The sequence below is a fragment of the Trichosurus vulpecula genome, chromosome 2, assembly GCF_011100635.1.
Source record: "Trichosurus vulpecula isolate mTriVul1 chromosome 2, mTriVul1.pri, whole genome shotgun sequence".
Classification (NCBI taxonomy): Eukaryota; Metazoa; Chordata; class Mammalia; order Diprotodontia; family Phalangeridae; genus Trichosurus; species Trichosurus vulpecula.
Window position 1 is genome coordinate 338,985,188 of NC_050574.1, and position 72,089 is coordinate 339,057,276.

The following is a 72,089-nucleotide window of genomic DNA, read 5'->3' on the forward strand; positions in this document are numbered from 1 at the left end:
ATTTATCTGCTACTGTTGTTCCCTCTTCCCCTTATACTTTTCTTTTTGTTCTTCTTCAGTCATTTTCAGTTGTGTCTGACTCTTTATGACCCCATTTGGGGATTTCTTGACAAAGATACCAGAGAGGTTTGCCATTTCCTTCTCCAGGTCATTTTATAGATAAGGAAATTGGGGCAAACAAGGTTAAGTGACTTTTCTAGGGTCACAGAGCTGGTAAGTGACTGAGGCCACATTTGAACTCAAGAAGATGAGTCTCCCTGACTTCAGGCCCAGCACTCCATGCACTATACCACCTAGCTCCCTATAGTTTTCTAGCCAAGGGAAAATAAAAACTTCGGAGTAAGATTTCCAGTAAGCATCCGTGTGGAAAACCTAGATTTTGTTACTTTGTAGACAATATCTAGAGTAACCTCCGACCCAGGTCATATTTGTGGCAGCTAGGCCAGGCGATGGATGGCACATGGGACTTAGAGTCAGAGAGGACTGTGTTTAAATCCTGCTTCAGACATTTACTAGCTGCGTGACCCTGGGCAAGGCAGTTAATTTCTCTTTTCCTCATCTGTAAAATCGGGACAAGATCTCTCTCACAAGGCTGTTGTGACGATCAATAAATTAACACGTATAGCTCTTTGCATACCTTAAAGTGCTACATAAGTGGCCGTTATTATTATTTTTAAATTTTTTTTTCAAATCATTCCCTCAACAACATGGACATACAGAAAAATGGAGGTTCCTCTGAGATATCCCCTCTCTTGGAACTCAGTGAGGCAAAACTAATTCCCTCTGAGTGATTCCTACTTTGTAAAGACCCACAAAACTCGTATGTGAGGTAAAAAAAATGGGGGGACAGGATACAGAATTATCATAGGAACAGAAACTAAGCTGTTTTCTTAGGCCAATTCATGTACACAGTTAGTTCCACAATCACTATTTCCTCCAGAACAACAAGCTTGTCCACTAATAATCACCAGAACCAGTCCTGTTGAGTATTTTTTTTAATTTTTGTTATTGTGGAGTTGTTTCAGTCATGTCCAACTCTTCACGACCCTGTATGGGGTTTTCTTGGCAAAGATACTGGAGTGGTTTGTCGTTCTCTTTTCCAGCTCATTTTACAGATGAGGAAACTGAGGCAAACAGGGTTAAGTCACTCTCCCAGGATCACACAGCTAGTATGTGTCTGAAGCTGGATTTGAACTCAGGTTTTCCTGATTCCAGGCCCAGCATTCTATCCACTGTGCTACCTAGCTGCCCACTCTTTTTCATAGCTGGTATTATTATCCCTTGTGAAATTACTCACTTGTGAATTTCCCAACAAATCCCTGCAAATCTGTTTACTCACAAATCCCCCTGACAGTTCAATTAGACAATGGATTTTGAAAGAATTTATTAAGGGCTTACTATATACATCAAGTAGTATGCTAACAAGCACTGAGGCCTACACTACCAACAGGACAGTTTCTTCCGCTGTATTATGAAGAAGCTGGATTTGATGGCCTCCAAGATCCCCTTCAGCGCTATCTATGAATCTATAGACACAAGATACCTCTATCCACTGAATTTTATTTGTTTATGCAAGAGCTCCTTTCAGATCCTCCCTTGAAGGACAGAATCCCGGCCCTCCATCTCCATTTCCCACCCAATTGCACCCCTTTGGTATTGTTTCTCTCCCTGCCTTTTCCAGCTTCTTTTTAAAGTGTTGTCCTTCCCCACTAGGTTGTAAAATTCTTGAGGGCAAGGACTGTCTTTTGCCTTTCTTTGCACCCCTAGCATACCCGAGAGCAGTGACTGGCACATAATAGACACTTAATTAATGTTTATTGGTGGACCGACTTCTGATTCCAGTAATTGAGGGTATATGTTCCACACTTTTCCATTTGCCTTTAGGGAATTTTTGCATTATTTAATGGAATATCTAATAGCCGATCAAAATAGCAAAAAAAAAAACATTGCTAGCTTTAGAAACCAGAAACGACTTTTCTAACCTCCTTTTTGAGGTGGGAACAGCTCAGGGACACTGGGCTACCATCAAGATTGATTCTATTCCCTTAATGCAATATTTCCCAACCTCTATTCTATCAAACCCTCAATTGTCATTTACTGAGAATAACAGTTCAATGAGAAAATTTCAAGGTTAGCAACATTTCTCCTTTTAAAATATTAAATTATATGTCATATATTAAAATATTAATTTATAAGTAATTATATCCAGCTTACTACATTAAAAAATTTCAAAATATGAAAATGGGTTGGTTTGCTCCAAAATTTCTTGACTGTCTTTTATCTTGCTTGTTTTCCATATCTTCTGGCCTAGAATTCATGAATTCAGCTAATTGGGGTAGGGAACCTATGGCCTTGTGGCCACATGTGGCCCTCTAGGTCCTCAAGTGTGGCCCTTTGACTGAATGCAAACTTCACAGAACAAATCTCCTTAATAAAAGGATTTGTTCTGTAAAACTTGTACTCAGTCAAAAGGCCATACCCAAGGACCAAGAAGGCCACATGTGGCCTTGAGGCCCTCAGGTTCCCCACCCCTGAAAACCCTGAAATGCCATATAGCCAAATTAATTTGGTAAATATTATCATAATGCTATATTTTTAGATTGACAAGGGGATATGAATTGAACTAGGTATATTGAGATTTAGGGGTGCTGGGACCCCTAAATAGTGACACTTGGGTCCTGCCTGAATGAATTCAACTCAAGCCTTCTTTCAGCCAAAGAAAAACAAAGTTTATTAAAGTTCCACCATATTGGCCAGACTCTTAAGGAATCTGAGCATCTATGATGCTTGTATTGGCAAGTAAGCCAGATTGAATCTGAGTACCTTCGTGGAAATAAGATGGATCTTATATACAGAAAGACTGAGGGAGGGATCTAAGGGTGGCCAAATAGTCTGGGGTGACTAGAGGAGGAGTCTAGGGAGGATCTTGATGGGAGTGGCCAGTAGACTGGGGTGACTAGAGGATACCAGGAACCAAGAGAATGGGGTTTTGATAGGATCAAGGGTGGGAAGTACCAGAAGGCATCTGGAGATAACAGACAATGGAGGGCTAGGCTAAGTTAAGGGTAACAGAGAATTGGGCATAGTGATGATGAAAGGCTTATAGCCTCAGGTGAACACCAGATCAAGTGGGAAGATTAAAGGTGAGTTGGTTCCCAGAGCCTGTACCCCTTCAGGTTTTGAGGTCCAACTCTACTATTTGTCTTGGAGAAGTCACTGAAACTCTCTCAGCCTTCATGTTCTCATCTGTGAAGTGGAGACAACAATACTCACCCTCTTTGCCTCACAGTTTAATTATGAGGGAAGTACTTTCCAAAGTGTTCTATAGCCCGGCAAGGCAGCACATGCCGGTAAATCCCTGCTACTGGAGAGAGTCTGAGACTGTGCATATTTCTTGAGTTCAGGAGTTTTGCATTTAGTAGTGCAAAACTGATTAGTTATTGATAATCATTTAATATCAATTTAATAACCTCAGTAAGGGCCAGAGCCTGAACTAATTAACCAGAAGAAGAGCCTGGATCTAACAGCTTCTTTGTATTCTGAGTAAACTCAGAGAATACCTCTTCCTATGTCGACAAGCCCAGATGGGGCTGACATTAGAGCATTCTTTCTTCTGTCTATGGCCATTAAGGATGAGACCCTTAACCTGACACACTATCCTGAATAATGGGACTTTTTCTTATCTTAATATTTTATAAATATATATTATGTTATGGTATGTTAATGGTAAAGAAAACATGGATGTCCTGTATCGTAATTTCAATCGACACTTTGTCAACTTTCTTATTTTATTTACAATCTATCCAATTAAGAAATTCCTTTCTCATACTATGATTAAGCGTACATGGAGATCATAAATTTGAGTGACACAGACATGCTGAGGTGGGACTGTTCTCAAATGTATTTAAGCCTTCTCATTCTTTTGTTCAGACAGTCAGGTTCTATCTGACTCCATATAGATATATAGTCTGCTAGCTTTAAGGGAATAAATAATATAAAAATATATATCACCAGGGCAGCTAGGTGGCACAGTGAGTAGAGCACCTGCCCTGGAGTCAGGAGGACCTGAGTTCAAATCTGGCCTCAGGCACTCAACACATTTACCAGCTGTGTGACCTTGGGCAAGTCACTTAACCCCAATTGCCCTGCCTTCCCCCCTCCAATATATATATATATATATATATATATATATATATATATATATATATGTATGTATGTATGTATGTATATATATATCACCTAGCCTGCTTGTCTCCTTTAACCAAACTTTCAGGTTGACACTATCTATATTAAGTTGTGCACCAATATGAGCAAGAGGCCACCAAGTTGCCCAAGGAGGGGAAATGGGCCCAAGTCAGAAAACAGAGCAAGTCAAAGCTACTAGTTAATGAGTAATGAAATCCTGACATGAGGAACCCCTGTACCTCTAGCCTTGGTGAAAAAGGGAGACCTAGTCTTTAAGAGCAGCTAGGTAGCACAGTGCATAGTGCCAGACCGGGAGTCAGGAAGATTCATCTTGCTGAATTCTAATCTGGCCTCAGACACTTACTAGCTGTGTGACTGTGGGCAAGTCACTTTACCCTGTTTGCCTCAGTCTCCTAATGTTCCACTGCAGGATTTTACCAAGAAATCAAATGGGGTCATGAGTTGGACATGACTGAAGAACAAATGAATGACAACAACAAAGTCTATTAAATTTTTTAAAAGAAAATAAAATGTTTTCTGCAAATGCATGTGACTATTCGAAATCTTTTCTTGATATATCAAGTATATTATTTTATATAGTCGGTGGTCAAGCCATGGAAATGTGGTATAAATAGCAGATGGCATAGGACACGTTTACCTTTGAACTTCTCCATGATCTTTTCACAAATGTTTTGGCACCCATACAAGGGTAACCCTATAGTTTACAGCCAAATTATTATTTCTTCTCAAAGACAGTATGAGAGATGGTAGCTATTTTAAAAATTTACAATTCAAACTCTTGTGAAAATCAATGCTGAAAACTAAAAATATTAAATAAATAAATAATAATTAATTTTTAAAAATTTACTCATGATTTTCAAGGAGGGAGAATGGTATAGCGGAAAGAAGTGGGGAAAGAAAAGGGGAAGAGATTATTATTAAGCACCTACTATGGGCCAGCATACACTGGGCTAAACACTTCACAGATATTATCCCATTTTATTCTCCCAACAATGCTGGAGGTGAGTACTATTATGATCCTTATCTTACACTAGAGGAAACTAAAGCAGATGGAGGTGATTTGTCCAAAGTCACAAACAATTAATAAGTGTCTGAGGCTGGATTTGGATTCAAGTTTTCTTGACTCAGGTGCAGTGAACTATCCACTGTTCTGGGGTCAAAAGACCTATGTCCAAATCCTGGTTCCATCATTTACCAATTGTATGATCTTATATAAGTCGTTTGACCTGTCAAGGACTCAGTTTCTTTGTGTACAAAATGGGGATGTTACTATAGATACTTCAGGACTGTTGTTGTAACAACAATGTTACTAGCAGCTGCTGTGGAGGTGTAAGACCAATAATACCTAGCACCAGCTTGTAGGAGGGCCACTAGCACAGGTTCTTTGATCTGGTTTTCTAAGGAAAGCAACTTTAAGGGGTTTACAATCTCACTTTAATTAAACATACATATATCATTCACTTAGTTCAGGGGAAAAAGTCAGCACCCTGAACTTCAGAGAAAACACAGACAGAAATCACAAGCAGAAATTATAGAAACAGAGCAAAATAGCACAAATCAATAGACAGGTTTCTAGCTGTCTGACTAAAGCTATACATACATAGTTACCAGAGAGAGAAGCACCAACATCTGGGTTTTCAAAACTGGAGGGTTCCTTAACAGCTACCCAGAGTCTCCACACTAACACTCTTCCAATGAGTGAGCACCAAACAAAATGCTAACCTCAGAGTATATATACACCTCTTCAGGGTCAGATCGTTTCACACCTCTCAAGGGTTTCATACCTCTCAAGGGTTTCACACCTCTTGAGGGTTTCACACCTCTCATGACCTAACTAGCATAAAGGTGTGGGCCTTCCTACAAACAAAGGCAAGACTCATTCAAAGGCACTTGATTGCCTTAGTGCTGAGAAGCACTCCAAAACAAAAGACAACAAAAAGTCCCATTTTGCTTGCCATTATAGTTGTGAGGTTCAAGTTAAAGGAGATTATAAGTGTATGTGTGTGAAATTATCGTAACATCATAGATTTAGAGCTGGAAGAGGCCTGAGAGACCCCCTATTAATTCCATCATTTTACAGATGAGAACAAAGAGAATTGACTTGTTCAGAATCACATAGCAAGTAACACAGCCCAGGTTTGAATCTAGGCCATTTGACTGTACATCTTTCTATTATACACAAAGCTATACACATGACAGCTATCATTAGTAGTAGTTATTTTAAACAGAAGGGGCAGCTAGGTGAAGCTGTGGAAAGAGGGCTGGGCATAGAGTAAAGAAGGCTCATCTTCCAAAGTCCAACCCCAGCCTCAGACACTTATTAGCAATGGGATCCTGAGCTAGAGAAGGAAATGGCAAACCATTCCAGTATCTCTGCCAAGAAAATTCCAAATGGGGTCAACAAGAGTCAGATATGACTGAAATGACTGAAGCACAAAAATGTGTGAGGCTAGGCTGAAATGTAATGGGTTGGAAGGAGAATAACACACACACACACACACACACACACACACACACATACACACACACACACATACACACACACACACACACACACACACACAAAGCCTGAGGAGATAATCTGTGGCTAGATTGTGGAGAGCTTTAAATGCCAGCCTGAAGAGTTTGTATTTTGTCCTAGGGGAATTAGGGTTGTTTTTGAGAAGGCTAGAGATATGGTCAGACCTGTCTTGGGAATATTAATTTGGTAGCTTTTTGGAAAAAATAGGTAGGGCAGGGAAGAGAGGAAGCAGTGAGATCAAGTAGGGGACTACTGTAACATTCCAAGAGAAAGACAGTGAGAGCATAAACTGATTTAGTATCCATGTAAACAGTGAGAAGGGAGTGGATGTAAGGTAAAATTTTTAAGACTTGGCAACTAATTAAATATGTGGGGCAAGGGAGCAAGAGTGAGAGAGAGGAAGCATCACGACTGATAATATCATTGAGAACCTGGGTGACTAGAAAAATGGTGTTGGCCAAAAGGGTAACCAGTCAGGAAGCTTTGAAATTAAGGCACTGTGGATAAATATGGCTTAGTCTGACCTGAGTAAATAAATATAAATAAAGTGGATGTTGATTAGAGAATGGCTAAATAAATTGTGGCACATTAACATAATAGAATATTATTATACTATAAGAAACAATGAATATAAAGAAATCAAAGAAATGGGGGAAGGCATGTGAACTGATGCATAGTAAAGAAAGCAGAACTGGAAACACATACACACATCTCCATATATACTTCTGCACAAAAATGTAAATGAAATATATTAATGTAAATGAAAATTATGCTAAAGATATCAGAAGTCAGATTAGATGCAATGAATGACCAATCTTGATTGAGAGTGATGAGAATGAAATACACTTCTCATTTTCCCCTTGGAAAAGAGGTAGACCATAGTTGTAGAATGTTGCATGCCCTGTTGGTCAGAAGATACCCTGTGACCAGTTAAGGGTAGGTTCTATGGCCATGGGGAGACAGTTACTGGAAAGGAACTGGGGAGGGGGGGGAAGCATCAATAAAACATCAGTCAATCAATACACGAGCAAAATAAGAGGATTTCAGAATTTGTGTTCCCCTTGCAGCCTCCTTGCTTTCCTTTTCTAACTAGATGCATTCACTTACTTGCTCTTAATTATGGCTTTTAAGCTTCCCATACCTGGTATTGCTTCTTATAATTACAGGAGGCATTTAAAAATCTCCTGCCTTGACCTAACCCTTGCCTTAGTATCAAGGCCATCTCATGATCTTTGTTGCCTTGTCTATCTGTCTGTCTGTCTTTCCGGCACTCAGTAGAATAGCTTGAGGGCCAGAATTGATGAGTGTACTAGCTGGATCCATCTTGGAGTAACATAGAAAACAAAAATGGTGCAAGAAGACTTTTTGTTTCATGCCAATATTTAGATTAAGTACACTGTGTCTTCTTTATAAAAACACCTCTTGACCAACTTGCAGACAGTACCTGATTCTAGCTACTCAATGCCAAAGCAAAAAAAGAAAAACAAAACCCTTGTAAATATGTGTAAGTCAAGCAAAACAAATATTTTTGATTTTGTGAATTCTAGTTATCTGTGTTTGTCTTACGAATGAATAATCTGAGAGGAAAATAAAGAGCACTCTAGATCAGAGAAGCAGCATAAAGAAGGAATGGGGAAGGGATGAGCATAGTGTGTGTGGGTGTGCTTACTAAGAAGAGTTAGCTTGAGTAGTGGACAAAGTTTTGCTCAAAATTTTTACTTCTCTATTCAGTTGAAACTCCTGTGATTTTTATTTCGGAGAATCAGAAAGTACTTACTAGTGGTTTAAGAGGAAGAAATAACACCTCTCTAGTTTACCGTTTATTTCATCTCAAATATTGTGAGGATCCAGGCCTCAGAATTCCCATGATAGAGAAGAATGGTTTTATGCAAATATCTTCAGCTGCTGGCTCTATGGTTTCCAGAAGGAAGGAAGGAGAAATCTTTTTGTAGGTTATATGGATCCAGAGAAAGATTAGGATTCCCTCAATCTAACCGTACACCCTATCCATCTAGCAAAGTAAGACAATTTATTAAATGGTGAGTGCTTAGCACAGTGCCTGGCACATAGTGGACACTTTCTTGTTCAGTAGTTTTTCAGTCATGTCTGACTCTTCATGACCCCATTTGGGGTTTTTTTTGGCAGAGACACTGGAATAGTTTGCCATTTCCATCTCTAGTTTATTTTACAGATGAGGAAACTGAGGTGAACTGGATTAAGTGACTTGCCCAGGGTCACACAGCTAGTATCTGAGGCCAGATTTGAACTCCGGAAAATGAGTCTTCCTGACTCCAAACCAGGTGCTCTATCTATCCACTGCACCACCTAGCTGCCCAGTAAATTCTTGATAAACGTTTATTGATTGGTTGGCTGCTGAACTGTGTTGTCCTGGAAAAGTCAGGAAAACTACTGGTGCCGCTTTGAAGTCCCATGGCACATAGTCATGCATGCTACTCTGAGTGTGCTTTCTCTGGTTGCTAATGAAATGAAACACCAAAGCAGGGTGGGGAATTAAATCTCCTATATTTTTTGGTCAACATGATATTTCGTTTTGTTACCGTGGCAACAACGAGCCAATCACCACGTGGGCATCAAGGTTGCTCCATCCTGGTTTTGGTCTGGCCAAATAGCTGTAGCCTTTTTCCTAGAAATCCAGTGTGTTCAGAGATGGGAACTCCCAGGAATTCCCAATATCCAGAGCTGGTAGAGATGAGGGGAATTAGACACATTTTTCAGTTAGGAGAATGAAAATTAGCTTTTTCCGTCTTCAAAGGTCAGAGCACAGACATTAGTTCCTATAAAAGCAACTATCACTCTACTAGTACAACTCCCAGTTCTCTATCTTTGGTCCTGTCCTCTTTCCTGAGCTTCCAGGGCCACAGCTCTGTCTAATGGTACATCACTTCTCCATCAGGAAGGGAATAGCAAGTTTCATCATCAGTTCTCTGGAGTGGTGGGTCATCATTGCATCGATCAGACGGAGTTCTCAAATCTTTCAAAGCTCCTTCTCTGTACAATGTTACAGTCATTCAATAAATTGTCCTCTTGCTTCTCATTTCACACTGTATCAGTTTGCATGAATAATCTCAGATATCTCTGAATCCTTTTTGTCATTTCTTATGACACAATAACATTCTACTATACTTATATCATAATTTGTTCAACAGTGCTTCCCAGTTGTTGAGTACTTTAGTTCTTTGTTACAACAAAAGGTGATGCTATGAATACTTTTGTATAACTTAATCCTTTCCCTCTTTCTTTCATCTCTTTGGGGTGTATGCCTAGCATTGGTATCACTGGATCAAAAGGCGTGCACATTTTCCTGACTTTGGGGGACAGCCAGATTTATCTTACGGAAGCACTATTCTGTATTTGACAACCCCCTCTCAAAAACTTTAAGGTTCCCCATTGCCCACTAAGTAAAATCTCAACTACTTAGTCTAGTAGTCAAGGTCTTCCATGATATGACCCCAAACAACCTCTCCAGCCTTACTTTTTGTGAAATAAGTCCTTTCATAATGTGACTAGACAGATAGATAGATAGATAGATAGATGGAGACATATAGATACACAGGAGGCAGCTAGGTGGTTCAGTGAATAGAGCTCCAGGCCTGGAGTCAGGAAGACTCATGAACTCTTCATGAGTTCAAATCCAGCCACATACACCTACTAGCTGTATGACCCTGGGCAAGTCACTTAAGCCTGTTTGCCTCAGTTTCCTCATCTATGAAATGAGCTGGAGAAGGAAATGAGAAGCCACTCCAGTATCTTTGCCAAGAAAACCCCAAATGCGGTCATGAAGAGTCAGACAGGACTGAAACGACTGAACAACAACAAAAATCTGTATAGGTGTGGGTGTTATATACATGTATATACACAAATGGTGTATATGTGTAAGTCTATACACACACTATAAACCTACATGTAGAGGTCTATACGTACACTTATATATATGACATGTATGTGTGTACTCTATATATGCCATGTATGTGTATAAATAAATATATGCTTATACATTAGTTCTGTCTAGACTGTAAAGCCCTCAAGGACAGGAATAATATACACATTATATTGTCTATATCTTCAAGGCCTAGCTCAATGCCCTGAACATAGCGATGTTCAGTAAATATTTTGCTCTTGATGACGGTTATGACCAGCTACAAAAGCCCTAGTTCATGTGGCACCCTGGTCACCCTGGTTTCTTGAAGATTGTGCCAGCAGGAACAATGATCAAATTCCATTTTTTTTCTATAAACATCTCTATTACAGAATCATCATAGTCCTGGTCCAATCTGTAAAAAAAAAAAATGCAATTTTACCTTATTAAAACTCATCCATACCAATGAATAGCTCTGTAATCAAAGAGTTGATTGTTATCATAAAGGTAGTATACATAGTTCCTAGGATCTATCAATTAACAAGTCATTATCAAGCACCTCCTGTTTGCCAGGTCCTCTGAATTCCTCATAGATGACTATGAGGATACAAATGCAGTGAATGGAGCAATACCTGCTCTCAAGGAACTTTCCTTCTAAAGGGGAGGCAACAAGAACACACATAGGAATAAATGCAGAGGATGAGAAACTTAGAAATGTATTTAAATTTGTTTACGACATTTAAACTTTAAACATTTACAACATTTAAAATTATTTGGACAGGTAGGTGAGGCAGGGTAGAGAAATGTGGGTTGGATATTAGTCATTTAGGTAGATTTATAATAATAATAGTAATGAAAGACTATGTGAAGTAGCAGATAGAGGTTTAACCTTAGAGTTGGGAAGATATAGGTTCAAGTCTTGTCTTTGGTACATACTAGCTATGTGACCATGGGCCTGTCACTTAACCTCTGAAGTGTCCCCAGGTAACTCTCTAAGACTGTAAGTCACAAATAGACACTGATCAGCAACAGTGGAGGGAGTTTCAACAATGGGAGTTCCCACACACTGATTAAATCACAGGTCCAGACCAAATCAACAATACTCTGCTTCTCAAATTGGCAGTATCATTATCCTTATTTTACAACAAAGGAATCAGAAGCTAACTTGTACAGGCAGAACCTGAATTTAAATTCTGGGACCCTAATGCTAGATGCAATGCACTTTCAAGTCAAATCAAGTCAACAAGCATTCATTAAGCACTTACTTTGTACTAGGTGTGTGGGTGTTCAAGGAGAACTAGCACCTCCAGTGCGAGGGCTTGCTGGGCCTTTTCAGGACTTCTCTTTGGCATCCACTTGGCACACAACTCTCACCTGTGACTCCAAGAAGCTGTAGCATTACACCGAGGTAAACTGTGCAGATGAACTACATCAGGCTGAAAGTAACCAAAGGACCACAAACCAATCATTGAGTTGGGGGGGGGGGGTCTGCCCCCAGTATGTGAGATTTTCCCAGGCAAATGGGAACAGCTTGTTCCAAGGGCCATGAAAGCAGGCACTGTGGAGCACTTAGAGCTTGGTCAGACATCTCTTCCAAGAAGAAAGAAGTATATTGCATCATTGCGCCTGATGAAAATGGGTCACTGCAGTTTCTCCAAGATCACCCTTCTTTTAGTGGTTTCTTTGTTTACCTTTTCTAGTCATTGTATCTATTGGTCTCCTTCACTCTGCATAAAATTCCTAAAGTTTTCCCATGTTACTCTGAATTCCTCATATTCAACATTTCTTTTTTGTTTTTTTGGAAGGAGGGAGGGCAAGGCAATTGGGGTTAAGCGACTTGTCCAAGGTCATACAGCTAGTAAGTGTGTCAAGTGTCTGAGGCCGGATTTGAACTCAGGTCCTCCTGACTCCAGGGCCAGTGCTCTACTTGCTGCACCACTTAGCTGCCCCGTACTCAGCATTTCTTGCTGCACATTTCATGACATTCATAAACCACAATTTGTTTTATCATTCCTCAGTGCGTAGCAATCCATATTTTTTTCTAGTTCTTTGAGTGGAAGTGCTTCTATGTATATATTAGAGAGAGACAGAGACAGAGAGACAGAGACAGAAAGATACACACACACACACACACACACACACACACACACACACGCAGGACTTCTCTTTCCAGCTTTGATTTCACAAGCTCCAGTATTTAACAATGATTAGTCTCATTTAACAATGAGCTGGAACTAAAAAAAAAATCTGGTGTAACTTTAGGTTGTATTAACATATATGAGAAGGAATAGTCATGGGATCTAAATCACTTGGCCCAACCCCCTCATTTTTGCAGATAACAAAACTGAGGTTCAGATAAATAAGTGACTTGTCCAAGCTCATCACAGTTAGCAAATTTTAGAGCCTCAGTTTGAACTCAGGTTCTCTGATTCCAAACCTAATACTCATCCTACTGTGCTTCACAGTCATAATGTATTATGCTAATGAGATAATGTCTGGAGTATTTCATGAAGTCCTGGACATTATAGTTTAAGAGGGACACTAACTGATAATATGATGAAACAGTCTATGTAGAGGAAAGTGACTTAGGTTGTGAAGGGTCTGAAAGCTATCACCCAAGGAAAGATAGAAGGAAGGAAGGAAAAGAGGGAGGAAGGAAGAGAGGCAGGAAGGAAGAGAAAAAGCATTTATTTAAGCTTTTATTTATTAAAAGCATATATTTAATTAAGAGCTTAGCATGTGCAAATCATTGTGCTAAACACCAGGGCTACAAATAGAAAAATATAACAGTTTCTGCTCTCAGATACGGGGAGAGAACAAATATAAAAAGTTTCAGCTACAAGTCAGATGGAAATGTCCATTTGTCCTTAGGGTACAGCAGCAACATAGATGATAATGTGTCTTGTTTAATGTCATTTCTACTGGTAAAATCACATCTGTTTCTGATGTGCCACTTGACAGTACCAAGGACTTTGGTGGCAAGAACTACTTCTTCCAGGTCTTTGGTAGCTGTGGCTACTGAGGAGGTTAGGGGCTGCCCCAGCAGCAGAAGCACGTCCTGGTTGTATTTCCATGGGAGTTGCTGTCAGGGCTGGGATCGAGGAAGGAGGGAAGCACCATTCTCAGGGCTCTTGGGCTTACATGGCCTTGGGGTGGCAGATGGTCAGCATTTGATGTTGGTGGTGATAAAGAAGGTAGACCTCTTCTCCACAGTGACTGCTTCCCTTAAGATGGTTGCATGTCTTTAGCTAGTTGTTCTGAGGGCACTACTGTCCAAAAAATCTTGGGTTCTGGGCCTTATGCTACTTCCGTCATTGAAGATGGGGAGGTCATGGTCAGGGTGATGCTGGTGCTTTGATTCTGCTGGCATACACACTGTCTTCTATCTCTCCTTCAAAGTGTCTTGCAGTTTCAGGAGGTTGTTCCTACCAATTGGTATTGACTTGAGGATCATACACGAACACACACACACACACACACACACACACACACACACACATGTAATCAGCTTGTAAACTTTACATAGCAATGCAAATGGGACTTCCCTTCCCACTTTGATACAGTCACCCCTCAGAATGTCTCTGTCTCTATTCTGACTTTTCCCCTTACTTCAAGGCTGCCCCTCTTGGGGTCCATTTAAGCTGATTTCACTTGTAGAAAAAAGTTGAGAAAGGCCAGAGGTGGCCAGTCCCAATGTTCTTCCCTCTGAGTTCACTCCCCCCTAGGGACAGCCCTGGTATCAAGGTTTTTTTTTTCTTCCTTTCTTTCTTTTAGGGCCTTCTTGAAATCACACTGTGTGGGTGTCTCTTCCATCTATGACTTCATCTCAAGCCAACCCTAGGCTTGACTCTAACACTTCTGGGTCAAAGAAGGATCAGATCCTCAAATCATTTTAGGGAAGTGGTAGGGAAGTGACGTCTTAGTGACATCGCTCTGAGAAAAAGACAGTTAACCAGACTGATTTTCCATTTCAAGGCTGGAAGCCTGTGGAATAAGAGGGTCAGCTCTCATAACTTTTTCTGGAGGAGAAAAGAAAGGAACTTGTCTTTGGTAAGTACAGTTTTGTTCATTTCAATGTGGGATGATTTTTAAAGTACTATGGGAGACTATTATAGTTCAATGGGACATGGGTTTGTTTTTTGGTTTTTGTTTTTTTTTTAACTAGCAGACTGGAACTTGTAGATTTGAATGAATTTTGCCTCTTTCAAAGTAGTATTTTTAGGAGGCCATGTACTTCTTCCAGATATGGTTGTCCAAGAGTTTTGTAGAAGTCTTCTTTTAGATTTGCCTTCAGCCTTGGAGTATGATTTTTAGAGGTTTTTTTTAAAAAAAATGTTAAATCTTCCTTCTTCAAAGATGTTTGTGAAAATTCCCAAGTCTGCTGAATGAGCTGGGTTAAAATGTATTTTGACAATAGTCTTTGTAATATATGATTCGGAGGTAGAAGGATCCTTGAAAATCATTTAGTCACAGGTTCATAGATTTAGAGGCAGAAGGAACTCTAGCAGCCACTGGGTCTAAGCCTCTGATTTTACAGATGAAAGAATTTAGGTTCTGCGAGTCTTGTCCAAACTCACACAGATTACAATAATAATTAAAATTCATGAACATGATTTTGTATGGCTCCTAATTCATTCCTGTAAGATCCAAGAATAAGTCTCATTGTCTCATAGTCTCCAGTTATGTTGGCCCAGGAAAATGATAAATTATATCTATTGCATGTATATGGGTTCTTTCCACTGATATAGTCTAGGTACTTAATATTTTTACTTTCCCTCCCTCAAATTTATGATTTATTCATTTATTTTTAACATTCATTTTTAAAACTTTGAGTTTCCAATTCTCTCCCTCCCTCCAGCCTCTCCCCCACCCATTGAGAAGGCAAGTAAAATTTGATACCAATTATATGTGTTAAATCATTCAAAATGTGTTTCCTTACTTAATATTTTTATTAATCACTGATGAAGGTATAGAAGGGGAATCTAAATCTAGTTGCATATTTTTCAAGAAAATTTTATTAAATTAAGAAACAAGATTCTTTTCAAATTTAGGCAAATCCTTCTTTCTGTTTCATTCTTTGTAGTTATATCCCCAGCCCCAGCACAGTACTTAGTACACAACTGGGGCTTAATTAATACCTGTTGATTTATTGATTGCTCTGAATTTTCACCCTGTCCCAACAAAAGGACTTCTATGCTATAGAGAGTACTTTGACTTTTGTATTTTGCTTTTAAATAATATTTATAAAGCACAGTGCCTGGCACATAATAGGCACTACATAAATGTTTGTTCCCTTTCCTTACCCCCTTCCCTTTGAATTTTTGGCAATTTTGGACAAAAATAGTAGTAGTTTTATTGAGAAATGAAATTATTTCCAAATTACAATAACGAGAAGCTGACCATAGAACATATTGTAAATGTGACAATTTTTGTAATCACATTCACCTGTTTTCTCTATCCAGGCACAAGTAAAGTGCTTTCACTGGAGATACATGAAACACCAGAAATGAAATTCATAAAGTAAAAACAGGTGGATTTCTTTTATTACTAAACAGCACAGATTTCTGTGGTGTGTGTATAATTTGACAAAATATGGTTGAAATAGAATTGAATTTTTTATTAAAAGGAGCATCTTTTGGTTGGTTTTGAAACAGGAAATGTATGGACCTTTCCTTCTAGAGACTTTTTTTAAAAGATTTTTTAAAAGTTAAAAAAAATTAACTGTTTCAGGGGCCCAGCTTTAATAGAGAACCACACATTGAAAAGTTATTTTAAAACCTCAGGAAAACCCTTTAGAGCTTTGATGAATGGTAATCATTATGGGCTTCTTCCTGTTTCTTCTACCCATACGAGTAAAGACCTAAACACTGCTCATCTTGGCTTTGGCTTTGACGTTTTATTTTTTCTCTTCATGGGTCTCAGGTATTTGGAGATAAGCCTTCCTGGACTGGAACTAGGGATGGCCCAACCCAGGCTCTCACCCCTCAAGCTTCTTTGGCCCTTTCTGGCTTTTGCCTGCTTCAGCTCAGGTAATCAACTTTCAGGAGCTTGACACACTCACTATTCTCAGTGAAGTGAGGGGCACAGGGATGGAGTTTCCCCTGCTTTCTCCACAACCACATCGGTTATAGGGATTCAGAATGGTGGTCTTGTATGATGGCTTCTGTTGCAAGAAGTTAATCTGTGCACAGTGATGTATGTTTGGTGTATTCTCTTTGACTAGTTTTGTTTGCTCTGTACCTGTAGGGGAAGCCCCATTTGGTTGAATCTTTCTTCTGGGTGAGGTTGGGAAGAAGCTGCTTCAGCAACATTAAAAAGCAGCAGAACGAGCTATCTGTCCCAGAAAATGAGAAAATGAAGCACACGTCCCTCTCTTTAGTAGAGAGGATTATGGATACAGAATGTTGCCTGTGCTGTCAGACTTTGTCAACCAGTTTTTCTGGGGGTGGACGCTACACTGGAAATGACTGTGATAGGTTTGGTTTTTTTTTAAGACATCAATAATCTTTTTAAAAGAAGATTCCTCAAGGGATAGGAATCAGATCATAGGAATAGTTTTCTTCCAGCAACTGGAAATGAGAATATCTAGTTACGTAAATTGAAATAATCAGAAAGCTAGGGATCTAACCTTTAGCCATAAAGTGGCTAAACATGTCTTTGGTGGGATGGTCCCACTATGGATGCAGTGGAAAAGAGCATTGGTTTGGAATTATGGGACCTGGGTTTAAATCCCGACTCTGTCAATCATTAGTTGTGACCCTAAGCAAGTTACTTCACTCCTCTGAGCCTCAGTTTCCTCATCCATAAAATGTGTGTATGTGTTTATACTAGCTGACTTCTAAGGTCCCTTCTGTCTCTAATCTGTGATCCTCTGACTGTTCACTTGACCAGTGTATTTGGTGCAGTCTTCATGCTAGGGACTTCTTGACATGGCCAGATATGCTAGAATTCCAGCTTTCTTTACTGTGCATTTATATGCTTGATCATCAATCAACAAGCATGCATTAGGCAACTAATCTGTACCAGGCATTATGCTAGGTGCTACAAGGGCCATGAAAGAGCTCTGTAGTACTTCTTTGGAAAACACATGCCTCACAATAGCCTGGTGGGATTAGTACCACTTATATAATTACCAGCCCCATTTTACAGAGGAAGAAGCTGAAGTTCCAAAATGGGTAAATTGTGTGTGTACGTGTGTGTATTCACAGTCACACAACAGGAAAATGTCAAAGCAGGTCTTCCAGGTTCAGGATCCAAGCCTAGGGCTGATTCTACTCTTTTCCGATGAATCTTTGAGATGAATTGAGATGAGGTCTTCATTGCACAGGCTTCTTCCCTTGCCATTCCCAGACTTCTCATCCTCCACTTCTGGTTCTCTCTCCTCTTTGATCCCTCTTCATTCCTTCCTGCTCTTTCCTCTTTTTCTTTTCTCTCCTTGTTCATGTTTTGTAATCTTTTCCTCTAAGCCCCTTCTCTCCCCATCTTCTTTATCACATACCACCAGCAACTCCCCACACCAATGGATTGGAGCTGGAGGGCACATTGCTCCAGGGGTGTGTCAGAGCCAGCTCAAACTGGCAGTTGTTAAATATCCAGTATGAGCATTTACTCCTCAAAAGTCAGCCAAACACTAGGAATCTGAGCTTGGATTATTTATTATTTTGTTGATTGTTTAGACTTAAGAAAGTGGTAGGGAAAATGTTAACAATGCAAATTTAGCTGAAAAATGTCATCCATAATCACCTTCCCTGACCCCAGCCAGTTGTTAAAACATTTACTAGCACATCCTTGCATTTCTCTCCTTTGAACGAGCCTTGTGAATTTGTAAAATTAATATTGGAGGCCAGCATTTGGTTTATCTGTTACTCCTATAGCAGGCAGCCTGATGGATCAGTTGTCTGTGTCACTTCTGCTGTAGGCCATAGATAATGAAAGTGGGAGGGGGGAGGAATGGAGAGGAAGGAATATGTACTTTAGGTTACTAAACACTGAACAGATGAATAGGCAAAACGGAGGAGTAGGAAGTGGATGATAATTAATTCTGGCTGGATCTAAGCCCAAGACTTTTTTTGCCTTTATTGAATGGAATAGATTTTTTGTTAGTTTAGTTGTTTATATCTGTATTGTGCATATGACCAGGAGAAATCCACTTAAGCTCAAAGTGTCCCAGGCAACTCTCTAGCACTACAAGTTAGAAATGAGTTGCCCATCTACTTTGGTTGAGGGAGTTTCCATCCGGGATAGTTATATGTATTGATAAGGCACGTTTGTATATAGAAAGTGTCCCCAAAGTCTCAGTTCAATTTTGCACTATGAGGACCTTCCCTTGCTTTTCCATGAACAAGACACTTCACCTTACTGCAGTCTTTCATGTGCATATTATCAATACATATAACTGTCCTATATGGAAACATGTATAAGTATACATAACTGTCCTATTTGGAAACTCTAGAACTCAAGGCAAATCTTCCTGATTCCAAGGCCAGTGCATAATGATGATGATGATGGTGGTGGTGGTGGCGGTGATGATGGTGTGGTATGTATGTGTGTGTGGTGTGTGTGTGGTGTGTGGTGTGTGTGTGGTGTGTGATGTGTGTGGGGGGTGTGTGTGTGGGGTGTGTGTGGTGTGTGGGGGGGGGTATGTGTGGTATGTGTGTGTGGTGTGTGTGTGTGTGGTGTGTGTGTGTGGTGTGTGTACTGAGCAGGTTCTCATATGCACTGGTCATAAGTCAATAAACATTTAGTAAGCACCTATTATGTGCCTGGTACTTTGCTAAGTGCTAGGGATACAGAAAGAGGCAAAAGACACTTCCAGCCCCCAAGGAGCTTACAATCTAAGGGGAGGAGACAACAAGCAAACAAATATGTACAAACAAGTTATATATAAGAGGAATAAGAAATGATTAAAAGGAAAAACTAGAATTTAGTAGAGTTGGGAAAGATTTTCTGTAGAACATAGGATTTTAGTTGGGGCCTAAAAGAAACTTGGGAAGCCAGGAGGTGGAAATGAGGAGGGACAGCATTCCAGATATGGGAAACAGTCAGAGAAAACATGCAGAGTGGAGAAATAGAACATTTTATTTGTGGAACAGCAAGGAACTCTTCTACCATACACATATGTACCTGCATATATATGCACCTGCATATATGTGTGTGTGTGTGCGCGCGCGCTGGGCCTAGAGTCAGGAAGACTCATTTTCCTGAGTTGAAATCTGATCTCAAACACTTACTAGATTTGTGACCCTAGGCAATTCACTTAACCCTGTTTGCTTCAGCTTCCTCATCTGTCAAGTGAGCTGGAAAAGGAATCTATTTCAGTATCTTTAAGAAAACCCCAAATAGGGTCACAAAGAGTCAGACATCAATAAAAATGACTAAAAACAACAAATGTATATACATGCAGGTATGTATGCATCCATATATGTATACATACATGTTCTATTCTTCTAGAAATCCTAAGTGTCATATATGTTCAGACGTGTATTGTGTACTTTTAGGATTTCTATAATATCTGCTATACTTTTCTTAGAGATCAGAGGATCATAGGGCTAAGAAGATTATACATTTGAGTTATAAAGAGCCTCAGAGGTAGTCTAGTCCATGTATATCTGTATCTATATCTACACGTATAGAGGTCTATAGATAAACAGGGTATCCCAAAATTCTTAGTGCAGTTTAAAGCTAGTAAAGCTAAGCACTAAGACTTATGGGATACCCTGTAGATCGATAGATGGGTGGGTAGATAGGTAAGTAAGTAGATATAGATAGTTCACAGTATGTTTCATCATCAGCCAGAAGACTTAGATATGTGTTGTCACACATGGCAGGAGAGGAAAAGGAAGGACTGACGTGGATACAACCATTTTCAAAAAGTTATAGTAGAAAAGCAGTAGTATAGTCAGGCCCTTGCCTCCAAAGGGCTTGAAGGGAAAGAAAGCCTCCTTTCAGGTGCCAGGGAAATGAGACACTGTGTGTGTTTTGGGGCAGGGGGAGCATTGGCTTCAGCAACCCCTGTGGAATTACACTTTGTTGGAGCGAGGGAGCACAACAAGGCATAGGGAGGAAGTGTACCCCTCTGTTTGCTGGTATCCTGAGACAAAACTCCACTCACCTCAGCCTAGTTACTGCTCGAATTTTAAGTTTTCCTGAGAAGAAAGTCCTTAGGAGAGATGACTTGCAAGTCTTTAACTATGGCTTCTATTCCCCTAGTCTTAGTTCTTAAACCAAAGAGCTGTGTGACCTACAGCAAGTCCTATATTCTTTATGGGCCTCAGTTTCCTCTCCTATAAAATGAGATGGGACATATTAGATTATCTCCTGGGCCCCTTCCGTCTCTGATATTCTCTACATTAACTAAATCAATTTAGCCTTCCTCTTCATTCTTCAGTGAGTCAGTTAAGATCAGTCACCTGTGATGATGAAAATGACTGATCGGCTTAAATTAAAGAATAGAAGGGTTTTCAGGGGCCCCGTACATTTCCTGCAAAGGTTGGTGCGGCAGTGAATGGGTCAAAAACTCCCCTTAACTTTCAGCCCAGAAAAGATGCTGTTGGGTAGAAAAGGAAACAGGCAAAGGGGAAATTTGGGTTATCTCTCAGGCAGAATGGATTTAACCTTTGGGGAGAATTCTGAAGAGCATGAAATGAATTTAAGCACATTAAAAAAAAGAAGTCTATTTAACCAACAGACCTCTCCCCCTACCATCAGCAAAAAGAGACCAAACTGGACTAGAGAACTAAGCCCTAGCTAGGGACAAGTGGATGAAATTAACCTTCACCTGAAGACTGGGGTGGAGGAGGGAGTTTTCAGTCCACAGTTAACTTTGGTATGTGATCAATGGATACTATAGAGGCAGCATGGTAGAATAGAACGCGTGCTGGATTTGAGGCCAGAGCACCTGAGTTCAAATTCTATATCTGACACTTACTACCAATGTGACCTTGGAAAAATCACTTAACAGCTATGAACCGCAAGTTCCTCACCTGTTAGATGTGCTAAATGGCCTCTACAATCCCCCCCATTCTATCTATAACATGGAATATTATAATATATAAACAATAAATAAATATAGATAACAAATCTATAATCCCATTGGGCAGATGGATACAGTAAACGTATATTCCCTATGTGTTTGTCACAGTGCTTATTCAGGAATAAGCAGAGAACATTAAAACAAAGCAGAGAAGAAAGGGGTAACATACAGAGAATGAAACACTCACTGGGTGGGCATGAGGACTTCAGAGGAATGAGGAAGATCAAGTTGAGGTTGAAATACCTGGAGAAGGTTCCATAGAAGAGATGAGGCTTGAGCTGAACCTTGAAGGGTGAATAGGGTTTCAGGAAAAGGAGGGAAGGAAAGAAAGCATCCTGGGCCAGAGGAATCGCACAACTGAGAACATTGGTGAGAATGGGCATATTGGGTGGGTGCAGAACCACTGAGACCCACTTCCTTGGCAGAAGGTCTACCTTGAGGATCATAGTCTTCAAACTAGAGGGGGCTTTTGAGATTATCTAATCCAACCCCCTCCCTTTTACAGATGAGGAAACTGAGGCAGAGGAGTAAAGTGATTTATGCATGGTCACATAGGGAGTAAGTAGCAAGATTTAGTTTCCACAATGGGGCAGCTAGGTGGCCCAGTGGATAGAGCAACTGGCCCTAGAGTCAAGAGGACCTGAGTTCAAATTTAGCCTCAGATACTTACTAGCTGTACGACCCTGGGCAAGTCGATTAACTCTGGTTGCTTCAAAAAAAAAAAAGACTTAGTTTCCAAAGGTCCTCTGACACCAAATCAAGTTCTTTTTCTATTGTAATATGCCGACAAAGGGGAGAGGATCTCCCCAGTCCTCCAATCTCCCCTCCCTTCCTTCTCCATGACAACCCTCTACCCATTCACAATGCTTTTGTCCATAAAAGGACCTTAAGAAACAGTAATTACAAATAGTCAATTTGAATTAAATTAATCGAAGGGACAGAAACTAGACTGAATTTCAGCTTTACCTGTGTGGCCCTGGGCAAATCAATTATCATCTCTAGCCCCAGTTCACTCTTCTGTAAAATGGGGGACGGGGGCGGGGAATGCACTACATGCTCCTTATGACTCAAATCTACGATATCCCTTAGAATAAGTAGGTCGGAGATTACAGAAATCCTAATAGTCAGGCAAAGAAAGATTCTAGTCTCCCTTCCGACAGGTCCAGGGCCATCTTTTCACCTGTTTTAGGGTGGTTCTCTTCTTCTTCCCCCTCCCCCAGCTTTCTCCCTTCTCCTGAATCAGGGGCCACAGATACACCCTGGCCTTTTCAGCAGGCGGGCAAATGCCTGGGAGATTACTCATTTCCTTAGCAGGGAGGGGACACAAGTGAGCTCATTTTTTACCTATAACCGGCTGACTGATTTGACCAGGAAAATACACCAGCCCCCCTTCTAAACAAACCTTGACAATAAAGGTAGTAAGTAGCTGAGCTGACTCTTCCCACACTGCCTCTTTTTACCTTTTGCCCAGAGTGCCTTTGTCTGTGGTCACTGAAAACAGAATTGGGAAAGGCACACTCGGCTGGTAAAGAGTGAGCTGGCTAGTAAAGCACCTTAAGCAATAGGGCCTCAGTTTAGCAACTTCAGCTGGGGATTTATATAGGGCCTCAGTTTAGCAACTTCAGCTGGGGATTTTCTGAGGCAGTCCTGATCTTAATAAAAGAAAGTGAACTTTTACTAAGCCTTTGTAAGAATATTATTTGCCAGATTGCGGGCTTCAACTGTTCGTTCAGAATATGAGGTCACTGTACTCTTCAGGTCCTTTCTGGCTGGGAATATTTATCTGGGGATGGGGGTCAGGGGTAGGAGATATGTTAAGTGTTTGTCATGAAAGCTCCTCAATCATAAATGCCCTTCTGTAGGGGCTCAGAATCAGAGAATGCTTAGTATCTGTTGCTGGGTAGTTTACCTGTGTTGATGTTTGTTAAGTTCAAGATTAAAAAAAAAAATTTAATTTAAGAAAAAGAAATGAAGAGATCAGATCCTAGACAGGACGCAAGATATTTAATGTAAAGCACTTGACACATCTTAAGGTGCTAAATAAGTGACAATTATTGTTGTGGACTTCGTAGCCAATACAAAAAGAAAGGAAAATCATTTTAGCAAAGTCCTAATTTGAAATTATTTCACATTAGGCAAATACAGTGGTTGTGTGGGGCCTGAGGCAGAAGAAAAGTTTGTAAAGAGGGTGCAGAGGACAGTCTAACTAGGGTGCAGTGGCACAGGGAGATAGGTTGTCCCTGTTCCTGGAGAGTCTGACCCTTGCCATCAAAGGGCTTGAGGGAAAAGGAAGACCCTTTTCAGGTGCCAGGGGAATGAGACACTGGAGGAGGAGGGGAAGAGGCCCCCGGGGCGGGGGTGGGCGGAGTTATACTTTGTTGGAGGGAGGCAGCAAGTCCATGCATGTCACCTGGGGAGGAAATGTGCGCATCGTATACCATATGCTGGCGCCCTAGGGTGAAACCTCAGGAAACCCAAGCTAGTTCTGATTTTAGATTTTTCTGCAAAGAAGGTTCTTAGGAAAGATGACAAAAGCTATAGCTTTTGCTCCCCTATTAAAATGCAGATATCTCTGAGAGTTGTCAGACCTTATGCTTCATCCGTCATTTATACCTCAATATGAATGAGTCTTTGCCACCCTTTGCTAGGAAGGTTTTGATACCATTAGAAGGCAAGTACAGATCTCTCTCTCTACTGGCCCATGTCAATTGGATGAGTCAGTTGCTAAGCCACTCAGCTGATTAAAGTTGTATTTCTGTCTTAATTAAAGATTTTTAGGGAAAATCTATGCACTCCTGGATTTTCCAAAATGAACATTATTTGTCTGCAACTATCAACAGCCACCACCACTAGGCCAGGACCATAGATCCTGTGAAGGCCAGTTAACCAGGTAGCAGGTGAGAGAAGCATATCTGTGCCCTAGAGAAACTGAGAAAAAATGTCTATTGTTCAGTCTTTTTCAGTCATATCTGACTCTTTGTGACTCCATTTGAGATTTTCTTGGCAAAGATACTGACTGGAGTGGTTTGTTTGCCTTTTCCAGCTCATTTTATAGATGAGGAAACTGAGGTAAACAGTGACTTGCCCAGGGTCACACAGCTAGTATCTTTTGACAGATTTGAACTCAGGAAGATGAATCTTCCTGACTCCAGACCTGGCACTCTATCCACTTTGCCACCTAGCTGGGAATAGACCTCTGGTAAAAGAGTATTGCTGGATGAGAAATTTAGACTATCAGTTCCCCAAATAGACTGGTTTGGACTTCGGAGAACTGATTTGGGCCACAAACTAACACCAATCTCATTCCTACCCTTATCCTGAGCCTTTATCCAAGTGGGAAATCAACTGTATATTGTTGGGATAGATAGGAAAGCATGATTATCAGGAACAACCAAGATTTCTAGGAGTAGTAATGAAGTGATACAAACCAAAGGAAATTTGAAGATGAAATATATTATAATTTTTTAACCATAAAAAGAAATATCCTAAAGAGAAAACCACGGGAGAAAGAACACTAGGACTCAAATCAGAAGACCTGTGTCTAGTTCAAGCTGTACTATTTTGCTCTGTGACCTTGGACAACTCACTTCCCCTAAGTCTCAGATTCCTAACGTAAAAAAGGAGAAACAAGTATTCTTTTGTTTTGGAGAGGAATAAGCATGGCAATTGGGGTTAAGTGGCTTGCCCAAGGTCACACAGCTAGGGTGTCAAGTGTCTGAGGTCAGATTTGAACTCAGGTCCTCCTGACTGCAGGGCTGGTGCTCTACTCACTGTGCCACCTAGCTGCCCCTAAACACATATTCTTTAAGAGCCTACAGTGTGCCAAGCAATGTGCTAGGTGTTGGGGATATAAGTGGAAAGAATGACACAATTCCTCTTCTCACGGACCTTGAGTTCTACTGAGGCAAACCACAAGTACATATATAAAAATACGTGCGGCATAAATATAAAGTGAATAAGTACAAATCAATACAAAGTGGTTAAATACAAGGAAACTTGGGATGGGAAGGAGGGAGCTAGTATTTGGAGAGATCAAGAAAGGCTTCAGGAAGAAGAAGATGGTGCTTGAGCATCATCTCAAAGGAAGAGAGAATCCCACCAGCTCTGCCATTCTATGGCTTTAGGGTTTTACCCACAAATGGATGGGATTCAGGCTGATTGAAGCACACATAAGGTCTAACTAGATGACTCAATGTAAATCTGTTTTCTTGGTTTCTGGACTCTTTCCTCTCTTTGTCTCTGTCTCTCTCCCTTTCCTTCCTCTATTTCTTCTTTCTTTTGTTCATTCTTTCTTTTTCTTTTTCTCTCCTTCCTTCTCTTTCTTCCTCTCTTTCATCTTTATTTTGTTCATTCTTTTTCTATTTTTCTCTTTCCTTCTCTCTTTCTCTCCCTTCCTTCCTCTCTCTTCTTTCTTTTGTTCATTCTTTCCTCCTACCTTCTTTCTCTCCCCCCCCCCATTTCTTTCCTCCTTTCTTCACAGGACCTGATCATTCAAGGCAGGACCTCAGTGGGAGTTTCCGAGCTCTCAGCTTCTATTGCCCAGGCCAGTTTCAGTTCCTCCTTTTTGTCAGGCTCTTGTACAGCTCTTCAGTTTTATAGGAGGATGCCTCCGTCCCCCAACAGGAACCTCAGGCAACTCATGAATGATACATTTTAATGACCTTTTAGAGAAAACACCCACATTGTTCCACAGATGGCTAGAGAAAAACTCCATGAGTCATCCATCACCACTACCATGGATTTCCAAGCTTTCAGTTGCGGTTATCTATAGGATCATCAGGAAAGAATAACATGGGGTGGGGAGGGAAATCAATCGTTTTAAAAAAATAAATAAAAGCATACTTTAAAAGAAATAACTAGCATTTATAGAGTGTTTTAAGATTTGCAAAGTTCTTAATAAATATTGTCGCATGTGATCACTTGAAAATATTGGGACTATTCAAAAAATCTTGGCTATATGATTCTTCCATCTTTAAACCCAAGGTCATCACTGACCCTAAATCACTAATACTCCATCTCTGTTCCAGATGACCTGAAATCACAGTTCATGTTCAGTCATACCACCTATGTCTGTGCTTGTTTCCCTTTAGGAGAGACCCAGGTGGCAAGATTGAATGAACCCGCTACCTTTTCGTGTAACTATGATATTCTTGTGAAGGAATTGGCAAATTATCGAGTCTACTGGCAAAATGCTGAGAGAGTGGTACGGGCCTATGTACCTGGGAAAAAGGTTGAAGAGCTCATAGACCCTTCATATGTGAACAGGACAACTGCAATTGATTTGTCCAATAACCTCTCTGTCACTATCCTTTCTCTGCAAGTGTCTGATGAGGGCACCTATGAGTGTATAGTACAGAAATTGGTAGGAGGACAGTACCAACGTGTCCACAAGCTTGATGTGAAGTTATCGATTAGAGGTAAGTGCCAGAAGACTAACTCTTATCGTCACTAAATAATAACTGATTTAAGGTTGACAAAGCACTTTCTAACCATTACTTCATTTGATTATCACCATATATGGTATATAGTACAAGTACTTTAACCTTTGTTTTTTTTTAAAGCTGAGGAAGCAGAAAAATCGAATGACTTGCCCTTGAGGCATGTAGAGCATTGGGTCTAGACTCAGAAAAATCTGAGTTCAAATCCAACCTCAGACACTTAATGTGTGACCCTGGGAAAGGCACTTAACTTCTGTCTGCCTTGGTTTCCTCAACTGTAAAATGAGGATAAAAATAGCTTCTCTCCCCGGATTGCTGTGAGGATCAAATGAGATAATATTTGTAAAGTGCTTGACACATAGTAGGTGCTATATAAATACTTATTCCCTTCCCCTTGCCCAAGCTCACAGCTAGTGAGAGTTACGTTAATTAACCAATTAACTATAATTATTTGTTAAGCATATACTCTGTGCCATGTATTATGCTAGAGCCTGAGAACACAGGGATAAAATTAAAACCATTCCTTTCCTTAAGGAGCCCACATTCTATTGGGCAAGCATCCCAGATGAGGGGCATGATCATGCACCCACACGGAAACGGAAGCTGGAGCAACATGTGTGAGGAACAGAAAGGTGTTTGGTGTTTCCTACCTTTGAGGGTAGGAAGGGAAATAAAAATATAATGAGACCAGAAAGGAAGGGTAGTGCTTCCAAACCTTCCTTCGGTTTGTGAAGGTTGTGAAAGGCTTTCACATCCAAACCAAGGAGTTTCTATTTTATCCTGGAGGCAACAGGAAGCCTCTGAAGTCAGACCTATGCTTAAGGAAGATCGCTTTGGCAGCTCCCATAATCCTAACAGAAGATTTATCAAAGGAGAAGAGACTCCTTTTTCTCAGGGTTAAAGGAGAACTAGTAACTTTACTCACTATGAATAAAGTAAAACCTCCGGTCAGATTTATCTTCTATATGCCTCCATTAAAGTCCTGCTCCGGTACCTCATCAAAGCATGAAAATGATGCCAACTTCTGCCATGTACATCAGATTCCACAGAGCTGGGATGTACTTGAAAGTGGACTGATGACAGCCTGTGAGCCTCTTTGTCTGAGGACCAGCAGAGCTAAGTTCAGAGGTTCATCATCAGTCTGGGCTGCAGCGGAGTGAATTTTTAGGCAGAGCAACTCTTGAAAACTATTTACTAAGTCGCTGAAGGGCTGAGATCTGCACTAGTGGAAGGAGTACCCACACTCCTAGATCTTTGAAGCATAAGAAATATTAATCAGATAGTAAAGTCAGATTTATTGATCATCCTGCTGGCTAAAAATCTCTATTAGATGGCCCTTCTGCATATGAGCAGTAAAATAATAGATGCCCAGGCACTCCAAAATCCTAAAGGTCCTTCTTCTTGGATCATCAAAGGATATTAAAAGTATGTGCATTGTAGGTTTAATGATAATTGTATTTTATTGAATGAGATAACTCATGGGAAAGAATTTTGAAAATCATACTCAATAGTACACATGAAATCATCATTTCATTCAACAAGTGTTTATGCACAGAGTATTGTTATGATGATTGTATTCTCTAGGTAGGTATATTTGTTTGAAGGGATCTGCACTCGGGAGTTGATTGGTACAGGGACAGCTGAGTAAATGTTCTACCTTAGAGAATTATCTAGATCTCCTTTCCTTCTTTACAGAGATGGGGGACAAAGGGTGTCAAATGTTGCATGTAATTTCAAACTTTTTCAATATGTTAGTTTATTGAACTGTTTTTCCCCTCATTTTTATTCTTTGTTATGAGGGACGGCTTTCTTGGAAGGGGAGGAGGTAGGGATACTCTGGAAAATGTAGACCATGGGAAAAAAAGATATCAATGATTTTTAAAGAGTTGCTTGGGGCACTGATAGCTTAAACAGCTAGTTCTAGTTCATATGACCAATCTGTGTTAGAGGTAGAACGTTCATCCAGGTTTTCTTGACTCTGAGCCTGGTTTTCTATCCATTAAACCCCCCTATCCCATGTGTGCATAAAGGCATGTGAGCACACACATACATGTGTATACACATATATGTATTTCAATTATTTAAAGCTGACAATCCACATAGCTTATAAAAGTTTCACGTTTTATTCACTGGAGTATTTGCTTAACCAGAAATACATCCCTGGACCATGCCATATGACAGAGAGCTTATTGTATACATTACCAAAAATTTCCTTAGCCAAAAAGAAATGATCTTTTGGGATGAAAAGACTTCTGGGACATGATGGAGTGGTTCAGACTGCAACCTGGTGAGAAGTGCACAGATGGCTGGCTTATATGTCCTCTTTCTGTTCCCCTATTACAAATAGATGAGAATTAGGATAACCAGTCAAGTACAAGCAGAAAAAATATTCCTTGAGATGTAGTTGATTAGGAAAACAGTCTTGGCCATCTCTGTCTCAGATTTATAATTCTTCCAATTGTAAGACTATTGATTTCAAATACAAAGTTCTCTACATAGCATCTCTCCACTTGTTTCTACCTTCTGGATGTACTTACCTCCTTGTTCTTTCTCCAGCTGACTTCTCAGATCCTATTATCCTTATGAATAAAGAAGAATTGTCTTTTCCTACTTGGAGAATAACTTGTTCATCTAGCAAAGGTTATCCACAGCCTAAGCTCTTCTGGTTGAAAAATGGGAAAGAAGTAACTTCCTTCAACACCACCATTTTGCAAGATACAACAACTAGGCTGTATGATATTGACAGTGAACTGCATATCAATCGAACCATCAATTCCTCTTTCACTTGCTTAATCAAGTATGGTGATTTTCAAGTGTCAGCAAATCTTACCTTACGTAAGTATCATTTCAGAAACCATTACAAGCATGACAAGTTAAAATCCTTGATTAATCATATTTTTTGTACTCCCTTTTTAAAAAATTAGCTTTTTAAAAATTTACTCCTTTGATTTTTATATCACATTTATTTCAAGTCAAGTAAAGTCAACAAGCATTTATTAAGTGCTTACTATGTTCCAGGCTCTGTGCTAAATGAAAGGCAAAGACAATCCCTTCTCTCAAGGAGCTCATGGTCTAATAGAAGAGACAACACACAAACAAATGTACAAAGAAGATATATACAGGAAGAATTGGAGACAATCTCAGAGGGAAGGCACTAAGATTAAGGAGGACTGATAAGGCTTCTTAACTGTAGGACTTTAATTGAGATTTGAAGGAAGCCAGTGATACCAGAAGGTAGAAATGAGGAGGGAAATATGTCTGGGCATGGGAGACAGTTAGTGAAAATGTTCACTTGGAAGATGGAGTATTATGTTTGAGGAAGAGCAAGTGAACCTATGTCATTGTATCACAGACTAGGTGGAGGAGAATAAGGTATAAGAAGACTGGAAAGGTAGAAAAAGTATTTCCTAAAATATCCCTCCCCCTCCCCTACCCAGTGAACCATCACTTGTTACAAAGATTTGAAAAGAAAGAGGAGAAGGAAAAGCATTTCAGAAAAACCAATCAACACATCAGCTGACTCTGGCAGTATATTCAATATTTCACACCTCTATGACTAGGAAATGCACGTGTATTTTCCCAACTCTTCTACAGGGCCAGGCTTGGTCATTTAATTACCCAGTGGTCAGCTTGGGTTTGTTGTTGTCCTATTTATGTTGTTGTCATTGTGCATATTCTTTTCCTGGTTGTGCTTACTTCACTCACCAATACCATATAAGTCTTCCTATACTTTTCTGAGTTCTTTCCATTCGATATTTCTCACAGCACTGTAAAATTCCATTACATTTGGCTATATCACAACTTGCTTAGTCAGTCCCCAATGAGTGAACACTTTTTTCCTATCAGAGGGTTAAGCTCCACCTTTTTTTAAATCTTTAGTTCAATAGGAATTTATTTAAGGAATTTATTGTGGTAGGAGGTGGCACACAAAGACAATATTCAACAATACTGAAATCTGGAATTGTATGCTTTATTCCATTTGTATGTGACTTGGAACAGTTCCCACCACCTTTCCTGGTCTTTGTTTCCTCATCTGTAAAAAGGGTGCAAAACCTATTCTAATGACCTGCCAGGATTTTTGTGATTGATGACTAAATGTGGTAATGTAATACAAATTACTTTGGCAAAGATTATAAAGCTCTATATAAGAGCAGCTAGGTGGTACAGTGAATAGAGCACTGGCTCTGGAGTCAGGAGGACTTGAGTTCAAATCCAGCCTTAGACATTTGACACTTATGAGCTGTGTGACCTTGGGCAAGTCACTTAACCCCTATTGCCTCACCTCCCCCCTCCAAAAAAAGGAGCTCTACATGACTAATACAATAATATTAATAGCATTGATTTATTTTCCATAGAATTTTTGTGCTTACAAGATTGTTTCCCCACAACAATCCAGTGAAGTAAGCACTGTGCTTCCCCATATTGGAAAAAATATTAAATTTTTAAAATTCTGAATTTGACAAATGCCAAAAAAGAAAAATAGGTATGGCACTGAGAAAGTAGAGTTTTGGTTATTTTGGTTTTTTTAAACAAATGTGAACTTAATGACCAACTGAGAGCTGTCAACTTGGGAAGCTGTATATGTATTCCAAAGTTTTTTGAATTTCTTTTGAAGAATTTCCTGCTGCACATTGTTTCTGGAATATGCACCATTTGAATGGTCCAAACTTTTGCCCTTTAAGAGTGCATTTGACTTTTTTTCCCAACTAGTCAAAAAGTCATTGAGAGCTCAGACCAGAGATAAAGCTGGGTACGGGCAATGAGGCTGGATTCTCATGTTTTAAGTCTAAAAACTTCCTGGGTGTGCCTAAAAGTGATAACTCTGGTCTTTTTTTGCACAGTTGATTTACGAGAAGAGCTGGGGAAATGTTCTGGGTAGCAGCAGCATTTCCTTACTAACTACCTCACAGAGGCAAATAATACAAAGTATTATACAAATAATACAAGTATCATTACCCCATTTGCTAGATAAGAAAAATTCTGAGGTCCAGAAAGGCCAAGTGATTTGCCCATAGACACAAGGTATGTGGACAGAGCCAAGTCTCAAATCTAGTACTTGTGATTCTAAGCCTAACGAGGTAGGTAGATGGTATAATAATTGAGCACTGGATCTGGAGTCAGGAAGACCTGAGATCAAATCCAGCCTTAGAAACTAACTGTGTGACCCTGGTCAAGTCACTTAACCTCAGTTTCCCCATCTGTAAAATGAGAATGATAGTAGCACCTAGCGCCTAGTTCCTAGAGTTGTGTGAGAATCAAATGAGAGAACATTTATAAAACCCTTTGCAAGCTTAAAGTATTATATAAATGCTAGCTATTTATGCTATTGCTGTTTTCCACTCTACTATATAGCTTCTGTCAGGGATACATAGAACCATGGAATTTCACAGAGATCATCAAATCCAACCCCCTCGAGTCACAAATGAATCAAGTCCATCCAATTAGCATTTACTAAGTGCCTACTTCACTCCAGGCACTGTCCTAAGTGCTGAGAATACAGTTATCTCTTCTACATTGGGATTTTCCCCATCACGATTTCAATATATCAAGGGTCAGCATAAGAAATTAAATGGGAATTTTAGGGGGAGTTTTGTGAAAGCCGCAGATGACATGCGAAGGTCAGCAGATAACATAGAACCTATGACCAAATACTTCACCCAAATTTTATAATGAGGTACTGTAAACACCCCATTAAAAAAAAAGAAAAAATGCAGACTTCTTCTCTGGTACAAAGGGAGGGCCAAAAAATTTTACATGGATTGTCCAGATAGAGGGGGAGCCACACCCCTAACCTCCGAAATGTGGAAGAAATAACTGCACAAAGAAAGGCGACAGACAGTCCCTACTTTCAAGGAGCTAAGAGTCTAAAGAGGTTGGCAATAGGTAAACAACTAGGTATAAACAAGATTATACACATGATGAATGAAAGATAAGACCCAGAGAGTTAGGAGTCAAGAATCTAGAATTGACTTTGACACTGACTCACTGTGATACCTAACCTAGCTTACCAAAAATCTAAGCAGGCAGAAACCATTATTACATAGATATACTATACAGACTAAGAAGCACTAAAGGGCTTAGATGAGGGTTGAGGAACCCTCCACCTCAAGGCCACATGGGGCCTTCTGGGGCCTTGGAGGCAGCCTTTTAACTGAGTCCAAGTTTTACAGAACAAATCCTTTTATTAAGGGGATTAGTTCTGTGAAGCTGTGGCCTTGAGGGTGAAGGTTCCTCACCCCCGACTTAGATGAACTTAAAAAAACCAGCTTCTAGTTCCATCTGCCAGGCAATTGCTGGCACACAACTGAAAGAAGCAACAGTTGTTTCTGCACATCCATAAACATTCCAAACTTCCCATCTACGTGTGCAGTCCACAGCCCAGCCATTCCTCTTGCTTTAAAAAAAATAGCACCATAACTAAGGTGGGAAAATCAGGACTTTGCCACTTGGTACCAACATTTGGGGCACACTTGGAGCTCTTATAGTCCTTTGGCAGATAGAAACTGAGCTTAGGACCTACTTAGCCAGAAGTCCTCCCTGGCCCTTCCCTGATGAAGGCAGCCTTGCAGTATCCTTAGTTATCTGCTTGCTGGAACTTGTGTCCCAAGATTTTCCCTGGAAAAAAAATAAACGTGTTTTAAAAAGTTGAATTAAGGGAGCCTTTTGTGGTAATTGCTCCAGATCTTAAAATTGCTAGTTATGCCTCTATCCCTAACATTGCCAGAGATAGTCAAATGATTGACAATCAGTGCTTATTTTTATGCTTTTTTTTAAAGCAAGCAGAGTGAAATGGAGATTCACAGTTTCAAATAGAATTCTCTTTTTGTCTTCTGCTCTCTATGTAAGGAAGTGCTCTTTTTGATGCTTAAGAATATTTTAAAAAATAGATCAGAGACATCTATTCCTTTTTTATTTGTTTCTTTTTGAGGCATGGGGGTTAAGTGACTTGCCTAGGGTCACACAGCTAATGTACCTGAGACTGAATTTGAGCACACACAGGTCCTCCTGACTCCAGAGCTGGAGCCCTATCCACTGCAGCACCAAGCTGCGCATAGAGGTCTATTGCTGATGATGTTCACATGGCTAAAATTAGTCAGATAGCATAGATCATCAACATACATTACCTACTCTAGACTAAGGTGTCTTCAAGATCTGTCCATAGCAACACCACTAAAAGAGGTCTGCCAATTCTTTGCTTGGGATTTATAGGTAGGTGGAAAATCTACAAAAGAATGAATGAGCAGGACATGAAAAAGAATGAAAGGACAGCAAATTGAGTCAGCTGTCACATTCTCTGATGACTTCTTCCAGTTGTCACTGTTCAGAAGCAAAAAAAATCTCTCAGAGTAAGCTGATTAAAAGATGGAACCACTAAATTAAAGTTATTAAAATTCAAGTGACCTTATAATTTCGCATAAATCAAATGATGATTTTGGCTTTGGTTTTTGGTATTTGGGGGGTTCCCTCCACAAAAAAAGGTGAACGAGGCATGAGCTCTTGGGGGTGGAATGCAGTGTTTGCCATTAGTTTAAGCCATCCTGAAAACATTTCAACTGGGAAACGCATGAAAACAGTTCTGAATATCTACTGTCATTTTCTGGATACTGTCTTCTTCCTAGAGAAAGCAGCTGAGATGCATCAGTACTGAAAGTTCCATTGGCAAATTTTTTCTCTCACTGCTCAGCAACACTGATTAGACAAGGTCACACTTACTATCTAAACCAATGGTTCTTAACCTAGGATAGATTTCGGGGGTCCGTGAGCTTGAATGGGAAAAACTTCATTTTATTTCAATATAATTGATTTCATTTGCAATCCTATGTATTTTATTTTAAAACATTATTCCAAGAATGACTCCATGGGCTTAAGAACACCTGCTTGAAATCCAAAGTCCATGGCACAAATTTCATTCCTTCCTAATTTTTTCTGAGAACTGAAATGATACCGATAGCTAGTTGAGAAAGAGTAAAGATGATAAAATTCTTTAAGATGAAAGTCCAAAACTCAACGCAGAAGTTAGTCACCTCATTTGTTAACTCAGTGGTCTACCATTATCTAGTGGAGACCTACACAATGGACAATGATAGATTTTGGACCATCTTCACAAAGTGGTCAAGGAATCTCTGATATTTGATGGATCTGTAATGATTTTAAGAGAATTAAAAAAAACACAACTATGTTTGTCTCTCTCTAGGTGGGGAATCATTTCTTGGTTCCTTCTCACATACCCTTCTGCTGAAATTTTGCCCAATTTGGACACCAGCTACTGCTCTTACACATAACTCACCATGGCCTCATCTAGGATGAAACCGTTTATGCCAGGGATGTAGCTGCATGATGCAGCACAAAGTATGCTCAATTTTGAGTCACATGACCTAAATTCGAATCCCCTCTCCCACTCAGTATGTGTATAGCATTGGGCAAGTCACTTAACCTCTCTATCCTTTTGTTTCCTCACCTGTGAAAGGATAGAGCTTGACTAGATGACCTCTAAGGTCATCCCCAGCTCTATAGCTTGGATTTTTTAAGTTAACAATAATGTTGCTGCGGGCAGCTAGGTGGTGCAGTGATAAGAGTACTGGCCCTGGAGTCAGGAGGACCTGAGTTCAAATCCAGCCTCAGACATTTGACACACTTACTAGCTGTGTGACCTTGGGCAAATCATTTAACCCCGATTGTCCTCCCTTCTTCCCTCAAAAAAAAACAATCATGTTGTTGCATATCATCCCATAGCTCTCTTCATTCAGATAAACTGCTTGAAAACTGTCTATACCCATTATTTTAATTATTTCTTTTCTCATTCTATTTTAAACCTTTCGTAATCTGACACATCATTCAACTAAAATTACTATTTCCAAAGTCACCAGTGATCTCTTAATTGACAAACTTCATGACCTATTTTAGTCCTTATCCTTCTTAAATTTTCTGTGACATTTGACACTGTTGACCAGCACCTCCTGTAGAATACTTCTGTCTCTTGGTTTTTGTGATGCTCTTGGTTCTCCTCCTATCTATCTGACCACTCCTCAGTCTCCTTTGCTGGATCATAATCCACAACATGCCCCCTAACCATAGGTATATCCTAAGTCTCTATCTTGACCCTCTTGTCTGTCTACCTCCTTTCTCTTGATGACTTCATCACCAAGCTCACATGGGTTCAATTGTGATCTCTACAACTCCTGGATTTATATATCTAGCTCCAGTTTCCCTAGTGATTGCCAAATGCATCACCAACTGCCTGCTAGACACTTTGAATTAGATGTTCCAGAGATATCCCAAATTCGACATAGCCAAAACCACTCATTATCTTTCTCCCTAAACCTTTTGTTGTGGAGTTGTTTCAGTCATGTCTGGCTCTTCATGACCCTATTTGGCATTTTCTTGGTAACGACACTTGAGTGGTTTGCCATTATCTTCTCCAGCTCATTTTGCAGATGAGGAAACTGAGACAAACAGGGTTAAGTGACTTGCCCAAGATCACACAGCTAGTAAATGTCTGAGACCAGATTTGAACTCAGGAAGATGAGTCTTTCTGTCTTCAGGCCAGCTGCTCTATCCACTCTCCCACCCAGCATCCCAAGCCTACCTCTTTCCTAAACTCTCTCATTCCTGTTGAAGATACCACCATCCTTCTAGTCAGCCAGATTCATCACCTCGTTGTCAACCTCACTTTGCATATCCAGTCAGTTATCAAACATTACAGTTTCTGTCTTCACATCTCTCACATCAATCCCCCTCTCCCTGTTCCCACAGCCAACACTTTAGTTCAAGCCCTCATTGCCTCTTACCTGGGTGACATCGATAGCCTTTTAGTTAGTCTTCCTGCCTCACATTTCCCCCTAACCCCATTTCCAGTCCATCCACAGAACTCCCAAACCGATTTTCCTAAAGCACAAATCTGACCATGTCACTGCTGTCCTCAATAAATTCCATGGCCTCCCCATTGTTACTCACTTCCTATGTGATCTTGAGCAAATCACCCAGGTTTACAGTTCCCTCATCTGTAAAATCAAGGGCTTGTACTACCGGCTGCTGAGGTCTCTTTCAACTTTAAATTCATGATCCACTGGCCTGTAGGATGAAATTATAAACTCCCCAGTTTGGCATTTAAAGGCTTGCGCAGCCTGGCCCCAACCTGCCTTTTCAGCCTCATCCTATGTCATTCCTCTCCGCTTATTCTCAAGTGCTGCCCCTCACACCAGGCTCCCTATCTCCTGTCTCCATACATTTTCACTGGCTGTCCCGCACACCTGGGATGCATTCCCTCCTCACTTCTCTGTCTCAGAATCCCCAGTTTCCTTTAAGGCTCAGCTCAAGTGTTACCTTCTGCAGAAGGTCCTTCGTCATGCCCGTAGCTGCCGGGGGTTTCCCCCCCAAAGCACCTTGTATATGCCTATTTCTGTACGTGATGTCTGGCAGAATGTAAACTGGAGGGCAGGGGCTGTTTCACTCTCATCTTTTTATCTCCAGCACCTAACAATGCCTGGCATGTGGGTGCTTAATTGATTGTTTTTGATTAATTGACTGAAATGAGGACAGGTGGAATGACAACAAAATCAATAAGCCGATAAGTGTCCAACAGTTTTTTGCAAGCTGTTCCAGAGACGAAGTGGAAACCAGGAGATTCATGAACCCATGCTTTCCTTTCATCTCCTATTCAACCCAAGGGCAGCTAGGTGGTGCAGTGAATAGAGCACCAGCCCTAGAATCAGGATAGACCTGAGTTCAAATCTTTCAGATGCTTATTAGCTGTGTGACCCTACACAAGTCACTTAACCCTGTTTGCCTCAGTTTTTTCATCTGCAAAATGAGCTCAAGAAGGAAATGGCAAACCACTCCAGTATCTCTGCCAAGAAAACCCCAAAAGAGGTCAAGGAGGCTCAGAAATGACCCAACAACAACAATTACCTATTCCCCCTCTCTCTTAGTTGTTACCTAGTCAGCCAAGGAGCTGAAAAGGGACATAGGCTACTGCTTCTAATAGCATCTTTTGCCTAGTGACAGTGAGACTGAGGGCATGTTATTGGCCTGAACTATCTACACTTATTACTTGTTCCTCTTGAGGGCTGCATAAATATATTTGGAGCGACAAAGGAACGTCCAGTCTGAATGCTCTCCCCTTAATAGGATTATACTTGCAGCTGAACTCTGGTCCTCTTGACTTTCTTCTTTTTCTTTTTTAAAGAATGTTTTTATTTTATTTTTTCTCAATTACATACAAAAACAATTTTAACATTTGGTTTTTTAAAATAATGTTAGAGTTCCAAATTACCTCCCTCCTTCCCTCCCCTCTCCCATCCTTAAGAAAGCAAGCACTTTGATATAGATTATACACGTGAAGTCATACAGAACATAGTTCCGTATTTGCCATGTTGCAAAAGAGAACACAGACCAAAAAGGAAGGAAGGAAGGAAGGAAGGAAGGAAGGAAGGAAGGAAGTAAGGAAGGAAGAAAAAGATAGAAAGAGAGAGAGAAAGAGATAGAGAGAAAGAAAAAGAAAGAAAGAGTAAAAAGAAGTGTGCTTTGATCTGCATTCAGACTCCATCGGTCCTTTCTCTGGAGGTGGATAGCATTTTTTCATCATAAGTCCTTTAGAATCATCTTGACTCTCTTCTATAATGGTCCTGGCATTATGTCTAGCTACTAGTTGTGTGACCCTTTTTACCTCAGTTTCCTTATCTGTAAAATGAGCTGGAGAAGGAAATGGCAAACCACTGCAGTATTTTTGCCCAAAAAAAAAGCTCCAAACGGGGTCACAAAGAGTGGGACATGATTGAATCAATGGCACAATGGTTATTACAGTTAATAGCTACTATTGTTGTTACAGGATTTGAGGTCTCTTTTTATTCAGACCAAGATGGTGTTTGATTAAAAAGTTATGTAATGGAAATTGCAGCTGTTGAACATTGTATAGTAGTTTAGGCAAAGAAGTAGAGAATATCCTTTCCTATCATCTGTGAGGGATCAAAATGGTAGAGGGATGCTGTCACAGCTTTGTGGCTCACACTTACTCTTTCTTGCCTCCCCACAGAAATGGTCCTACCCACTGTGCAAAGTCGCCAACCACTCATCATTGCTTCTATTGTGACAAGCATCTGCTTTTTCTTCATAGCCTTGATACTGTGTCTGAAACGATACCACTACCGATGTAAGTACCATCTGATTCATGATATCATTAACTTGCTTTGTACTGTGGAGATTGTAGCTTTCCCCATTTGATGACTAAAAAGCTCTTATGCTCACTTTCTAATGTTTAAATCCCATCCGAGACCTTGGGAACTGTTGGTCTTTTAGAAAACATTTCCGATACCAACTAAAATTCCAACCCCAGATTTGGGAGGGGCAAATATTATAGAGTTTAGGAAAATGGATGTCTTATTTGATGTAAATTAAGTAGTAGATAGAGGGCTATGTGACCCCAGGAAAATCATTTAGCCTCCAGCTATTAAAGAAAATGAGTTTTGATGAAATTACAGTCCAACACCCTCTACCTTCACTCCTGTAAATATTATAGAGGTTGAGGAAAATATGAGACTAATAAGAATTTTTATTATTTTCATTCCTTGGAAATGGATCTCTAAATAAAAGATTAGTGATGGTGAGGAAGAGGAGGGAAATTAATGATATTTTTTGTAAATCAAAATGTAGATTCATTATGACCCCCTGAAATGTAGACCAAGATTCAAGGTACTCTTTGGGTATACATATATGCAAACCATGACTCCCAACACCCCACCCAATGTTTTCCTTTTATCAGACTAACCCAGAGGACATAGCCATTCAAAGTAAAGGCATTTGATTGAGCAGATAAACAAAGAAATAACAAGGAAACTAACTTCTCCTCTTCTCCTCCTTCCCCACATATACATCGAGGCATAAGCGTCCGTAAAGTCATGCCACTAGTGAAAAAGGGAAGATTTAAAGCCTGGACAGCTCTGATTCCCAGTGTTGTGTCCCATCTGGAACATCACTGACTTGGAAGCCGCCATTGATCCCTTCCTTGGAGAACTTCTGCTGTCATCTGCTGGGCTTCTTGCCGCATTGCAGTCTTCTCTTTCTCCCTGGACTTGCTATGGCACTGCTTCTCTGATGAGCTGCCCCTGCCACCTGCTGCTTCTCTATTTAATTGAAGCTACCAGGAGGCCTCTCCCCCAAGGAGAATGTTTATGGCTCTTTAGGGAGCCAGTCCATAGGCTTGGGACTCCTTCAACTCTTTTGTTAATTAAAATCTCTCTTTTTCTCTACCCCACCTAACCCATAGTGAGAACTCGCCAAGGTCAACTTGATCTTCGTGAATAAATTTAGCTCCCATTGTGCCCAAGACCATGCAGAATATAAGGGAGCTTTTCTTTTCTTTTTTTTTAAAGTTTTTTTTAATTTAATATATTTAGTTTTCAGCATTGATTTTCACAAGACTTTGAATTACAAATTTTCTCCCCATTTCTACCGCCCCCCCCCCACTCCAAGATGGCATATATTCTGGTTACCCTATAGGGAGCTTTTCTTAGTAACACTAGAAGGTGAGGCTGGAAATGAAGACATTTGTTCTTCATTCCTGCTGCTAAACCCTTTACATTCTGCTCTGTTTTACATTTAGAGAACTGATCCAGACCATAGACTAGTACTGGACTCTTTGCCACCCTTATTTCTTCAAGCTTCTCCAAGTAGGAAATAGATGCATTTCTTGGACAAAGTTGAAAGCCTGATTATCTGAGGTTATCATGAAGACAGTAATGAAGTGACAACAAGCAAAGAAAATTTGAAGATGGACTTACTTGTTATTTTCTGACCACAAAAGCAAATAATCAATAGCCACATCCCCCAAGAGATCATGGAGGGTTTCTAGAAATAGCATTAGATGGCGAGTCAGAAGACTTGTGTTCTTGTATCTGCGTAACTTTGGGCAAGTCCTTTCTCCTATTTGAAGCTTACTCTCCAAGTGTGTCAAGTAAAGAAGGTTGAACTGGGTCATCTCCAAAGTGTCATGAAGCTCTGACATTCTATGGTTCTATGAGAAAGGTTCAATGGAGAATATCTACTTGGAAGAATCCACCTCACAAGTCAAATAAGGAGAGACAAGGTGGCTTCATAGGCCTTTCCCAGTTCTAATGTCCGAAGGAAGGCAACATGGTGTGGAGAGATGGCTGGATTTAGTGAGTACTCCTTGGAGTAAAATCCCAGCTTCTCCACTTGCTACTTACGCGACTTTGGGCTCGTCATTTCACCTCAATATCCTTGTCTGTAAAATGAGAGGATTAGGCTAGAATCTTGTCATTAGATAAACTTTAAGCTTTCTTCCAGTTCCAAATCTATGTTCTCATGAAGGCTAAAAAAGTACATGGCCAAAAAATAACTGAAATATGTGTGTAACTTTTCTTTTAGTCTGTAAACAACCAGAGGTTGGCCTTTACTCTGTCCCCCAAGGACCTACTGTGGCGGCCACAGAAGAAGAGGGAAATGACGTGGTGATCCCACTAGCCCATATTGAACCGGCCTCAACCTCTGGCAAGGCTGCCAGTGTGTGAAGGTAACCTAACAACCTCCCCTATGCCCCTACCCCCTAACCTGGAGTCATCTGGGACAAGAGACTATTGCTTTCCATTCGCTTTCAGGATGAAATTTGAACTTCTCGTGTTTGAAGGGCCTTTATCATTTGACACACCTTGGTTTTAATCACCTTACTTTAGTCTCTTACCATTTGCCACCACCTCCAAGGAACGAAACTTCCTCATTTTCACTCTGTGCTTTTTTCATCTAAAATTGGTCCCTCCTGAAAGGCCTTTCTCCTTCCTCTTTGGCAATCTGTGTCCCTTCTCTCCTTTTAAACCTTATTCCAAACTTGCCTTCAAAAAGCCTTCCTTGACAAACTTAAATCAGCTCCAACTATTCCTTTTCTTCTTATTTTAAATGTTTTATTAACTTCTTTTTTAAACCAATGTCATTTCTCCATGACTCCTCCTTCTCCACCAGTAGAACCTTTTCATTCACTGAATGGGTGTTACCTCACTGTAAGTGAGTAGGTGAAAAGGCCTTAGCTTAAAAAGGCCAGGGTCTCCTATTATATCCTGGGTCATCTCCAGTCATCTTGATGAATATCAGGCCACTGGACCTAGATGGCTCTGGAGGAGAAAGTGAGGCTGGTGACCTTGCACAGCTCTCCCTCACTCAAATCAAAGTCAACTGTAATTCATGTCATCATTTCTCTTATGCCATGGTCCTCTTTGAAAATGAAGGACAAACACAACAACAATTTTAAATGTTTTATTCACTTCTTTTTTTAAACCAATGTCATTTCTCCATGATTCCTCCTTCTCCACCAGTAGAAACTTTTCATAACAACTAAATACAGTCAAATGAAACAAGTCACCACATTGTTCATGTCTGAAAAATATGCCTCATTCTGCACCTGGAGCCTCCCCTTTCTGACAAAAGACAGAAGGCATGCTTCATCATGAGGTCCTCTGGAGTCATGCCTGGACACTGCATTGATTAGAGTCATGAAGTGTTGTGTTTTTTTAATGTGGTTTACTGTACATTGCTGTGATCCTTGTATAAATTGTTCTCCGATTCTCCTTTCTTCACTCTTCCCAAGTTTCTTTGAATTCTTCATATTTGTCATTTCTTATAGAATAATAATGTTTTATTTTATTATTACTTAGTGTAAAAGTATCTAACTATAAGATTGTTATCTATAATTTAAGTTAATAATTAGTTAATTTATTAAATCATTTCTCAATTGATACTACTAAAAATAGAGATAAGGATTGGACTTGTGATTTCATAGATATAGGGAACTCCTGAATGAAAAAACTCACTTTACCAATGGAGGTCAGCATTTTCTCTACAATTCATGGTCTCAGAGTGGTTTAAAACACTGAGAATTAAAAAGGATTTTCCCAGAGTTGCATAACCATTAGAGGGAGCCACAGGCAGGACTTGAACCAGGTCTTCCTACCTCTGAGACCTGCTCCCTAGCCACCAAAACATACTGCCTATTATTTAATGGCTGCTATCAATATTTTTGTGTAGCACCTTTAGCACCTCACTCACATATGGGACTCTCTGAATAGCTATCCCATGTTCAAGGTTCTGTGTGGGTCCATATCCACTCAAAATGGTAGTTGATGTATCCCCAGCAGTGGGACTACATTATCTATAGTAACCCAGAGGACATAGGTTTGGGTTTTTTTAAGCACTAAATGAAATATCATGGTAGGAATATTTTCAATGGAGCATTCCCCTCATAAAAATAGAGCATACTCTGTCACAAATGTACACACCATGAGTGTGGAAAGTGAGTGTGCATAGGGATCAAATATGAGAGTGTATGAGGGAAAATGATAGGTCCACACCAGGTAACTACTTGTGTGGGGGAAAGTCATACTTCCAATATGGCAGGATATGATTTGCTGATGTTATCATGCTGCTTTCAGTAGGCTTGCGTTTCTACTGAACACATCGTTCTGCCTGGCCTGCTCCCTTACAGGCATGATGACATTTCTTCTGGGCATCCTCCCCAGTAGGCATGGGATTTCTACTTTGCTGAGGCCTTCACTAGGGAAGGATATATTGATTAGAACCTATTATAATAACAGTAGGAAGGCTCTTTGGTCACAGTCATCAAACCCAGACAACAAAAGCCAGGCTGAGGGCCCCCAAGATAAGATTAAACCTGCCCTTTTCAGCATCTATGTCTGAATAAGAGATCAAAGCCTTCAGTTATAGATAACAACCTTACTTATGGTTAAACAGTCTTATATACTCCCAAGATGCTCTTGGGCTTGGCTGAAAATGAGTTTGAGCTAGGAAATAATAACAGTATTCTCCACTCACATAACCCACATTCCTGTCTTTAATATTCATGTTTGTCAAGAGGAAAGCCTAGTTGTCTGGGTGTTATATTTTTGGCCAACAGAAAGGGTTCACTCTCTCTACATTAGTTATACATATGAGACTTTCCCTTCTGTTTTCCACCTCCTTGGATTATATGCCTAGTGGAGGTATTTCTGGGTTAAATCATAGGTACAATTTAGCGACTTTTTGGTACAGCGCCAAATTGTTTCCAAGAATTATTGGATCACTTCACAGTTCTATCAATAGTATGTTAGCTTGCCTATCTTCCTACAGGTCCTCTGATGTTTCTAATTTTTACCTTTGATCATCTTTGGTAATCTGAAGGCCATAAGGTGATACTTCAGAGTGGTTTTAATGTAGATCTCTCATTATTAATGACTTGGAGCATTCTATCATATGTGGTATTTTGTCTTTTGAAAATTGGCTATTCCATCCTTTGACCACTTATCTATTGGGGAAAGGCTCTTATTCTTACATATTTATATCCATTCCAATATCCATTGGATATCATGGATACTTTTATCTGAAATATTTGCTGCAAAAATTTCTCCTACTGCTTCTCTTCTAAGTCTAGCTGCATTGATTTTGTTCATACAAACACTATTTAGTCTGATATAATAAAAAATGTCCATTTTATCTTCTAAGATTACCTCTACACCTCGTTTAGTTACAAATGCTCACTTTAACCATTGTTATTTAAACTATTTTCTTTCATTCCCTTACAATTCTTTTAAAAGATGAAGTTTATTATGATATATAGTATAGGACATTGGTCTAAACTTAATTACTATCAAATTGCTTTTCAGTGTTCTCGGTTATTTTTGCCAAACAGTTAATTCTTACATAAGTAGTGTCATCTTTGGACTTACATAACAGCTGACTATGTTCCATTACTTCTGGATTTTGCTTACCCAATTGCATTATTAACTTTTCTGTTTTTAACCAATATTGACTCATTTTGATGATGCTTTATAGTATGGTTTAAGATTTAGTAATCCTATGCCCCTTCCTTCCTACTTTTTTCCCATGATATCTATTGAAATGATGATGGCAGTTAGGTGGCACAGTGGAGAAAGCACCAGCCCTGAAGTCAGCAGGATCTGAGTTCAAATCCAACTTCAGAAACTTACTATCTGTGTGACCCTAGGCAAGTCATTTAACCCCAACTACCTCCAAAAAAATGAATGAATGAAATTTTGTTCCTTCATATGACTTTTGTTATTATCTCATTTACTCCTATTGAGTAATTTTTTGGCAGTTTGGTTAATATGGCACTAAAGCTATAAATTAATTTAGGTAACATCATTTTTATTATATTGGTGTGGTTCAACCATGGACAATTAATATCTTTCTGATTATTTGTGTTCTTCTATTTCTATAAAGAGTATTTTGTAGTTGTATTCAAAGGTGAGAGTCTTTATACGTTGACTCCCAGATACTTTATGCATTTTGTAATTATTTGAATGCAATTCCTTTTTTCATTTCTTCCTACTAAGTTTTATTGGTAATATACAGAAAAGCTGTTGATTTTTGTGAATTTGTTTTATATTCTGCTACTTTCATAGGATTTGAGATCTAGAGCTAGGAGGAACCTGAGAAGCCACCCAGTTCAATCCTTTCATTTTATAGATGAGGAGGCTAAGACCCAAGGAGGTTAAATAACTTGCCCGAGATGACGTAGGGAGTAAACAATTGGACACAGTCTCTCTGACTGTGCCTCTGACTCCACGGCCAGTGCTTTTTTCACTAACTGAAGTTACTAATTAGCTTGATTATTCTTTCTACTGATTTTCTAGGATTCTCTAAGTAGACTATCATATAAACTGCAATCAAACACCTACTCCAAGCCAAGAACTGTGCTAGGTATTAAGGAAACAAAGACAGAAAATGAAAGAATCCATATTCTCAAGGAGCTTACATTTTATGGGGGAGACAACATGTGTATATATAAGTATATACAAAATAGATATGTAAAGTGCTATCCCTGCTATATGTGGACAGCTTACCTGCTGAAAGAGGCAGAATAAAAGGACAACTGTGTGAGAAGAGCAGCTTGGAACAGTTCCAAAGACCTGAAGGGAAACGGTCCCTTAGAAAAATGTACTAAGAGGACTTGTTTTGAAAGAAGTTCAGAACCAAGAGCAATGATTGACGTAAAGCTGACTTCGACGTATTCCTATTTTCAGGGTTTTAAAGGATATAGATGAAAATCTAAACATCAGAAAACGGCTTGGGAGACTATCTGCTAGTATACTACCTACCTGATAGAACTGTGAACCCTGGGTTTCTCAACCATGATTCTAGGTGGGTCTCTCTCTCTACCCATGAGGAGTCCCCGATTCAAGACACTGGAAGGAGGAATAGAAGAGAATCTAAAGAGAAGAGTATCCGTTTTGGGATGAATTGACCAAGAGAGCTGACTGTAGACAGGCTTTGTGGTTGATGCCTGGAACTCATTGGAGTAGCTCTATAACTGAAAGAAGCTGGTTGGACAAAGCAGAATCTTATTGTTATCCGAAGAAGCTGGCTGAGCTTTCATGCAGTGCTCGTTAGCACCATCTAGAGTTTGAGAGCACAGGCAAGCCCTGCGTGTGGGCTAGGAGTTGTTTTGGAGGACAGCTCTGCTGCTGCTGAGAGCTCATTGGAGAAAGCTAAATCCTGCAGGCGGGACTTGTCTGAATTGCTCTTTAGCGCCATCTATAGCTTGAGAGGGCTTCAAGGGGTTGGATGCATTGCTCTCTGTTGCCCTCTGTGGTTTGAAACTCCTCAGATCCAAGAGAGCAGATCTGAGGAGTTTTGCAGATCCCTAACTTGAGAACAAAATTCTTGTCACTGAACTAACTTAAGACCGCTTCGGTGCACACACAAAGGAGCTGACCCTTGGCATAGGGCTGCTGTTTCAATAGAAGAATGTAATGCTGCTGCTTCACTAAGTTTCAGTGGCCCAAGAATTACAGAGGCATGGAGATGGGAGAGTCTCAGGATGAGAAGTTGATTCACAGTATAGACAGCCCCCTAAATGAGACCACTGATATACAGGACTGCAAACTGGACTTGTGAATTGCCCTAGGCATGTGGGTTTCCCCACTCATATGCCTCACTTCAAGGTTTCTGTAAGTGTCTGCCTAGTCTCCCTCATGGAAACTGTTCATTGGTGGGAGAATGACTCAAGTTTATGAGTTGATTCTTGTATTTTGACTATTCCTGCTTTTGCTTTCTATTGAGCAAACGTCATGATTATGCTTGGTTTTGCCTTCTCTTCTAGTAAATGTTTTACATTCAAGAGTCAAAGGTGTCATTGTGACTGATTAGCAAATATGAGAAGCACTCTGGTGAAGAGTGAGGAGCTATAGTGGCTAGAAGTGAAGTGTGACCTGCCTACATTACGGTTACCCCTACCACTCTGAGAGTGAGTTGGAGTCACATGGCCCCTCTGGAAAATCACCCCAATATGGTGAAGATGGGGCCGATGGCATAAATGGGCCAGCACCAGCCTAAGGAGAGAGCCTGGAGAGAGCTTAGGTAGGGGTAGTAGTCATGTTACAATGGTGAGGACATCTGTAGCCTCAGCTCAGCGTATATAGCTTAACAGAGATCACAAGTCAACTGGGTTCTAGGTTCCTTCCTTTCATTTTTGTTATTTTTTGAAACTTGATTTTTCTCTAACAAACATTTGTTTTCTCTCTTTCCTATCCCACAATTGAAAAAAAAATAAGTCCTTGTAACAAATATGCATAGTCAAGCAAAATAAATTACTATATTGGCCAAAAGTGTATGTTTCCTTCTGCATTTTAAGTACATTTGTTAGCAGGGGAGGTAATCTGCTTTATCATCAGTCCCTCAGAATTGTGGTTGGACATTCATTGATCAAAGTTCCTAAGTCTCTCAAAGTTATTTGTCTTTACAATATTATTATTATTGTATAAATTGTTCTCCTGGTTCTGCTCACTTTGATATATTAGTTCATACAAGTCTTTCTAGGTTTTGCTGACTCCATCCCTTTCATTATTTCTTACAGAAATATCCCATTACGTTCACATGCCATAAGTTGTTTCATCATTCGCCAATTTATGGACACCCCCTTTGTTTAGGTAGGGTTGGCAGTCATGTTACTGTGGCGAGGACATCTGTAGCCTCAGCTCAGGGTATATAGCTTAACAGAAATCACAAGCCAGCTGAGTTCTAGGTTCCCTCCTTTTATTTTTGTTGGGTTTTTTTTTTGCACATATGGCTCCCTTTCAGCTTTTTGTGCAAAGGGAAGTTTACATGGCAAAGCTATTTTTCCAGGATCCTTAATAAGTTCAAAATAAGGACAATTGTTATACAAATTTATACAAATTGTTATACAAAATTGTTATACAAATAGTGGAAGTAATGGCCAGAGGGATCACCACCTCTGAAAATGCCTCAGTGCTGCTGATTCTGGGAGTAGCAGTGTAGTTAATGATACAGTCCACAATGTCATCTTCAAATATAACATTAATAGTAGCTTTGAGCATGACAACAGCTTTGTATTTTCAAAACACTTCCATGCATTTTGTCGGGTCTGATCATTACAACATCATCAGTGAGGTAGGTAGCATGGTGTCAAGCACGCTAGACTTGGCATCAAGTGACATCTGCCTAAAACACTTACTAACTTTATGACTATGAGCATTTCTCTTAACCTGTACTTTTTCATTTGTAAAATGAAGATAATAATACCTGTGAGGACCAAATGAGATGACACATTTAAAGCACCTTGTAAACTTTAAAGCTCTATGTAAAGGTAAACCAATTTTAATTTATATATTTTGTTTTTAACATCACACCTACCACCAAACCACCTCAACAAAACTAACTATAGTATCTGGACACTTCCTAATGATGCCACAGACCCTCTTTAAAGCCTTTCTAGACAGATAATCCATTCGACTGGGAGCCTTTCCTCTTAACTCCGATAGAAGGATTTGCCTATACTTGCATATTACTTTGTACTGTTAGTGTTCACCAGTGTATATCTTATTTTCTCGATTTGACTATTAGTTCCTTGAATTAACATTAGTAAGAGTTAAAGTCCTACATGCTTTTGATCCCCCATAGCACTTAGCACAGTATCTTTTTAAATAACATTTTATTAATGTTTTATTTTTGCGTCACCTATATTTCCCCATGTATCCCTCTAACCCCTCTCTCCCAGAGAACCATTCCTTATAAGAACAAGGGGAGGAAATAATTCAGCAAAACTATCCAACACATTGAAAAAGTCTTACATTATATGCAGCATCTCCCAGCTCTGCAAAGAAATGAAGGCTAGCACAGTGTCTTAAATACAGTAGATGGTTATATATTTTGATTGACTGAACAATAGAAGTTTTAAGTAAACTGTTATACTAGATCCGAGATGCTATAATTCATTTTCCTCAGCATGTTCTTTAGTCATCAAATGTAATTCCTTTTTCCCAGGATCACATTCTAATTAGACTGATTTCTGTAACTTTTCAATTGCTTTTTGTAAATTTAGGGTTTGAATTTGAAATTTTACTTTAAAAAAGTCACTAAGCTCTACACATTCTTGGACTGAGTAATGCCGCTGCTAAGTATATACTCCAAAGAAGAAATATACTCTAAGTATATACTCCAAAGAGAAAGAATCCATATGTACAAAAATATTTATAATGACACTTATTGTGGTAGCAAAGAACTACAGAATATAGAAGCATAGAATAATGCTTGTTAACTATAGAGGATATGCCTATTGATTGGGAAACAGATGAAAAAATTGTAGCATGTGAATGGCATGGAATGTTATGGTACTGGAAACAACAAATAAGAATTCGAAAAAACTTGGGAAGAATTGTATGAAATGATGTAGAATGAAGTTGAAGAAGACCTATTCACATGATGACTGTAGTGATATAAAGGAAATCAACATTAAAAGGCTTCAGAACTCGGATCAAGGTAGCGTCCAACTGCGACTTCAGAGGGCTGGTGGTGCGATAATATTTCCTGCATCTTAGCAGAAAGGTAGTGAACAACAGCTGCTGAAGGAGGCACATATTTGCCAATATGGCCAATGTGTTAATTTGCTTCACTTGACCATATTTATTTGTTATAAGGGATGGTTCTATTGAAGGATAGGGGAATTGGGAAATGATAGTGATACAAAAAAAAAAGTACTGACATTTTGAAAAGGGGAAATTTATTTTTTGAATTTTCAATTCCATATTCTCTTCCTCACTTCACCTCCTCCCCCATTCATTGAGAAAGCAAGAAATATGATTTTATATATGTGTGTGTATTGTCATGACAAACATTAGCCATGTCAAAAAAGCAAGAAAATATATGCTTCAATTTGCACACAGAATTTATCAGTTCTCTCTCTGGAGGTGGATAGCATTTTTTTTTTAAGCACGAGTCCTTTGGAATTGCTGTGTCATTGTTTTGATCAGAGTCTTTCACAGCTGATTATCATTACAAGATGGCTGTTACCATGTACAATATTCTGGTTCTATTTACTTCACTTTGCATTAGTTCATATAAGTCTTCCCAGATTTTTCTGAAACCATCTAAAAAGAGTAAATTTTTAAAAACATAAATGAAGGGTTTTGAGTTCTCATTTTTCTTTGTCTTCTCAGGTCCCACTTGGCTTTTCTTCAGAATGTCTTGACGTCCATCCAGACTGTCCTCACCCTTGCCCTGGATTTATTTACTCTTTAATTCTTGGATGCCTCTCCACCTCCTCTCAGTGGCTTCTCAGTGGCAAGGAAATAGAAGAGGACAGAGGAAGCAGAAGAACTTCTGATCACTTTAACCAGCTGCATTTATTTTGGAATTTGTAAGAGCTGGAAAGAAACTGGGACATCCTCCAGTTTGCCTCATTTCATAAAGAGGGACCTAGAGAATCCAAAGGGCCTGAGCAAATTATTTCAAGGTCACATTAAGTGACAGCTGAGGGACCAGAACCAAGAGTTTCTGGCTGCCACCCCAGAGCTTCTTCCACTACAGCAAGCTATCTCTCTGTCATGGAAGTAATTCTCAGTTGATCTGGTTTCTGAATTGAGCCCTGGTGAGATGTGTATATTGCTGCTAAGGAGACAAAATGCAGTATATGAATCTGAGTGTATAAAAGATACTTCAGTTTGGGGTTTTTTTTTAAATCATGGAGACAGTTCCTTTTTCACTGTTCTCCTTTGCTGCTTTTTTTCTTTGTTTTGACTTTCCCCCCAGGACCCAAGAAAAAGTGGCAGAACAGTCTCAAACTTCTGAAATACTCAAGACTTTGTCGTATTAAATGTCTGGAGAGGCCAAATTCAGCAGTCAGCATGGGGCAGTTCCAGGGTGACACACCTCTAGTTCATATTGGACTGAAAGTTTTTCCTAAATGGCTATAAGCTATATTTTAACTTGTTTATAAAACATGTTTGTGGAAGTTCTCATTTTATGATGAACAATGCATTCATGATAATTATTGTTATTTGTTAATGTATATGACTTTTATACATATGTAGTATGTTTAATAACATATCTTTGAGAAGAGATGTTAAGTATTAGTACAAGGAAAAGAATTGTTTAGAGGTCAGATAGGAATAGCTTCATGGGAAACATTCTGAAGACTTCATGGGATCCTCTCTGGTCTCCCACTTAAGCTTTTTACTGACCAAACTATCATTGTTGAAAGAAGGGAGAAGGGGCAGAGAGGAAGATTTTTTTTTTTCAGTTTTTCTCAATTCTAAAACCAAAAAAAATGGTGCTCTCTGGTGCTTTGTGTTGTCTTGCTTTAAGATTAGAGTTTCATTTTCCAAACTTATGAAAGCTTGACTCTAACAATGGCAGTCCTTCCTAACAAGCCACTTACTATTCAAGGCCTCACCCTTTAGGCATATGTAGACAGATGAATGGGTATGTAAGGGTTAAAGTAAGAACCTTGTGCCTGTGCCTCATTCTATTCTTTAAAAAAAAATGACAGTGAAATAAAATGGAAATGCCAGAGAATATTCAGTTTTTCTATTTAACTGGTAGAGTAGGAACTTGTACCCAAACTCCTAGCTCTTTTAACCAAAGCTCTTCCCTACTAAGCAGTCATTTCTCAGTATAGCTTAGACTAATGAACTAAAATATTTTGAAGCTATTCATTCTTTCATCCAGATCCCACCATCTTAAAAAAAGTGTGAAATATCTTTATTAAATTTTAACGTATATATATATATTTTAGACTCAACTCTGTCTTTCCAACATATGTTAACAGAATAGAGTAGTCTTTCTCTTTGCAAATGGGAAATAGGTCCCGTGGTTTCAAGTTTGTAGTGGACAAATTTCCTCAAATTTGAATTTTAAAATATATTTACAGTGAACAAGAAAACAACACTGAGAGGCAATGGAATAGAAAGGAAGGAAACAAGTATTTATTAAACACCCACTAGTAAGTGCTTTACAAATGTTATCTCATTTGATTAGGTGAGATAACATTGTAAAGGGCTTAACACAGTGCTTGTCACATGATAGGTGTTTAATAAATGCTAGCTGTTTTTATTATTATGTTATGCACCTTCGTAATAACCCTGGGACATAAGTGCTATTATCCCCATTTTATAGTTGAGGAAACTGTGGCAAACAGAGGTTAAGTGACTTGTCCAAGATGATGCACCTCGTCAGTATTTAGGTTTATGGACACAGTAAGTATCTAGGCTGGATTTGCACTCAGGCCTTCCTGACTCCAGACCCAGGGCTCTATCCACTGTACCTTCTAGCTACCTCTATTTAAAAAATAAAACTTAATAAATAGTTATGGTGCAGTGTGGGCTAGTTAGCTTCAAAGCAACTTATCTGCTCTAATTTTTTAATCAATGACACTGATAGAAGCATTGCTAATATGTTCACAAGATTCATGGATGACACCAAGAAAGGAGAGAAAACTAATGTATTACATGGCAATCATTATCCAAATAGAGTTGGCATCTCAAGAGGCTGGAATAATGGGTCAGATTTAGTAAGCTGAAATTTAATAAGTATAACGCCCTCTTCTTTGCTTCAAAAAATCAACTATACAAGTACAAGATGGAGGAGCTAGGGTTTTAATGAAAAGGACTGATTTTAATGGACTCAAAATTAAGTTGACGGAGTAACATGAAGTCCATAGGTCCATAGTCTTAGGTAGCTTTAAAAGAAGTAATGTGTCTCAAACAAGGAAAGTAATCAATCATCCCTTTGGGCTCCTCTTGCCAGAATATATCAGGAATATTATAATCCATGAGATATTTTAGGAGTGACATTGGCAAACTAGAGCACGTCTAGAGAAGAGCAACTGGGATGGTCGGGAAAACTGAAATCATGTCACATAAGGGTCAAGTTGAAAAAACTAGGCTTATTAAGTCCAGGAAACAGAGGTTTTAGAGAGGGTATGGCAGTTGTAACTCCACCAATGAACTATTCTGATAACTCATCATGGAAAGGAGATGACTTTAGATTCTCAATGACTATGGCAGCACCACACAGTTAGGGTAGTTCCCACCAAGCCTAGGGATGGAGGATATGTCTGTCTACGGTCCAAGGACTGGCCTAAGGCCAGACAGGCTCATTAGAAGGTTAGTCACCAAACAATAAAAATTTTCTGTCATCTAAACCCTCAAAGATCACCTATTACATTTTAGAGGGGTTGCAATCTGCATCAGGAAGGAAAAGTATCCACCCAGGAGACCTCACAGATCCTTAAAGCATTAGAGTAGGATTGTTGTCACCAGATGTTTGAGGTATTAAAATATGAACTATGGGTGGACATTACTGGGAGGCAGGAATTTCTTCCTTATGTTGGGCTAAAACACAATCAGAGTCATCCAAGAACAGAATGAGCAGCTTTTTAAGATAGTGAGTTCCCCATCTCTGAACATATCCAGAGACTGAAGGTGAATTTGTCAGAAATAGTCAAGGATTCACGCTTCACTTAAGAATGTGAACTATTTGGAGGTCCTATACACCTGTAAAAATTTGTCGATTGTGACCATCATTAACCCTAGGAAATGTAAATGTATTTTAAAACTCAAAATTAAAAGGCTTTCAACTTTAAAAATTAAAAGGCTTTACCACTTTCTTGAGTTAAGATGGGATTAAAGTTTTCAATTTACAAAATGAGGAAGAATATTTATAGTTGACCTATGTTCTGTGAATAGCTATTGGAAAATAAGTAGGGATATGGGTTTAGGCATTAAATTGTGTTGAATACAACACAGGCACAATTTTACTGAGCTAGTCAGAGCTCACTGTTTAGGGTTGTGGGGAGATGATGGGGATGATGATGATGGAAGAAAAAGGAGTCCTCAAAATCATAGTCTAAGACATTCTGAGAAGTAACTGCTCCAGTCTTAATTTATGAGGAATAGCTTTGTTTCAATGAGCTGCGATGTTCATCTCAAGCTGTTAAAGCTTCTGACTCCCATGTCAAGTGTAGTCACAGTTTGACCAAATCTTTCCCTCATCCTATAAGGCTTGATGCCATTTGGATACTATACTGACACCATGTGGTTGGTGATCAGGAAGTTAAATTTCCACAGTGACTGTGGCTTCCGAATCCTCCATTTCCCATTCTCATCTCTACCTACTTTATTTTCTATTATAGGCCCACTATTTTAATGATGCCTCTACCTACCAATCTGGTTCTCTGTCCCCCTAAGCTCCACCAGTTTCGAGGACCACTTTCACCAAGAAAGGAAAGATTTCTCCAAAGTAGCTTTGTTTTCTTACTTTGCTCAAAGAATGGAAAATTGAGGTGGGGTGGGGAGCGGATTGCGAAGGAATAGGAGATGTCTGGGTTTAGAAGAAATTCACATTCTGGAGGAAATGAGGCAAGTTGAAGGATTAAAATTATAATAGAAGTGCACATCTAGAGGCAATTCTTAATTCTTAGGCTGTATGTGACATGTATATCTATATGGTAACTATATCAAATACTGAAATATCTAGGAAAATAAAAACATGAAATCATTTATCCTTTAAAGTGTTAGCAAAAGTCTAGTAACTTATCATGTTCAGCTTTTGTCTGATGGAAGAATTTTTTCCTAATTAATAAAATTATTTTTAAAAAATAGTTAAATTTTAGTCCTAATGAGAGGGCTCTGGCTAATTGCATGCATGAAATGACTAGATTGCCCGTAAATGCCCAATTGTGAACAACTTATGAACAATAGCCTGATTCACCAAATCAAGCCTCTCCTCGGGAAGCATGGTTAAAAAAACAACATGCCACCTTTGCTGGTGGCCAATTATAGAATGCAACCTTTTGATTTTGTCTCACAGAAGGAAGACCAGCAAACATTTTGACAGAAAGTAAAATGGTGTAAATTATTCTTCCTCTATCAAGCAATTCAACAAGCATTTATTAAGCAATTACCATGTGCTAGGCAATGGGGATACAAGGACCAAAAACCATATAGAGCTTACATGTCTTAAAAGTCATATGTACATATTGGTAGATAGAGAACAAATACAAGGTAATTTAAGGAGGAAGGGATCAGAAAAGACTTCACATAGATGGTGGTACTTGAGTGGAGTCATGAAGTTCTAGGAAGTAAAGAATTCTAAGATTCCCTCACTTATTTTGCTTTTATGATGGTGGAATTCTCACTTGATACAAACTAAAATTCTGAATGTACTCTTTGATCCCCTGCTTAGATTCTAAGTTACACCTCCCTAATCCAATCGGTTGCCAAGTTGTTAATTCTACTTCCACATCTCTTGCTTGTATGAAGGAATGAGATTTGTTCAGTGTTTATTAAGGGCAAAGAGCTGTGCTAAGTGCTAGGGATACAGGTAGAAAAGATAGTCTCTTAGGATCCTAGATTGAGAACTTGAAGAGACCTTGGAGGCCAAGTTTGATCTTGGTTAGACCCCAAATCCTTCTCTCCATTCACACACCACCAGCCAAGTTCAGACTCTAGTCACCTTACTGGTCTACTTCTAGTCTCTCCCTTTTCTAATCCAGTTGCCAAACTAATCTTCCTGTAGCACAGCCATGACCTTGACATTCCCCTACTAAGAAACCTTCAATGACTCCCAGTTGACTATAGGATAAAAAACAAATTCCATAAGCCTGGTTGTGTTGAGACTAGTGGATCCAGCAGGTCACAGACCTGAACATGTTGTCATCTCTTACTTCGAGGAAATTGAAGCACATGGGCTCCCTTTTCTCTCCTCTTCATCTCAAAACCTACTGACATCCTCCCTGTCTCTCCTCCTTTACTACATTCTGGTAATGTGGTGAGCCTCCTTGCCAATGTCAAACCTCCCACATGTGAAATCTTGATCCTATTCCCTTCCACATTCTTCCACAGACTGCCTCCTCAACTATCTCCCTCCTTGTTAATCTTCAATTTCTTTCTACCTATTGATTTCAAACATGCTCAATTCTCCCTCATCCTTCACCAGATAACCCCACCCCCTTCAAGCTTTCATCCTCTATTTCTCCTTCCTTTCTCAGTTAATCTCCTATTAAGTAGGCTATACTTGTTTCTATTTCCTCTCCTCTCGCTAACCCCTTGTGATCTGGCTTTCAACCACATCACTCAACTGAAACTGTCCTCTCAAGTTACCAATGGGCTCTCAGTTGTCAAATCGGATCATCTTTTTTTTCATACCTCATCCTTCTTGACTTCGTTGCTTGATCTGACAACGCCAACCACGGTCTCCTTATAAGTCTCCCTCTTTGGGTTCTCCTGGTTCTTTTACCTGTCTGACCACTTACTTTCCTTTGCTGATTTATCACCCCCAAAGCTAGTTCCTTTATCTCTCATCTCCCTGTAACCTTTCTTCACTGCTGTTTCATTGAATTCCTCCTTTCCTTTTTTCTCCCACCGAATAATTTTTCCCAATTACATGTAAAGATAGTTTTCAAGTTACTTTCCTCCCTCCCTTAAAGACACAATTGAACTATCACCTTCAAATAGACTTTTCTGATCCTCTCAGTTATGTGTCCTCCTTCCCTACCTTGTATTTAATTACTTCATATTCATCCTGCATTTATTCTACATGTATTTCTTTGGTATATATTCTTATATGATCTCTCCTCTGATAAAATGTAAGCTCTTTGAGAGGACGGTTTCATTTTTGTCTCTATATCCCTGGTATAGTACCAAGGTACACAGTAGGTGCCTAATATTTGATTGATCTCACCCCTATTTTTCTGACCAGCTACTGTGCGGGTACATCCCTCCTCATTCTCTGCTTTCCACTTTCTGCTCTGGGAACTTTATTAAAACCAACTCTAGAAAGGGCACGGCAATTGACTATCTCATAGTTCTACTCATCATCTCTGTTACTTCCCAAACGACACCTTTCACTCGCCACCAATCCCCTAGAAGTGTATTAGCATTAATAAGCTTTTTGAGTCAGGGATTCTACTTTTGCATTTGTATCCCCAGAGATTAGCATAATTCTTGCAACACTTAATTAAGCACCTAATAGATGTTTTGTCATTTAACATCCTCCACAATCTGGCACTCACCTACCTTCCAGTCTTATTTCATACTACTCTCCTACATGAACTCCATATTCCAGCCAAGAGTACTCATTTCTCTCAGGTAATGGCACATACCATTACCGTGGCTGGATTGTGCTCTCATCTCATCTCTCAGATTCCTTTGCTTCCTTCAAGGCTCAGCTCAGGTGCAGCTGTGAGGTCTCTCCTAATTCCTCTCCACCCTTTAACTTTCATTGTACTAAATACCCTCATACCCATGTTGTCTCTTCACAGTAAGCTCCTTGGGTGCAAGAGTATTTCATTTTTATCTTCATAACCCTAGTACCTAGCACAGTGTTTTGTGCTAACAGGTTTAATGTTTGTTAAATGTATCTTATGTTACTGATGTTACTAGTAGGGGCTTTTGTTAAACTGGTTTTACAGTTTAGATTTGCATCTTTAAAATATATTTAATTTGTATCTTAAATTAGTTACGCAAAACACATTAGTCAACCATATATTTAAGTGAACCCATTTTTTAATTAAAAAAAAAAACCACCTATTCAGATCTGTACTCATTTTGAGGTGATTGATGGCACAATGATTTCCCGTGTGTGTTCCACATCCTTCTTTAGGTGCCTTCTTCCCACCCCTCCCTTTTAGAAGAATGGTATTACATGAACAAAGAAATAAAACTCTATTACCCAAGGAAGTCTCTGGGGGAACATTTTCTCCCATTTGGAAAAAAAAAAAGACTAAATAAACTCATTCTCAGATTTAGAGGAAGAAAACAGATACAATCTCCAGCAGCCCAATTCTTGGTGAGTCTGCCCAGCACCAGCCATTAACAGGCACTTCATAAGTCAGTGTTTACTTTATGCAATAGTCCAACACAAAGACGACGTTCATAATTAAAACTTTAGGGACACAGGGAGGAGTTCATCCAGTTCTATTTAAAAAAACAAAACATCTCATTAAATGTCTCCTATATCATGAATCAAACTAGTCCTCATCTTTACTATCTGTTGTTGAAGAAGGGTTTCTAGGAAGATTTAACAGCTCTTCAATTCTCTCTGCGTCTCTATCTGATTGATTTTTCCCTAAACTGCTTTGGAATTCTTCAGTGACAGCATCAGTAACATGCAGCCTGGCCTTCCTGCAACAAAAGAAAAGACAGATCAGGTACAATTCTATTTCTTCGCTTCATAACAAACATAAGTGCCTGGCTTCTGGTTCTTATTATAACGACATGATGAAGTGTGGGCTGAAATTCATCCAGTGGACAAGCACTGCTATTTGCTAGACCTAGGGCTATTGCTCAGGTAATACGGTCCTCTGCCAAACAGCTTAATATGAACCCCTTAACAGCAGGTCAATGATTTCTAGGTTTTCAACTCCTTAGAAATCCTTTTTGTTCTGTCCATTCCAGGGCCACTATTCTTAGCAGAGAATACAGAAATTAGAATTCAGTAGTTCTGCTCTCAGTCACATATAGTTGTAATGCCAACTAAGTGGTCTTTATCCCTTCTTGGTTCATCCTCTTTTCCTCAATACAGTTTAGAAAACAAACAGACAGAAAGACCCTGAACTCTTCTTCTTGTACTCAGACTCCATTCATTGAGTGGTCCTGACACTGTTTTCTTAGCATCTCTGAATGGTTTTTCTGTTACTTTCCATCTCTTCAGTGGGCTCAGTAACAAGCACTAATTTTGCATTGTTTTTTATCATTTCATCCTCATCCCAACTGGTCTTTCTACAATTTGCCTTTAGAGTTAGCTCAAGACCATCTGCTGTGGTACCTTACTGCCCTCTTCCAACTCCTCCACTAGTCATGTGCATCTTATTCTGCCCATCCTCCTTTCCAAGGTTTCTGATCACTTTCTCAACAAATGATTTTTAATGATCTTAAGCAAAAAAAAAAAATAGCCAGAGAATATCTATCTTTTCTGTGCCTTTGTAAGTCTGTGATATTATCAACTTATACTCATAGACTGAAGGTTTTCAAAGCATTTTCCTTACAATAGCCCTATGAAGTAAGTGGTAAAAGTATTATTATCTCCATTTTACGAACAGGTTAAGTTTATAATAGAGAAGTTTAAGTGGTTTACTCAGGGTTACATAGTAAGTATTAGAATCAGGATTCTAAGCCAACCTTGTGCATTTTCCATGATTCTCTACACTAGATCTAATTACTTTATGATTACATAGCACAGTTTTTCTTCTTTTTCAAACTCTTTCTCAAAAGTCACTCCTTGAAATAGCTTCTCATTATGGCTGCAGGGCCAGAGGACCACATAGTAAAATTCCAGTTTCCTATTCCTACCCATTTGGCAGAAACCACATCCACCTTCTAAATTCTTTATCATTCCAAGACTCCTATTGACACAGAATAGGATAAAACAGAAATAGTTAGCTGCATCCTTCAGGCCTTACAGTTTTCCCTGAGCTTTCACTTCTACTGCAAGAGGATTCAACAAAATAAAATCTTTTGCTGGGCTTTTAAAAGAACTGGCAAAAATGTTTCTCTTCATAACATATCTTATCTTCTAAATTCTGAGTTTCCCAAAATGTCAATGAAGGAGAATCTCAGCATCTGGAGAAATGGAAACTCTAGAATGTCAACAGAGATATGATATGTAGGGGGATGCGTATCAGCTCTCCAAATCTAAGCAAAGTTCACCCTTTGCCTCTGTAGTTCCTTTCAAGTTACTTCTTATAAAAAGAGGAAAAGAAAAAAAAAAGACATGCAGTCAAATACATCAAGCATGTTTTTGCTTCTCCTAACAACAAAGGTTCACACACATAAAGAACCTTATCATATTAGAGAGAAAAATTACAACCCTACCACTTTTTCCATCTACTTTCTATTTGCATTACATACATCTACTTATTAATTTTTGACCAGGTCTGTGATTTTATGGGGGTAAGGAACTCTTGGTGAGGACCTTCCTCTAACCATGCAGGCTGGCACCTCCCCTGCCGTTGAGTTTTGCCTGGGGTCCTGGGAAGTTAGGGAACTTTCCCAAGCATACACAATCAGTGTGTGTCAAGAGGCAGGACCTGAACCAAGGTCTTCCTGACTTCAAGGCCAGCTTTCTATCCATCATAGTGTACTGTTTTTCATAACAGATGTAAACATAATAAATGTATTTTAATTTTTTGTCATTTAAATTTTAAACCTCTTTTTTTCACTAAATGTATTTTAGAATTAGATGATACGGTAAAATTACAAAGCCTCTCTGAATGTGACAGCAATGACTTGGCCAACAAGGCCGAGCACGTCGGGTCTGAGAACCGAGGCTAAGCACTTGCTTTACTCACCACTCATTCAGCTTTGACTCATATAGCTCTTTTCGCTTCTTCTGTTTTCTGTCCCAAACAGTTTCCCCTTGAAACTTCTGTATGGCCATGAGTGTGATTCCAAAAGGAGCACTGAGGTAAAGAAAATAGAGAGTGACAGCTTAAGAAGGCTAAATGGGCACATGGGCAACCATTCAACAACTATTTTTTAATGTTTTTTTGCTTAGTTATTTAGGATTTGTCATTACTTTAATTCATTTGTTCCATGAATTGACTGAGTTGGGGTTTTGGGAGAGCGGGTATAGGAAATAAATGCAATATTATAACACAAAAAATACTGAACAAGGCCCTACATCACAATTAGTCAAAAAATGATCTCAGTGGGAATGCCTACAACTCTATAGTGCTGCTCTTCCACTACAGAGAGCTTCTACTGGTACCTGTGACAGTTGAGATCACAATCAAATAAAGGAAAACTAATGAAACAAGTCTCTGTGTAGTGGCAATAACAAAGAGAAAATAAAGGAGATTCCCTCACAGCTCAATAAAAGATAAGACGTCACACCTAGGAGCAGACTCTATGATTCATTCTCACAGGAGAAAAATAAACCAGAATAATGAAAACATATACTTCTAGAGGAAACCCCATTAACGACCTTAGGTTGATGGACTAGCCCTTAAAAATCCACGAGTGGCACCGATTCCTTATATGCTCAGCCACACTAAGCACTTCAACAGACACTGCCTTGCACTGACTAGTTCTGTGAGTATGCCTGGTCGTCCCCAATAAACCAGGAGTTTCTGAAGAAAAGGGGCTGTGCTTTATTTTCCTTTCCTATATCCTCACTTTTTGTACACAGCAAGCAACCAACAAACTTGTGTTAACTAAAGTATTCAAAAGGAGCTGGATAACTACCTGTCAGGGATGCTACAAAAAGGGTCTTTGGGGGTCCTATTTCAGAGGCTGGAAGAGAAGACCCCAAGGTCCTGTACAATTCTAAACACTCTGATTTTATGAATCTATAAATGCCCAAGGATATAATGCCTGGCATAAGCATTACTTGGGTCTTTAAAGTACTCTTAAAATATAGGAAGTCCCAAAAGTCTTAGTGAAGTTTTAAATCACTAAAGCTTTTTGGGACACCTTGTATCTATCCCTCAAAACTGTATTATGTCAATGTATAATCAGACTATGATGTTAATAACAATTTTAATTTGTTGGTTTTCACAAGACCCATCCCTTTAAATAACAAAATATTAGCTCTTTGAAAGGCTCATAGATTTAGATCTGAAAGGGGCTTTACAGGTTATCTCATTCGATCCCCTCATTTTAAAGATGAGAAAATTGAGACACAAAAAGTTTAAGTGACTTGGGGGCCAAGATCACGCTGGCATTAAGTGCATGAACTGAGACGTAAACCCAAGTCCTACTCTGACTCCAAATCCAGCACTCTTTCCATTTGGCCATACTGAAAGCAGATGATAACGATCTTGCATTCAAAGTTCTCTTTAGTAGTCTTCAGTATTTATGCAAATAGCTCTATGCTGCCCTAATTCAGAGTGGCATTTGTTTATGTCTCTGTAGTTTCATTTTATCTAGCAGACAACAAGTTGTATTGATGAAGAAAATTTGACTAAAGGTTGCTTGAACAGGGAAGTGTTTTCTTCTGAATTTTGATAGAAGTTAACTTTCGCCTTTGACAATTGTTAAGCATCCCTATGAAAAATGGCTTTTGTCACACATTTAAATATATTTTTCCCTACTGACGAGGCAGTTATCATACTTCGAATATAAAACAAAAAACTAACTTAAATTTCTTTTCCTATGCTTAACTACAAACCATTTAGTTCAAACTCTGTTTCTATCTGTTTCAAATAGTCAGTGGTATTTAACTAGGAGTCATTTCTAATGAAGTCTGTCAAGAAAAAAAGTGGAGGTAGAGAAAAGGGATTGAATTAATATTGAATTATCACTGTATGCTTACACACATAATATTTCAAAAGTGACAGAAGGACTCTGTCATTCTAAGAGTCATGATCTTCTAACACTCTAGAATTAAATTTTTATCTTGAGGAATATATCATAATCTGAGGCATTAAGTAAAATTACGCCAATTTGGACACAAACCATGTAAAACATACCCCAGAATGGCTCCAATTATACCACCAGCCACCAGACTACTCAAACCCAGGTGTATTCTGAAAAGACTTCCTGTAGCAGCTATTAAAAAACAGAAAAGAAAGACAGATTCTAAATTAAACACTGGAATTAAAAGTATCAGTCTTCTCATACTTTTTCTTTTTCCCTTTTTCCCTTCTGCTAAAATGGGCACAAAAATTCTGCTGGGCTTTTTAGTCAATACTCCACCATAAGCTATAGTTCCAGTATCTCTTTTAATCTTGCATTGATCTTTTCATGTTTTCTTGCCTATTCAAAGAGGCTCTTTTTTTTTCTTGTATCATGTCTAAAACTGTTTTACTTGTTCTCCAAGTACCACCCCTTCCTACTTCCTGTATGAGCTCCCTCCTATTCTTTCTTCTCTAGCATCTTCAACCTCTTGCTATCCATTGGTTTTCCCTCTTCTGTCTCCAAAGATACAGAAGCATTGTCATCTTAAAAAAATCTTTACTTGGCTGAATCCCAAATTCACCATTTACTAGATGTGCGAACATGGGCAAGTCAATAAACATTACTGAGTTTCAATTTCCTTTTCTCTAAAATGAAGACAATTAATACCTGCCCTACTACCTCAAAGGGTTATTAAAACACAAAGATTTTGTTTTTCCTTTTTCCTCCATCTCTGGCTTATAGCTCAGCTATCTCCACCATGGGCAATCTCCTCATACCTACATACTCTTTAATATTCTTTTTGCTTCCTTTTTCCTTTCTCTGATTCTCAGCCAAAAAACTCAGGGGAAAAATACTTTCTCCCTCCTTCCCACTCTTTTCATTTCATATTTGCATCCTTTGCCTCCAAATGAAGTTGCTCTATGACCAATAAGTGTAAGAGTCTTGCTTATGAAATGTCTCTATCAAGGAAAAGGAAACATAACTTTTGAAGAGCAGCGTCAGCACTTAAAAAATACTTCCACAGATGTTCTCTGTAGCGTCTCCCCAGATATTTCTAATTGCATCCTCACTTTTCTCTACCTGAAACTGTTGATTCCAAAAAATCTTAGATGCTAGAACTAAAGATCATCTACTCAAACCCTCTCACTTTAGAGAGGAGAACAATGAGGGCCAGAGAAGTTAAGAGATCTGATCAAGGTTACAGAACTAGTTAGTAGCAAGCCTGGGGCAAAGACCTAGCTGGCATGAATGAAAGCTGAATTAGGATCAACAGAATCTGAGTTCAAATATAAGCTCTGCCACTTAATGCCTACATAATCTTGGGTAAGTCACTTAATTTCTTTGCCTGTTTCTTTACTTATTAAAAAAAAAAAAAAGCAGAGGCAGCTAGGTGGCACAGTGAGTAGAGCACTGGCCCTGGAGTCATAAGGACCTGAGTTCAAATCCGGCCTCAGACACTTGACACACTTACTAGCAGTGTAACCTTGGACAAGTCACTTAACCCCAATTGCCCTATCTTCCCCCCTCCAAAAAATAAAAGAATAAATAAAAAAAGGGAAAAAAATGCAGCATTTGAGGTAGATGACCATTAATGTCCCTGCAAAGCTCTAAATTTATGATCCTATGTCCCCAGTCCAGACCTTTCCTCCTAAGTCTTCTAACTTAAAGTCTAGAATTTTTCCATCACTACCAACATGTGAGATAAGTTTTAAGAACTATTTATTCAATTTTGTTTGTTTTCCTTAATTATTAGTATTGTTTTCTAATTTTTTTTACTACAAACATAACCAGACTATGGGTGAACAAGGCTTTTGTGGGCTGGCCTGGGAACCTAACTACTATTTATAACATTTTATTCATTCAAACATTTATTGGGTACTCCTATGTGTAAGGCACTATGCTTAAGCACTGAAGGAAATTCAAGGATAAATAAACTGATTCTAGGTTAACATTAATCAGACCTTCATGGAATAACACTTCTTTTATTTACTTCTTAATGACTCTTTAATGTAACTCTCCCAGCAGTTACTCCAAAGCATTCCCTTTTCCTTTCTCCTCCCCATTCCTTCTCTCAGATGACCCCATTTATCTCTCCTCCACACCTAAAAAAAAAAAACCCACCAAAAAACCCCCTCAGTGTCTTGGCCCATTCTTTTCTTTCCCTTTATGGTCTCACAGAATGAGGTGGTCCTTCTCTCTGCCAAGGCTAACCTAGTCTTGGTCCAACCACCTTTCATCCCCTCCAAAAGGATCCCACTGCAGAATTACACAGATACTGAAAACTGCCAGGGAACTTAGACAACACTTAGTCCAACCCATCAATATCTTCATTCTCTTTTAGTTGCAACACTGGCTCTTTTTCTTCTGCCTTCAGATACATTCAGGTCTCTCCTATCATTAAAAAACAAACACAAACCCTTCCTCATTCACACTCTCTTCTCAATATCCTGTCTCTCTCTATCTCCACCACTGTCAAGTCTTTAGAAAAAGCAATCTAACCATTAATTATGGAATGGCTCAACAAACTGGGGTAGTCATGGAATTGAATATTATTACAGCATAAGAAATGATGACTATGAAGAATTCAGAGAAACATGTGAAGACACATACAAAGTAATGCAAGATGAGGCAAGCAGATCCAGGGAAACAATATATGATGACAATAAATGTAAACAAAAAGAAACCTAAAACAAAGCTGAATACTGTAAAACTGTCATTCCCAATTTGACACTTGAGAAGAGATGATGTCATGTCTGTCCCTTCTTCCCTTGGAGGTGGGGATGCTAAAGGTTGCACACACTGTTAGACATGGTCACGATGTCTGTAACTGTGCTTAACTGTTCTCTTTGTCACAAGGGAAAGCCGAGGGGGACAGAATGAAAAAACAGAAAGGCGCGCCTTCTACCAAGAAAAAATACTACGGACAAAAGGAATTGAAGAGAAGTCTCCAGAAGGAAATAACCCTGCAATAACAGTAAGTGACCCCCAGAAGTGAGAATGGAATTACCACAAGATACCCAGAGTGGTTACGAAGTTGAATAAAAAAATGAAAAGAAGATACAACGAGGGACTTGCCTCTTCACAGAGGGCTGATGAAGCAGAGGTACAGGATGAAACACACAGTTTCAGAAATGGTCATTATGGTGATTTGTTGTGCTTGACTCTACTTATCTGTTACAAGGAAGGGCTTGTATTGGGAGAATGAAAGATAATTAAATGAACAATGAAAGAGATTTAAAAAAGAAGCATCAAGAAAACATTTAAAAAATACACAAAAGAAAAAAAATTTCAGAAACATATCATGAACAGGGCAATTTGAGTTCTACCACCTTAAAATTACTATGATAAGGCTACGAATTAGACTTGTGATTTCACTGGTACAGGGAACTCCCAGAAGAAGAAATTCCCTCTCTGCTAATGCAGGTTGGCACCTTGTCTGCACTTTATAGTCTTAGCAAGTTGCCTAAGCCACTGAGAAGTTAAGTTACTTGCCCCAGTCACACAGCCAATATATAATGGAAGCAAGATATGAACCCAGGTCTTCATCGCTATAGAAGAAGCTAGCTATCCATCATGCCATGCTGCTTTTACAACAAAAATTTTAAAAGCATCTCAAAAGTTCAGTTTCACATACTATCCTCTTTTCATCCTTCTTTATATATTGAAATGCTTCCATTTGTTGATGATCAAGTTCATAATAAAAGAGAGTTTTTTAAAAACAATATAAGGAAGGAAACTGAGCTCATAAAGAGGAATTTGGAAAGAAAAGCCAAAGCAACTGGCCAGCCCTAAACAAGGAACCTGGTGAGACAATCTAAAAATCAGATACATGAGAAAACAAAGACCCTGAAACCTTTTTCTGAAAATTTCAGAAAATCATTCAAGAAAAGTGGAAGTACCAGAAAAGCCAGAAGTCCTAAAATTAGAGGGCAAAGGCCAGATACCATCTCCAGGTTCAGAAAGCACTTGCACTCAGATCTTCTTGACTGTGTCCTGCATTCAATCCCCTATCCCATGTTGCCTCAAAAATCAAAAAACAAGATGGGATAGTCTCTGATTTCATCAGTGTTGGAAATACCTCCAAAGATGCAGATCATCACCTACCCACCACCCCACTCCAGGCTCTCAGCACCTCTCATCTGGACTATTGCAAGCGCCTCCTAATTCGTCTCTGTGCCTCAAGACTCTCCCCACTCTAATTCTTCATCCATCCAGATACCAAAGTGACTTTCCAAAAGTGCAGGCTTGACCATGTCACCCCCTACTCATAAATTCCAATATTTCCCTCTAAGATCAAATACAGACTCCTGTTTGGCATTTAAAGCTCTTTCCAACTTGGTCCCATCCTAACTATCTAGCCTCATCTCCTTCCTGTACTCTACAATCCAGTCAAACAGTCCTTCTTGCTGTTGCTCAGTCACAACACTCTCATACCCCATCCCCCCACTTTTTGTACTGACTGTTCCCCCATCCTTAGCATGCACACCCTCCTCAGTTCTACCTACAGCTTTCTTCAAAGATCTTCTGCAGGAGGCTTCTCCCAGTAGGCCCCCTCAGTAGATAGTGCTTCCTTTACAAGGTTACCTACCCTGTATCTGCTCTACATATATGAGTTCTGCATATACCTACATATCTGTGTGTTTTCTCTCTCATTAGAATGTAAGTTCCTTGAGGGCAGGGACTTTCACTATTGTGTTTGTATCGCTAATGTCTTAGGAGAGGCTTAATAAATGCTTGTTTCTTTTCCCATGTGACTTTTGTCCAGGTACTCATGTAAACTCTCTCTATGGGACTACCTAAAAGACCAGGGGCATTCCTCTAGATCTCCTGACATTCCCAGAATGCCAAAGGAGTATGCAAGCTATCAGTTATCCTCCACTCTCAATACAGGACTGGTCTACCTCCTTTTCCAGTCTTACATCTCTTTGAAGATATCCTTTATGCTGCTTCTTCGGCACAATTCTTCATTAATAATATGATGCAGGCTATTCATGCCTTCCATTGACTTTTGGGCGACCCTTGAAACTTATTCTTCGGAGACTGTGGCATTTTATGACTTGCAGCCACAGGGTATCATCTGAAGAATATTCAATTCAATCTTGAGATTGCCACTATAAATGAAATCAGAAGACAAAAGGAAATTGCAGCTAAATAGAAGGATGGCTGCCAAGTTTTCCTTGGTGAGGTAAATAACAGTGTTAACAGAGTTTGTTTTATCATATATCCAAAAGCAAAGAGAAACATAATTTCACTGGTCATTACATATTGCAGGACATGTAAGCATTTGCAAATACCCCTATGAAGATGACTTCAACTCATTTGCCATTATCTGTGGCAGAGGATAAGGAGGTAGCAAAATTTCTACAAAGAACTTGAAGAGACTTTCCAAATTAAATCAACCCATAGAAGAGGATGGCAAAAACTATGTTGGAAAAAAATTGTTCAGAAGTAAATAACTCACACTACATAAACTGCAATATAAAGTTTACAAAGTTCTTTCCTGATAGTGCATTATCTCTATCTTACAGATAAGGAAACTAAGGCTCTGGAATCATAAATGACTTAACCATGACCATCCAACTAAAAGTTGACTGGGGGAAGATTTAAACCAAGGTATCCTGAATCCAAGTCCAGCACTGTTACCATTATGCCCACCTGCCCCTCAATCACTCATGCCGGCATACCTCTTTAATGTTTGCAAAATGCTTGGCAAAAGATCAGTGAGGTTATCAAGAAACAAAGATGACACTCTAAGCCCACATTCTGAATGTGTTAATAAAGGATGTAGAAATGACATTTTAGAAAACATAGAGGGCAAAGACAGCTAACATGGATGGTTTTGTATGACTATGCTTATTTGTCACAAGAGTTTTTTATTGTTTTGATTTGATTTTGGGAAGATCTGGAGAGAAGCAAGGAGAAGTGAGTCATAGTAATGTCCAAAAAAAGGCAGATAAAGTAAAGGCAGTCTTTGAAGCATTTTTTAAAATATACAGAAGAAGTCTGACCACTCTGGAGAACAATTTGGAACTATACCCAAAGAGCTATAAAACTGTGCATACATACCCCTTTGACCCAGAAATACCACTGCTAGGTCTGTATCCCAAAGAGATCAAAGAAAAGGGATTGTACAAAACTGTACACAAACATTTATAGGAGCTCTTTTTGTAGTGGCAAAAAAACAAAAAGGGGAAACTGAAAGAAAGCCTATCAATTGGGGAAGGACTGAACAAGCCCTTCTGATGGAATACTATTGTGCTAGGAGAAATGATGAGGAAGATGGTTTCAGAAAAACCTAGGAAGACTTATATGAACTGATGCAAAGTGAAGTGAGCAGAACCAGGAGATCACTGTGCACAGTAACAGCAATATCGTAATGATGATCAACTGTGAAAGACTTAACTACTCTGAGCAATACAATGATCCAAGACAATTTCAAAGGACCCATGATGAAAAATGCTATCCACCTCCAGAGAGAGAACTAGTGAACTCTGAGTGGATATTTAAGCTGACTTTTTTCACTTTTTTCTGTTTCTTGCTTTTTATTTTTTTTTGAAACATGGCTAATATGGAAATACATCTTGCATAACATCACATTTTGATATCATACTGCTTGCCTTCTCAATGGGTGGGGAAGGTGCAAGAGGGAGAGAACTTGGAACTCGGAATTTTAAAAAAAAAGAATGCTAAAAATAAACAGGTAGAGATTTGGAAAATACACAAAAGGCAACAGAAGGAAGTCAAAAGCAGACACTGGCTGAACTTGACAAACAACAGTTAATATGAACATTTCCATATACAAAGAAGAAATCCTATGGATCACCCTCTTCTGGGTAACTCTCTCCTCTTTAGGTTATTATGTCACTGCTTTCTCCTGGTTTCCCTCCTACCTATGTGACTGCTCTTTCTTGGGCTCCTCTGCTCTCTCTTCATCCAGTCACACTTCCTAGAATGTCTCTTAAATCTCTGTCCTGGGACCACTTCTGTTTTCACTCTATACTATGCTGCTTGGTGATTCCATCAGCTCCCATGGGTTCGATTCTCATCTCTCTGCACATAATTCCCAGATTTGTGTATTTAGCCCTAACCTCTGTCCTGAGGTACATCTCACATCACTAACTACCTTTTAGATATCTTGAACTAGAGGTTCCATGGGCATCTCAAGCCCAACATATCCAAAAGAGAATTCATTATATTTCTCCCCAAACTCTTTTCCCTTTCCCAAACTTCCCTATTGCTGTTGAGGGCAACACCATCCTCCCAGGTAACCAGGCTCACAGCCTCCGTGTCATCTTCAATTCTTCTCCTGCATTCACTACACATATCCAATCTGCTGCCAAGTCTTGTTGTTTCTCCTCTCACAATGTCTGCTGTAGATGTACCCTTCTCTCCACTCCCACAGCACCACCCTGGTACAGGCCCTCATCACCTCTCCCTTGGACTACTGCAATAGCCTTCTTATAGGTCTTCTTGCCTCAACTCTCTCCACACTCCAATCCATGCTCCACTTGGCTGCCAGTGATTTTTTTAAAGTGCAAACCTGATCATGTCACATACCAACCTTTAAGAGACTCCAGTGCCTCCCAATTATTACCTCCAGGACCAAATGTAAAATCTTCTGTTTGGCTTTTTTAAAGCCCTTTCCAACCCAGCCCCTTCCTCTCTTTCAAGTCTTCTTATATTACACTCCCTTCACGCACTCTACTACAAAGCAACACTGGCCTTCTTGTTCTTCACACCTGACACTGCCACCTCCAGTGCCTTTTCATAGGATGTCCCTTGTGCCTCAAATGCTCTCCCTCCTTCCCTCCTGTCTTTGCTGGCTTCCTTCAAATCCCACCTTTCCTATGCTCCCACTGTTAGTGCCTTCCCTCTAGGATTACCTTCCATTTATACTGTATAGATCTTGTATGTACAAATTCCTTTTATATTATGGAAGTTCTGAGGCAGAATTCCAAATAATATGCCACGTCAAGAAATGAAATGATCCAGAAGACCTAACTTCCACTGTCCTTCACTAATCATTAAACCATCTACATACAATGAGAAAGGGAAAAAAAAAGTCTTACCTCCTGCAACAACAAAATGGCTCATGGCATTTTTATTTCGGTACACATTCAGACCAGTGCTCACTGTGCTAGAGAGGTTGAGGAAAAAAAAAGCAAGAAAAAAATATACTTTTGAGCATACTGACAGTACTCTCCCAATATCATGACCATAAAACTTCCCAACCCAATTACTTCTTCGTAATATTTTTAAGAAAAGGAATAGATTATGATTTCCATTCATTTACCCTACTCCAGCCTCTTTGTCATTTCCCTATTCTGCTTCAGGGTCTTTATGTACCCCGAGCCCTATGATATGAACTCTGAAAAATAAAACTATTACTGTTGACTACTCTTCAGTTTATTTTTCAAGACTCTCCACAAGGAGATAACTTAGAGGTTGAAAGCAAAGAAATTAAGTTACACACAGGTTGTCTGCCCCCTTCCAATTTCAAATCTTTAAACCATATTATTAACAAATCCATATACATCTGATGCTGGGGACAACACACCCTATATAGACAGTAAAACACACTTTACTAAGGAATAAGCACTAAAAGCTTTTTTTATATGATTTTTTAAAAAACACAGTCACAAAAATATATTCATCCCACTAATACAGAGTTGATTAAGCTATGAACTAGTCCAATCATTCTGGAAAACTGGGAATCATAGGGAAAAAGTAATTAAATTGTTTATGCCTTTTGACTGCACTATTGGTAAATGTCAGAAAGAAAGGTCCTATAACAACAAAATATTTGTAGTAGCACTATTTGTGATAGCAAAAAAGTAAAAAAAAAATGAGTGCTGGCAATTGAAGAATGGCTGGACAAACTATGAAACATGAATATGATGCAATGTTACTGTGTCATAAAAGATGCAAATGAGGAACTCAGAGAAACATATGAAGACTGATACAAAATGAAGAAAGCAAAACTAAATAGATATACACAATGACAATAACATAAACAATAACATGAAAAAGTTGTTAGATCCTGATGAAATCCAAGAAATAATCTCCATCTCAGAGAAACAGGGATAGATACCTTTTACCTCTTTGAAGAGAGATAGCAGAAATGGATTTGGAAAGTGGCATATACTGTCGAATGTGGTGCCTATGTCTGTTTGCTTAAAATATAAAGCAATAAAACTTTTTTTAAAAACTGTATTACTCAAAGTGTTCTGAGATAACATGTTCTCACCAATAGTCAAAAAGAACTTACTTAAACAGAGTCACAAAGACGGCTGTTCTCCAACTCCATCGCCAGCCATACCGGATGAATCCTCGAATGGCGGCTCTATGGGCAGATTGCTGAAAT

At 39.3% G+C, this 72,089-nt stretch overlaps 2 protein-coding genes across 4 annotated transcripts in view; one reads left to right on the forward strand and one right to left on the reverse strand.

Moving 5' to 3' along the window:
• The first annotated feature begins 14,601 nt into the window (after window positions 1–14,601).
• Window positions 14,602–51,050, forward strand: CD80 (CD80 molecule). Its single transcript, XM_036747019.1, has 7 exons — window positions 14,602–14,654; window positions 16,527–16,633; window positions 26,727–27,053; window positions 29,631–29,909; window positions 39,106–39,222; window positions 41,457–41,601; window positions 50,546–51,050. The coding sequence occupies exons 2-6, from the start codon at window positions 16,564–16,566 to the stop codon at window positions 41,597–41,599; spliced, it is 936 nt and encodes a 311-aa protein (XP_036602914.1). The 5' UTR covers window positions 14,602–14,654; window positions 16,527–16,563; the 3' UTR covers window positions 41,600–41,601; window positions 50,546–51,050.
• Window positions 51,051–55,258: 4,208 nt separating this feature from the next.
• Window positions 55,259–72,089, reverse strand: part of TIMMDC1 (translocase of inner mitochondrial membrane domain containing 1) — a 24,712-nt gene continuing 7,881 nt past the window's right edge. For all 3 annotated transcript variants that reach the window (XM_036742664.1, XM_036742665.1, XM_036742666.1), the window contains exons 4-8: window positions 71,994–72,082; window positions 70,795–70,862; window positions 62,797–62,875; window positions 60,676–60,786; window positions 55,259–58,510 (exon numbers count right to left, since the gene is read on the reverse strand). In XM_036742664.1, the coding sequence (XP_036598559.1) occupies window positions 58,357–58,510; window positions 60,676–60,786; window positions 62,797–62,875; window positions 70,795–70,862; window positions 71,994–72,082 (501 nt within the window). In that variant the 3' untranslated portion in view covers window positions 55,259–58,356. The remainder of the gene's footprint in view (window positions 58,511–60,675; window positions 60,787–62,796; window positions 62,876–70,794; window positions 70,863–71,993; window positions 72,083–72,089) is intronic.

Coding starts and splice junctions, on each gene's coding strand:
- CD80 (XM_036747019.1), top strand. CDS start 16,564: ATGGCCCAACCCAGGCTCTCACCCCTCAAGCTTCTTTGGCCCTTTCTG. Junction 29,910..39,105: donor GTCAGCAAATCTTACCTTAC/GTAAGTATCATT, acceptor GCCTCCCCACAG/AAATGGTCCTACCCACTGTG. Junction 39,223..41,456: donor GAAACGATACCACTACCGAT/GTAAGTACCATC, acceptor CTTTTCTTTTAG/TCTGTAAACAACCAGAGGTT.